Source organism: Castanea sativa, chromosome 1, assembly GCF_040712315.1.
Source record: "Castanea sativa cultivar Marrone di Chiusa Pesio chromosome 1, ASM4071231v1".
NCBI classification, from domain to species: domain Eukaryota; kingdom Viridiplantae; phylum Streptophyta; class Magnoliopsida; order Fagales; family Fagaceae; genus Castanea; species Castanea sativa.
Window position 1 is genome coordinate 996,950 of NC_134013.1, and position 72,089 is coordinate 1,069,038.

Consider the following 72,089-nt stretch of genomic DNA (forward strand, 5'->3'; position numbering starts at 1 on the left):
AATAAGAGTTTAGTTAGCAAACTTTTACTAGTTCTCTTCTAAGTCTACCACTAACACTACTTTTTTTACTTACCACTATCAATCTACTACATTAATAAGTATGAAAAATTTTGTCAAATTTTTATGTCTATAAAATTTATATAAAAAAATCTACATAATTCATGTTAATTAATAATAATTTTGCATCTAAAATTAAATAATCAATTTTTGTTTTAGATTCTCAAACTCATCACGCCGCCCCTGAACAGAGTAAACTGAAAGACCAAACTCAAAATGCATGATGTGTTTCACATTGAACTGCCGACACTGAATAGATCTTGAAAATGTGATGATAGTACGAGTGGGTAACACAGTTGTTTTATATTTTTATTATTATTTTTTTATCTATGCATGCACCGCTCATTAAATTGAGCACCAACGCAGAAACTGCAGCAAAAGCAAAAGCAACAACAAAAAGTGAGCAAGATAAAAGAAAAGGTGCGGACCAAGAACAGAACAGGGAATATCATGTTAGGCCTAAATGGTGCAATACTGCAATGTTGAAATTTCTATTATTATGGTGGGTCGTGAGTCCTGAATTGACCCAATTCTCATATAATTTCTTTAAATAATGAGAAAGGTTTACGGATGTCTTAAAAATATTAGTTTAATAAATATTTTTAAAATCATTTTATTAGAAAAAAAAAAATCTTTTAGATTTTTTTATTTATTTTTTATGAAACTTTATATCAAAACTTTTTTAAAATTACTTATTAAAAATTGCCCAAAAAGATAAGATTTAAACATATATAAGGTCGTTTTCAAAAAAAAAAAATAGGGTCTATTTGGATACTGCTTATTGCTAAAAATTGAAAACACTGTGGGACTTAGTTTTAATAAAAATTTTGCTGACTTAGATAACTGGTGAGTTCTGTGAAAAGTACACGAGACCACTGACAAAGACGCAAACGTGCTGAATTGAACCAAACCCAGCTATAGTGTGACAGCTCTGATCTTTCTTGCCCACAGGGAAAAAGTCCAGGTTACCTTTGGGCATGTGCCATCTTTATTGTAGCAGCAGCAGTAACAACAACAACAAAATATTTAGGGAAAAAAAAAAAAACAAAACAAACATCAATAGGTTTCTTTTTTATTTAGAAGGGGTTTGATCTTAGGATGTTTATTCAACAATTTTTTTTCTTTATCAAATGAACTAAGTAAAAAATTCACTCTAACTATAATTTTTATTGTTATGAAGATAGTTGTTCCCTATAATGACACGGATGTCATTGCTCTTAATGCTATCAAAGTGGACCGAATGGAACGAATTTGACCAAATAGATCGAATTAGACCAAGTGGCCCAAAATGAACCGAAATTGATCAAGTTGAACCGGAATGTTACACTGAAGTGGTTCAGCATGAGTTATAAATTGATAAGCCCAAAATGAGAAGGCTTTCCAAGATGCCCTTCAAAAATAGTTCATTCAAGATGGTCTTCCATTTCATTGATCATAAGCATTCATAACTACAGACCGTAAATAAATTTTAAAAAGAAATTTGTAATAATGTTTTTCATCATCATTTTGATAAAGCAACCATTTTGCTTACATTCATCCTGGAGACCTTGCAACTAGAAAATGATGCAAGACAAAACATAACCATGTAACATGGAAATTTTAAAAAACAGAAAAATAAAGATAGAAGACATAAGAGACTAAGAGTCAGCATCTAGGCTTTGCTTTGGAGTCACTAAACTAAGAAAACAACAACAGGAGTTAGATTCTAAAAAAATTAATAAAGAACAATACGAACTGTACAAACATTAGATACATCAAGGAAAGGATAGGCACCAGTAGGACCAACGAATCATCCAAAATTTAAAAAGATTTAGACTTATGTTTATAACACTCTAAATCTATCTAGCATGAATGTGCAATTGTTGAAATCCCGGTACAAATAGTGAAAATACAAAAGCAATGGTGAAATACAAAAGCTTAGAACTGATCAAGCAACTGCAATCATTAACAATTGAATAAAGTAGGATGTTACAAGGTACAACGAATAATGAAATTCAAAAGCTTAGAACTGCTTAAGCAACTTGCAAACATTAATGACAGAATTCAATGGAAAGTTACAGCCAGTTGTATTCTTTATCATTTATACTACAAGTTACACGTATAAAGACTGAAAAACTACAGAACTGAATCATAAAGATGCACAATTATATATACTAATATACAACAACAACAAGAAGCTGTAATCCCAAACTTTTGGGTCAAATTTGCAACAAATTAGTTAAGGCCAGCCACATTTATTCTTTTCCTCCGTGGGCTATTATTTATAAAGGTAAATAAATTAATTCTATATAGAAATGCATTTTCTTGGAGCCACGTGCAAAGTGGCTAAAAAGTTTTAAGGAGAAAGCTTTTCTACAAATTGGGTTAGAAAAATCTCCTCCAACCAATGACATGAAAAACTATCCAAGTGTATTAAATCACATAGCTCATTAAATTATTTAAACAAGTTATATGATTTATTAAATAGATCATATGACTAAAAATACACATGAATGGTTGTTTGAATCGACACGTAATAAGTTGGAGGAATTTTCCTCAAACCAGTTTCTATACAAACTTTAAACGTGTTAAAACATAGATATGACGTCCACACAAGGACATGCATCTAGTCCACAATCCACATGCACATACCAACACAGTTGACCACTAATTTAGATCCATGACAATGTACAGAAGAACTATTGAAAATGCACGTTGAAGCATGCCTTGGTTGTCATGTAATGAAACCGTGAGTGATCAAATCTCATCATTGCCTTTGATGCTCGAAAATTGTATTCAACATTACTTGGCAGATCATAGTAGAATTTAGTACAACATATCATGGCAATCAAACTCAAACTTAAAAGTTACAAAATATTGGAAGTATGATCTTCTCTGACAACTTTCATGTCCCCTTAAACCTGAAACCAATCATAATACACCGCATTACAATCTGAAAGTCATAGTCATTGTGTTCAACATTACTTGGCAGATCATAGTAGAATTTAGTACAACATATCATGGCAATCAAACTCAAAAGTTACAAAATATTGAAAGTATGATCTTCTCTGACAACTTTCATGTCCCCTTAAACCTGAAACCGATCATAATACAGCCATTACAATCTGAAAGTCATAGTCATTGTCATTAGAAATTCATTAAAATAAAAGGAGAAACAATTATACCTTTTCCGACTGATTAATTCCCCCTCCATGCAATGATTGGCATGCTGTGAGTTAAAATGGAATGTAGAAAATCCACTTACAGTGGCACAAAGCAGAAAAGGTGTCAACCATTGCTTCTGAAAACCTACACTGTAATAAGGGCAGTGGTTTTCTACAGTTCCTACATGCCAGCAATCACTAAGTTGTCACCAACCACGAAGTGAGTGCAATTCACCACAAATTAGACAAGGAATAAATGAAGAAAACCCTCTAATATGCTTTCTAATTTTTTTTCAAAAATAACAGCTACAATCTCATTCCATGATCTGGTACTAAGTGGATGGCAGTTGACATTACTATTGTCCTGCAACGGTAACCTCTGTTGAAAGCAAGATGATAGAACCAGCCTCCTATGCAAAATTGAGACCGCACAAAAGCATACAATTTCCTTTCCGATGCAGTATTGATTTTAAACAAGCAGAAAAACTTAGTGCTGGACAGCAATGAGGGAGAAAAATTTGTTGATTCCATATCAGCACTGTTGTTCTTGGCAAAAAAAGGATGACAAAAGCATTCATTACCTCCAATAATCTAATCCTCCACTGAAAATTCCCAGGTTTCCACTTAGATAATGCACTACATAGGCCCACATTGGTCATTTATTAATTCCAATTCTCTTCATGGACGTTCTTTATGATCGCCTAATCTGTCGTAAATCCCAATAACATGTTAGATCAAGGAAGATCACTTTTGTTTAAGGTATCAGCAAGTGTATATAATCACAACAGTGCTGCATATAAGAACAATATAACAAAGAAGCAATTTGACCTTTTCTCTACATGGTAATTAGTCAATAGTTATCAAGTGAAGTACAAAAGTAAATATACAAGTAAATTCAAAAAATTTATTTCCAAAATGGGAGTAGGAATAACACACTAGGGTAAGGATCATTAAAACCCCACTGGCCAGTCAGGCCCACTCTTTTTCCAAAAAGAACAAAAAAGGTGATCACACCCTTGATATCACAAATTTGTTCTTTAATTAAATGGGCTAACAATTAAAAAAACACTAAAATTGAATAATTTCAGTTCCATGAGACACTAAAATTCCCACAAAACAATTTGTTTAACTTAATAGCTAAACTGAAGTACCTTTGAAATTTCATGTTTCTATACATGAGCATTATACTCAGCAGAACAGGGACAATTGCTAAACATAAATGCTCCAATGAGTGCCCACTGATAATGTAACGATTTGCACGGTATATTTTCTTGTCAGCAACACCTTCAAATTTGGCTAGAACGTGTATTCCTGTAACAAAGTGTTGCCAAATTTTAAATAAACCAACAACCTCATGGGTAAGGCATGATAAATATATTGACAAGATAATAGACATATCAGAGTTCATAATTTCATAACTCTGATTAATTCCTCAGAAAGATATTGTAATATCCCACATATCTTTATTTGAGCTTTTTATATATTTTTTCAATATACATAGTTGATGGGCCATAAGTATTTTTTGTTAGTAATTACAGCCCACTACCCCACTAAGCCCACAGCTCTGATATGTTAAATATAAGGTGGAAGAAAAGATAAATTAGTGTTTTCATAAGAAGGGTTTCATCACTGAGGCTAGGAGGAGTACTTTTCCTTGGAGTTAATTAAAGAGGCAACCAAAAAATTCTAGGTATGATTTCTCATTTGTTAGAATCAAATAATTAAAAAGTTAGAACCTTATCATGGAATCAGTAGTGATGGGTAGATTGTTTAAAAGAAGATTGTTTACACTATAAATCTTAATTCGTGTAGGTGATTTTATGTTCTTCATTGGGTTATATATATATTAACTCCTAGATTGAAAATCCTAATTCAAGAACAACATGGCTTTTACGTTTTCCTGGTGATTATATAGATTAGATGGGCTTACCCTTTTTTCTTTTTTTTTACTTTGGGATTATAAAGCCACGGATTACATTTAAGAAAAAAGCCATTGTGTGCTGTCTAGATAAAGCCATGGATTACAAAACTTGCTAGAATAAAGCCACGGGTTACACAGTTTGATTATATACATGGCTTTTACATTTTCTTTGGGTTATATAAATCTATATATATTAAATCCTAGGGTCCCTACAGCTTGGATTCTAGAACAAAAGTCAAGATTATAAAGCTTAAATAATGTATAAGGGTTTACTTTCCGTTGGGGGCATCTATCAAATCTTGAGTTTATAATATTTACTGCCTCTAAGGTTTGATAAATTCAAGGAAACATTTTTGGGTAGAGATTCTCTGCATCAGTGTTATTAATTGGTTCATCAAAGTACAAGTCTCTTGAAACAATTTGTATAGTTCAATAAGCTTTAATTTTTGTGGAGGATATTAAGTAATTTCCATGATTGGAGGGTGTTTCAGCTGAACTTTCAAAGTGATTCAAGTGTTGTAAGTAATTATGCATAATATGCACAATTTTGTTCATTAGGTTCCTAGAAGTCAAAGGTTTTCAAAAATTATGTTTTTGAGCTTACGTTTTTAAAAGTTTATCAAAAGCATTTTTATACCATTGAAAGAGAAATTTCGACTTTTAAACGATGTTTTAAAGAGAAACTTTGAATCTTAAATAACGTTTTGAACACCCAAATCTCCTTTAAAAGATGATTTCTACACTAAACCAATTTTAAAAAAGAATTGAGTTTCAAGATAAGTTTTCTAAAAAGGTTCTTGATCTTTAAATTTGTTTAAAGCCAAGTGATTTCAAATTCATATTCCTATTTTCCAAATGGTATTTAAAATGTTTCTTTAGCAAATTGAATTTTCAGACTTACTCAAGAATTGTAAAAAAATTTATATAAACTCCTCAGTTCATATTCATTCCCCAAGAGGGTCAAGCATTCTTTGATTTATGTTTCAATTTGATATTGTGATATTCGGTATGCCTCTATACTTGGAATTTTTTTTTTTTTTTTTTAAGAAACAAATTGGAATAATTTTTAATATTAAGAAATTATTCTATTTTGTATAAACCTTGCTTTTGTGAGATGTGACTCAAAATAAGTGTTTTTAGAATTGATTAGGTATATGTGTAAGCCCACTCACAGGATTGTATGTGGGAATAAGTGTTGATCCCTCACCAGTAGGGGTTAAATGTTGGTATCTGCTCACCTATGAAGCACGGGTGCATTTCGGGACTCGGGTGCGGATGCGCGACTCGGCAATTTTTGAAAAATGTGAGTGCGGGTGTGGCGGGACTCAGCAATTAAAAAATTATTAAAAATATTTTTATTTATATTTTCTATATATTTTTACTATTAAAATATTCTTAAAAAACATATTACTATGCCTTGATTCACAAAACAAAGAAAGAAGAAAGCAAGAAACACAAAACCAAAAGGAAAACACAAAAAAAGCAACAAATATTCAAAATAAAATTGAGGAATGACAGATTTAGGGTGTTTGGGTCTCATTCAGAGCCGATTTCGGCTTGTTTCGGCCACTTCGGTCTCCGGCCGATACGGCCCGAATCGGCGCAAATCGAAGCCGATTCAGCACGAGTCGGCTAAAAAAAAAATGAAAACACGTGGCAAACGCAGCCCGATGCGGCACCGACGCACGAGCAGCGGTGTCCCTCGCGCGTCGCCGAGTCGTGCCACGTCCGTGCATCCTAGCTGCTCACAGGATATGTGATATGTGTATATGTGACACTGTACTCTAATCAATTATCTGTTTGTGTTTTCGAATGATTTTAAGGCGTGATTACATATGTATTAAGTGATTCTTTGTATGTTTTGGAATAATTATATTTGATATCATTGAATAAGTTTGTGAAAAATCAAAATACTCGTGCTTTGCTTGACTCTATTCTGTTGTGTATTATGTATAATTGCTTACTAGATGTGTGGCTCACCCCCCATCAATTACAATTTTCAGATTAAAGTTTAGTTGGGAAATGGAACTTTGGATTACTTCATAAGGTGCAAGGTAGAGCGTGAGAGTTTTTAGACGACGTCAATAATGCTTGAAGCTTTTAAGGATTTTTAGTTATTTTTATTTCACTTTAGATTTTATAGTATTTGGAGATTATTCTAAATTGTGGATTTTAGATATTGTAAGAGGTTTATTAAGAGTATTGTTTATTTGAAGTTTTATTCAAATTTTAAATTAATTATGTTTATTGAGTTATGTAAGATCAGCAAGTTAGTCATGAATCTAAATTCATGTTCCATGAATTTAGGTCATGACAGATATTATAACAGACCACAATTATTATTATTATTATTATTATTATTATTATGTTGGTGAGAAATTAACCAACAAAATTTATCAAATAGAAAAAGGAAGAACAAAAAGAAGAAATTGAAATAACCAAAAAAAATAAAAAAATAAAAAATAAAAGACAGATTCAAATCAAATGGAAGCTATTATTCACCCAGAGATACATCCAAAGAAGAAGGAACAGAATAGGAAATTAGTGAACATCAGTTTCTAGGGGTCTGAAAGAAAACTTCAGTACATCCTTCTAATTACTAGAAAAGAAATCATTTCCTATGAATTGAGCAAGAGCCGTAGAGCACTAAACAAGAGCTAAATCTAAATTTGTCAACCAAGAAACTGATACTTCCAGCAAAATCAAATCATTTCTGCATACGCCCTCCAATTACTCCAAGAATAAAAATTCACCTTTTTTTTTTTATGACATGGAACCTCACATAAAAACACTCCCCTTTTCTTTTCCCTAAAGATTTACATTAAAGTAAAATATCCTCTAAAATCAAAAAATGCGCAATAAAGAATCACTTTATGCTTATCAGAATGTAAGACAGAAGTCTTGAGGCTTCTCCTAGTGGGTTAATTCCTAGTAATTAGAACTACGCTAGAACTTCCATGAACTAATTTAACTTAGAGAACTGGATTTATACGACAAAAATTCAATCATTTCAACCATCCACCACACGTGACATTATATATAGTTTTATACAAATATCTTGCAGGAGGCAAAATAGCCAACTAAAGCTGGGAGAAAGGGGTTTTTTTTTTTGGGGGGGGGGGGGGGGGAGGAGAGTAGTTGCCAAAAACAGTCCACATCTCCTACGAAAAGCTTCTGCCTCATTCTCATTTAAACTTTCCTAAAGGCATCATTGGACACATTCAAGTAGTTCAATTCTTCTGAAAGTTAAAATGTCACTGAAAAAAGTTCTATTGTAACTGATTCGTGTACCTAATTATATTCTAATAGTAAATTCAGGTTTAATGATGATTGATTTTAAAGAAATAGGTTCTAACTTGTGTTTTATGCACATTAATATACATGTATATGTATTTATACAACAAACATTATGCTCCAGTAGCTTGTCAGACATTTCTACCAATACCAATGAATTTCCACAGAAGTATTTGTTCACGCTGTTCCTCAATAGGCATCTTATATTACTATATTTCTTTAGAAATAATTTTCCCTTCATTTAAGTTGCTCAACAACCAGATGGTTGCAGGAATTTCCCAGGGCAATACCGTGAAAATAAGTGGCTTGCCATGCTTAACATATAAGATGCAATACAGAAAATAAATATTGCAAGGACAGTTATACCTGCCGCAAAAAGCCAATATCTTGAGTGAGTATATTTAGGTTGGAACACATACATCATTCCTGGAATGGCTACCGATGGAATCAACTGGAATGTCATGCACAACCGAAGATCATTGTATGTTCTGCAGCCAACTAACAATATTCAGCAGAGAACTTGGGTATATTTCAAAGCATACACACTTGAAGAAATTAGACAAAAAGAATGCATACTAAAAGGAGGGCAAATAACTTACATTCCATAAGCTGTGCTGAGAAAAGCAAATAAAAGGAGGGCAAATAGAGAACTTAATCCAATCTTCTCCCCCATTCTTTCCACCATAAAACTAGAGAAAAGTGAGGAGTACGCAATCATCATCTGCACATAATGATGTACTATAACATGAGTCATGATCAAAACAAAAATAATAAAAGAACATCAAAATTAGGAATTCTTGAGATCAGGTCCTACATTTTTTTTTTCCTTTCAAGCCATCGATTACTCCATATAATTGCTCAAAAACTGAAGAGGGATTTTATGTTAACATTTTTGTGACAATCTGCTGTTTGTTTCTGAAATAATAAAACACGAAAAATCTTTCCTAAACTAAAATTCACCTAAGCTAGAAACAATCATTAGGCACAGATTTTTATGCTTCTCTAATTTTTTTTTTTACCATAGATACAAGAGGCTCCAATTTGATTAGTCTTTTTGTAGGCAGGATTTGAACCCAAGTCCCTTATTCAAGGGCAAAAGAGTTTATTAGTGGAGCTAACTGATTTGAAACTCAATTGGGTGCACAATAGTGGAGGCCTTTTGTTACTAGAAAGTAATAAACAATCAACATCATCATATATTCCTTTATCTAAAATTTTTAGAAATCAAACATAGGAAAAAATAAATTTAAAAAAAAAAAAAAAGTAATGTAAACAACTAAACTTGAGAGTGCTGTAACAGTATAGTAATGCTAACCGGAAACGTGTCCCACATTACTCTATTGTCATCTGGCTTCAAATGATGATAAGCAGACCCAAAAGCCACCCCTGCTGTTCCTGCATAGAATAGCGCCCATCCCCATAGCTCTCCTCGCAAACTACACCAAATACATTTCCAAACAAAACCCATAAATATAATCACCAAAAAGAACAACACCAACAAAAAACAATCAAACAAAAAGGATCAAAAAGATGACCAATACATTATGTTAAAAAAGTTCCTTTGGAGACAGAGAACAAAACCCAGAACACCCACAACCAAAAATGGGAAATTTGTAATCACATTCAACGTATTAGGCACTCCTGTCAAACACCCAGATAACAAAACCACACAAATTAGCCAAAAAAAAACCAAGCAATTACACCTATAAAGAAACATATAGAGAAATGGGTGATGTAGTGTTTGGTTACCTAGAAAATTGCGCATGTCAGCATAACGATGGTGCTTTGGAGAGAGAGGGATTTTGGGAGTGGCAAACATGAGGCAAAGCCAACAAAGCAATGCTCCTCCCCATACCCGAGTTCTCTTCCCTCTCATAAGCTGTTGTTTCACCACCCACCCCATCACCTTTCTGTGTGTATTTTTGTGTATGTTTATTAGAGAGTGAAAGAGAGAGGGACAGTAAAAATCTGAACTTTCTTATTTGTTTTTCACAAAGTTATCTTTTTTGTTGTCCCTCTGCGCACTGCTGGTTCTGCGCTTTCTGATATTCGAATGTCGTTTTTCATATTCCTTTCCTTGCATTTTTTTTTTAATTTATTAATTTTTAAATGCTACCTCCACAACATTTTCGTATCACTTTCAAAACATTCTCGTCAACGCACCTTTATTGTGATAGTCACCCCACAAGTATAAATGCTTGTGGGGTGTAGAGAGCAAGGATCAAAGTTCAAGTTTCACCCACATATATACTTCGATTAAAGAGTAAAAATTCTATCTTATATAAAAAAAAAAAACTCATTTTTAAACTTTTAATTGCATTCTCGAATCAACTTGTTTAAAAAAATTTGTCTATTTTAGTATGAAAATTTACTTTTTTTATTCTACATACTTTCCTCTCAAAACATCATATCAAATTATTTTATATTATATTCATTAAAATTTCAATTTTTTTATAATTATTTTTCTTTTTTCTGGCACAACAACTAGTTAATCACCATCTACTGTCTTCCTCTATCCTTGGGATACAATTAGATTTGTAGCAATCATATATATTCATATAACTTTTGCATGGCCTGATATTAATGAATTTTGACCTTAGTTGGCTAAGAGGTGGTAAGTAGGCCTTCTGCCCAGGTTCATGATTAATACTTAATATTGTGGTTTTAAAAATTGAATCCAATCATTCTCAAAAAAAATTAAAATTAAATCGAACTAGCCGGTTCAATCGAAAACTGAATACTAATCTGGTCCTGTAAAAACTTTAAAAATAAAAATAAAAATATCAGGAACCAAAACTAAAAACGATTCTTTGACCGTACTGGTTTTTAAAACCTTGCTTAATATAGCTACTGTTATAAAATGCATATTTCCCTCCCATCTTCTCTCTTCCCCCACCCTCTTGTCATCTACTCTCATCTCCCCCTAAACTTCCAACTAAACTATAAGGGTTAAAAGTGTAATTTTGACTCGTGAAGCAGATAAAAATATACTGTATTTTATACCATCTTAAAATGGTAACAATTTCAAATATACTGTTGGTAGCAATTTTTAAATATTGTTGTTTAATTTTCAGTGTTGTGAAAATACATATTTAAGTGTTATAAAAATACATGTCAAAAGTGTTATTGTTATTTACGTTACGTTTGTTTCGATGTAAAATATTTTATGTGTAAAAGATTTTACTATAAAATATTTTCATTAAAAATATTTTCAAGTGTTTGTCAATATTAGACCTTAGAAAATGTAAATGGCCACCTACTTCCAAATACAAGCACACCACCACTACTAACCACCTTGAAAAAAAAAGGGGGAAGCCACCACCGGACCGCTCACCAAAATCTAAGTGACTACACACCACCACTCACAACAACCACCAACAGGAAGCAACAATCCCAAAGGAAAACAAAATTCCAAAATCAAAGATCAATGAAACCTATTCTTTTTCAGCCACCATCAAAACCCACAAACCACCACAACTATAGCAGTTCCGGCCACCAACCTCAAAGCCAAACCTGAAAACACCAAACTCAGCCCACCAAAACCCAACACCAATGACCCAGCCCACTAAAACCCATCACCAACGACCCACCCTACTACCGACCTTATCACCGATCTACACCACAAAAGAGGTAATGGTCGTCGATTTGTACCGTCCTTGCACTCGACATTCACGTCGGGAACATTGATGCCAAGAGTCAAAGTCCCAAGGGTGGCACCGCTGGTGGGTAGCACCGGTTGGTGAGTGGCTCTGGTCAATGGGTGGCGCCACTGTTGGGTTGCGCCGGTCAGTGGGTGGCGCCACCAGGTTTTGGGAGAGAAGGTTTAGGTTGAGAAAGAGAGAAAATTGAGAGGGAGAGAAGAGATAGCGTGAAAGGGAGAGAATAAACCGCCTGAGAGTTGTTGGGTGAGAGTTAGAGAGAAATTGTAAAATATTTTACCAAAATTTTAAGCGTAAAATATTTTACACAAATTGGCTTAGGTTGATTTGGTTGACTAAAAATATTTTACTTTTGACTAAATATTTTATTGCAAAACAAACACCGTAAAATGAGAAAATATTTTCCTGCAAATATTTTACGTCAAAACAAACAAAGCCTTAAACACTGAAACTATTGTTTAAACATCCGTGTGAAACAACCTCTAATCAAATTTCAACACTTTCAACTTTGCATGATTGACAATGATGTCTGTTTGGATGAATTGATCTTTATTATTTTATTTTGTAAAGGCATAAATGTACCCTTTTTTTTTTTTGAAAGTGCATAAATGTACCTTAAAAATTATGCTTTGCGAGCTTTACATTTCCTTCATAGACGTCGCTTCCATGGTACCACCATCGTCCACCATATTTTTGTCATTGACATTGCTACCACATGTTGATAGAAGGAAGACGTTAACATTGTTACATCATGTTGATGGAAGGAACATGTCAATATCGCTATAATACTTGATACTGTAATTAAAATTTTCAAAATGAAAAGGATCAATTTAAGGATTTTAATTTTAAGCCATAGAAATATTATTATTTTTATAGATTGAGAGAGTGCATTTTAAGATCTAATCAATTTTATGACCAAAAAAAAAAAAATTCAGTTCTTTTTTCACAATTATTTTTTAAAAACATTAATTATTTTTAACACACACAACAATAATGTTACAATCAAATAATAAATTCTTCCTCTGTTATTTTCTGGGCCGTTGGAATCAAGGCGGCTCGTGATAATTGTGGTCACAATCAAATCTACAAAATGTTGGATATAGAGGAAAAGATTAATGGGCCAGATTAAGTTGGGCCCCCCACAGTGGGCCATCTCAGTTTAGTACGGTGGAGACCAGGCTGTAAGCACTTAAGGGCTAAGGCTATGACTATCAGTTGTCAAACACTCCCATCATCCAACACATTTCATTGACCTTTTCACCTTATATTTTACACTTTTACTATTCACCGGAATAAAATATGTAGTGTATTATTTATAATTTATGGCTGTAAATTGACCATACCAAACCTAATTTTTATATAAAATGCTTAAGGATAAACTATTACTATTGTGTTATAAATTATAAGTTATAGTTCAATTTCATTGTTGAATTATCGCTTTTATGTCAATTTAGATCTTGTATCCTTCCAAACTTTGCTCTCATATTAGTAAGGATACAAATTAACCATAGATTGAATTGCTTACTTTGTAAAACAAAATTTATAGAAATCATTCCAATGAAAGTAAGGCTAAGATTAAGTTTGGATAGAACTTATTTTGTTGAAACTGAAAACTGAAAACACTGTAGCAAAATAATTTTTAAATGTGTGAATAGTACTGTGGGACTCATTTTTAATGAAAAAGTTGCTGAAAAGTAAAATTTGTGGAACCCATGAACAGTGCATTTGTGCACTGTTCATGGCTGAAAAGTCAAACCTTGCGGCTGAGTTAAAAAAAAAAAAAAGAAGCAAAACGCGGACGTGGACGCAGAAACTTGGATCCAAACGCCCTCTAAAGGTAAGATTAAGCGTGCGTTTGGGTGCGTCTGCATTTCTGGCGTTTTATTTTTTTTTTAGCCTTTGTTTTTTTAGCCGTGATTTTTGACTTTTCTGTACATTAGTGGGTCCTGTCACTTGTGTACTGTTTATGGGACTCACAAATCTCACTTTTTAATAATTTTTTCATTAAAAATAGGTCCCACTGTACTATTCACACATTTAAAAATTATTTTACTACAGTATTTTCAGTTTTCAGTTTTCAGTTTTCAGCTATATCTAAATAAACCCTAAACCATCTTCAAAAATTTCAGTAATTAAATTGAAAAAAGTAAAAGATAGTTCATGACCAATTTCAGATTTTAGAAACCAAAATCTTAGCTTTGCCACAAGCTAGCAATTGTTTAAATGATTCATCACTAATATCAAATAATGCAATCCAAACTTGCCAAACTGGAATTGACAAATTTAAGGTAAAGTGGAAAAAAAAACACCCAGTGCCAATGGTTAGATAACCAAACAAAATTGATCCTTGAGAAATTGACACATTAACAACCCCGTAGAAGTAGTGGAAAAAAAATTCAAATCTTCGAAAAGGAAAGGAAAGCAGCACTGCCTAGACCGACTGGTCATATTTCATAGAGATAGGCATTAGAACTTAGAAGTCCTCTAGAACTTGCCAGAGTACAATTCGAAGATCTGTAATGGCGACTGGTGAGTCGACACTCTTTTTTTTTTCTACCCTGAAAATAAATTATGTTGATTAGCCCGACATGGTCCTTAATGGCGTCTAATAGTAGAGATATAGAAAAATTCACAAATATGTTGAGGTGATTATTGTGCTTAATACAACGTCATATTTACATCAATATTGTACCGTTGCTACTGTTTCTATAAAATCTTCTTGATTTTCAGATTTTTCTATTAAAAAAAAAAAAAAAAACACTGATACCACTTATATTGGCCAAAATGGGATTTTAGTATTTTACCTCTCTTAAAAAAAAACTTTCTAGCATTTTGTCTTGTTTCTCAAATTATTTAAGAAAATGTCCTTATTTTGAAATTTGATTTTTGGACAATCGAGTTATAGTGGAATTGGACTTTAGAAAAAAAAAAAAAAAAAATTCTATAACTCGAGTTCCATGCGAATATTTTCAAAGAACTTGAATTCTACAAATTTTTTTTTTTTTTTTCAGTTTGCTATAACTCGATTTTTAAAAAATCAAGTTTCAAAACAATGCATTTTCTTAAATAGTTTCACACAGGAAACATTTGGCTGAATATTTATAAAAAATTTAAATAAAAAAAAAATGAACAAAGAACGCAAAAGTCCATTTTCTCCATAGAGATAGGCATTAGAACTTGGCATCTTCTAGATCTTGCCTAGTGTACAATTCGAAGATCTGTAATGGTGAGTCAACACTAAGAATTTTTTTTTTTTTTTTTACCCTGAAAATAAATTATGTTGATTGGCCTGACATGGTCCTTAATGGCGACTAATAGTAGAGATATAGAAAAATTCACAAATACGCTAAGGTGATTATTGTGCGTAATACAACGTCACATTTGCATCGATATTGTTTTCAATAAAATTTTATTGATTTTCAGATTTTTTCACAAAAAAAAAAAAACTCCGATACCACTTACATTATACATCAATAACATGTCTTTTTTTTTTTTTTTATGGTTCAATACAGTTGTGATCTACTCTTTAGAAAAAAAAAAAGTGTGAATTGTGAATTATGTTCAGTTAGCTTTTTTTATATATCTAAATTTCCAAAAAATTGGAATTTGAGAGGATTTTTTTTTGGTTTACAGGGAAAAACTTTCTCAAATGTCTAGAGGTGTTTGAGAGAGGAGTTTGAGTTATGTTGTTGGAGTGTTTTTGATATACGCGTGGGTGAAAAAGTGTGTAAAAATATGTATAATATTGTTTAAAATGTGAGTTAGAACTTACTCACTAAATAATTTTTGAGATACATGGTAACATGACTTTGTGAAGGAGATTATAGCAAAACACGTTAGGCATAATTTTTTAGATCAAATAAGCTGGACCTGGATCAACGTCAAACGTTGCTTCTTCTACAATCAGATCTCATCCTCTTTAGTTTTCATTTAATCAATTATTATTGAAATCAGTGGAATATCAAGCCCCATTTATCTGAAATTCTTTTTTCTTGCAACAGTTTTAATAAAGCCGGTAGAAAAAAAAACAGGAACCCCATAGAAATAGTTGGAAAAAAAAAATTCAAATCTTCGAAAAGGAAAGGAAAGCAGCACTGCCTTGACCGACTGGTCATTTTCCAAAGAGATACGCATTAGCACTTAGCATTCTTCCAGAACTTGCCTAGCGTTCAATTCGAAGACCTGTAATGGTGACACTGAGATCTTTTCTCTTTTTTTTGGCTCTGAAAATAAATTGTGTTGATTGGCCCGACATAGTCCTTAACGGCGAGTAATTGTAGAGATATAGAAAAATTCACAAATATGCTGAGGTGATCATTATGCATGATATAACGTCATGTTTGCATTGACATTGTATAGTTTCAACTGTTTCAATAAAATTATCTACTACTGCATATTCTTACTACGATGATCACATCACAAATATAAGTGTTTGTAGGGATGTCGGAGTAAAGACCGAGATTCTAGTCCTCAAAAAGGAGTAGAATTTCTAAATAATAATAATAAAATCTTCTTGATTTTCAGATTTTTCAAAAATATATATATATACCATTTATATTATACATCAATAACATGTCTCTTTCTTTTCTTTTCTTTTGTTTGTTCAATGCAGTTTTGATCTGCTCTTTAGAGAAAAAAAATGTGTGAATTGTGAAATATATTCAGTTAGGTGTTTTATATATATATATTAAATTTCCCAAAATTGTGGAATTTGAAAGGATTTTGTTTTTGTTATTTTGGTTTACAGGGAAAAACTTGCACAAATGTTTATTTGCCACAAGGATGACAGCTTTAGCACATGGTAACATGACTTTGTGAAAGGGATTTTAGCACAACACGTTAGGCATAATTTTTTAGATCATATAAGCTGGACCTGGATCAACATCAAACGTTGCTTCTTCTACAAGGAGATCTCATCCTCTTTAGTTTTCAATTAATCAATTATTATTGAAATCAATGGAATATCAAGCCCCATTTATCTGAAATTCTTTTTTCTTGCAACAGTTTTAATAAAGCCGAAAGAAGAACAGGTAGGGAAGAAATACACTACAAATATAGCAACTTTATTCTTGGCCAGACTCAAAAGCATTCTATTATTCTTCACCACTTTCACAATGCATTTATGATTTTTTTTCAGAAGCCAGATAAAACCAGATATAGAGGGTCCCTGCATTTTCATCACGAGGACAAAACAAAAATAAAATTATTATTATTTTACTTTCATGTTTGACACTTGACTCCCATTTCTTATATTCAGCTTATTCCATTTATGAAGTTTCAAAATTTACTCTTTTTTATTCTTTTTCTTTAAGCACAGCTGTAATTTGGATCTGTTGTTGATGTTGTTATATAGCTTTTTTAAAACTTCATTTTTTTAAGTACAATTATTAAGTACAATTATGTTGTTGCTGACTTCATACAACTAAACTTGCAATGAAAAACAAAATCCAAAAGTTCCCAACGCACAAAGATGATTGATAATAGGTCACCCCCTACCCAAGAATTTACAACAAGACAACAACATTGTGGCACTGGTAGATTGAATGTCACTTCTTGCTATAAAAAATAATCCAGCCGCTAACAATAAGCATTTGTGCCTTAGGCACACCTTTAAAACTTTTATAATTTGGACCCACAAATGCTTAAAAGAAGAGTGACAAAGTGGTCCTTCCAATAAAACCATTTATCCTCTTAAAAGGACCACAGACAAGTGACTTCTATGGCCGATTGCAGTTTTTAAAAGCTTATTTAGGTAGCTCCCACTCTTTCTGGTAATAAAACTTTCCACACCTTAAAATGGTGTTATAGCGAAGTAGCCAAGTAAAATCTCCCACGTGCAATATGACCAACCGCCGTAAGATACGGATAAGTATGATGAAGAAGCCAAATTGACAAATATTGATACTTTTATTTTATTATAATAAAATTGGTAATTAGTTTAGCATTTTCTTTTTCCTGAAGACTATGATGAGGTTGTGGATGACATATTGACCATAATGGCCCCAATGCACAGCAAAATCTCCTTTAAAAAAAAAAAAATGCACAGCAAAATCTATCCTGGAATTGCAGTACAGATGGACCAAAATGGCTCAAAACCATGGACAAATATTAGTTAATTAGTGACTGTCAGGACCCTTCTATATTTATGAAATGATTGCTTCATCTGCAGACAAAGGCTAAATGTCACCTTTTTCTCCTAACTTCATCATGGAAAAGAAATGGAAATAGACAAACTTAGTTAAGCAAGGGGGCAACTCACAATTCTCTCAATTGAACTTTTCACAATGTCAATCATTTGAGTGGTTGATGGTTGATACACAGTGCACTGTACAATATATGAAAGTGGCCAGTGTATTATACTAATTGATCGTGCATCAACAAAATGTCCTTGATGTCCCTCAAATTAACAACCAAATTATACTAGTATGAAATTATGAGTAGTTTAGTTAAAGAACTAATAATTGCACATGAAGCAAATAGTTCCAACAAGCATAAAAGCAATAGAGTAGATCTACATCACATCCCCAATAAACCCCTTAACTTTTTTAACCAATCCCTTTTTTTTTTTTTGCCTTTCTTGACTAAACAAAACATACCCTCAAGTCTTTAGTCAAGAATACAGAAACAAACCCCCAGAAAGTAACCAAATTTACCTTTACTTTTTTACTTTACTTCCCACTCCATTTAATTATCGAATCCAGCCTCTGCAACTTCAACTGCTGCTTAAACTTGTTGATGAAATCATCAGCCTTGGCATCCACTTCTTCATCCTCAGTTACACTAACTTTCCCTTCTCTCACTGTGGCAGGCCTGCGATTCTCAATATTGTTAATATCTTCCTCATCTTCAAAGTGAAAAGACGCTAACTTTACACTCATAGACTTCTTTATCTTCCTCGTCAGCTTTGTTGGTACCTCCCCAGAGGTTGGCTTTGCATCAGACTTACTCGTGTAAACATTATCCCCCTTTAGCTGCTTGTATATCTCATCCAGGCTCCGTTCCTCTTGTTCTTGTTCTTCTTCTACTTCTTCATCATCATCATCATCCTGGGATAGCTCATCCAATTCTTCTAATTCTTCTTCGTGTTGCAGATGTTCTAGGAAAGTGTAATGGGTGTCTGAATCTTGGGTTTTGTGCAAAGTGGTGGTCTGGGATTGTGAAAGGTTGGAGTCTGGGGACAAACAGTTGTACAAGTTGAAGGACCTAAGCCTGTGAAGCAGAGAAGGAGATCTGGTAAGTTGGGGTTGTTCTTCTTGTTCTTGTTGATGGGTGTGTTTGCGAGTGTAATGGGTGTTTGATTCTGGGGTTTGGTCAAAGGCTGTGGTGGTGGTTTGTTGTGGGGATCTATAGTAGTTGGACAAATTGATGGACTTGAGCCTTTGTAACACAGATGGAGATCTAGCAAGGTGTGGGTATCCTTGGTCTTGAGCTTCTTCTTGTTGTTGGTGTTGGCGTTGTTGTTGTTGTTGTTGGTTGCCTTGTCTTGAAGTAATGGCAATGGTGCCAATCATGAGGTTGAGGAAGACAAAGAGAACAGTGGGTGTGAACCAGCTGTTCATGGAAGCCCATATTGAAGGTATAAAGGAAGTGGATTCTTCAAACATGGCTTTTCTTTTGGTTAAGAGTGAAAGAGAATGAATTGCAAAGTTTAGGACTTGGGGACCTTGAGAGTGTGTGAGAGATATAAAGTAAAGACTAAAAGAGAATGGGGGAGTAGGAGAGGGGTTTATTTGGAGGGATATTTTGGCTAATTAGTTGAGTGTTTTTCTTTTGTGAGGATATTCCCAATTATTTTCAGGATCTCGAGGGACACGTGTCAATGTATTATGGGTCTGTGATAGACTGACAAAAAAGAAGGGGTGGGGTGGGGTGTGGGTGAGAGTAAATGTGAGGTTGTGGTTGGATTTAATAGAGGGAGGTGATGGTGAGTGGTGACAGGCTAGGAATTGCAGACTGGACTTATAAACCAGACTTTTCATCTATTCTAGACCAGTTCCCTCGGACAAAATACATAGTGTTTATGCATCTTTTCAATCACGTGAGGGTGAGTTTTACACTTGTAGGGTCCATGTTTTTGTGAGTGTGAAAATGCATACAGAGGCCTAATACCACCTCGTCCCCTTGAATAAGCAAAAGAAGAGAAAAATCTAGGTTAATCATTTGCACAACATTAATGCTGCATTTACAAAAAATTTCACAAAATTAGACTTAGATAAGTTTTCATTAATTTCCCCTGCAGAACCCATCACTTTACCATCATTTTTTGTTAACTTGCCACTTCAATCATTGTAAAACATTTTATAATATAAAATTCTGGCGCCAAAGTTTTAGGTTTTTTTTTTTTTTTTGGGTTTTGTGGCCACAAACTTATACAAATACTTGCAAAAGGCTCTTCCATAGACAAGGTGACATGGATGATGGAACACCAAAGCTAAACCAACTATTTGTACTCTACAACTGTTTTTTTTTCTTTTCATTTAATAATAATTTCCAATAATTAAACATATGTCATTTATTTAAGATGAGCAAATAATAGTACTGCTTCAAAAGCAGTTTACCAAAAATTTAGTATTGCAATAATGTATAATATAATATGGATACGCATTGAATAAAAAGATAAATATATCCCTAGCTTGACAACTAAATCAAAGGGTTTTGGTTGCAAAACTTATGAACCAAAAACTAAATTAAAACTAAATAAGTTCAAGAAGAAAATTATGACGTGCGTCTTGTAGACCATGGATCCCCATTTAGAACTCATGGATGGGATCTACTTCTTGTGATAGGGGGAAAGAATACAAATGCAATTATTTTGGGAACTATAGGTATACATAAGTTGACGAATATTATTTTTGTCAATCATGTCAAATATAATTTTGTCAATCATGTCAAATCATACATTAATAAAGGTTGTCTCCACCTTCTTCTTTTTTGTTAGTATTACTATTTTTTTTTTTTTTTGCTGAATTGTTAGTATTACTATTTTAAAAGAAATAGCGTGTACAACAATTATTTAGACAAGAAAACTTTTCATAAAATATTGATTTATTTTAAGATTTTAACTTTTGTTTTAAGATTGTTGTCACAATTTTGATGTGATGAACTATGAATGAATGATTACTTATAAATTTTACATAAACTTTGCTATTATTTTTTTACTATTTTTAGTTAGTTTTGTCAAAGTTGTGGTAAAATTTATGATATAAGAATTATATCCACAAATTTTCTCTAAAATATTACATAGACAACATGCTAGGAATTTCTTCTTGGCCTCTTCAACCACTTCCTCTTTGCATTGTTTAGGGCATTTGGATGTTTCTTTGGCGTTATACATGTAACATGTCATTGACGTTTTTATTAATTTGTTAAAATTGATTAGAAGCACGGATTTATTTTTAAAAACTCACCAAACGCATACATAATTAAACAAACCACCAAAATTTTTCACACAAATGTTATAGAGCATTGATCTATTTGGGAAAGTAGGGGCGGAGCTACACTTACCATGGCCCGGCCCGCCCCAAAATTTTTTAAAAACTTCATAATGTATATGTGTTTTGCAATTTTTTTTAAAATATTAGACCTTAAACTTAATAGATAACCCCTCCAAAAAATAAAAGTTAGCCCCTACAAAAAGTAATTGAACAACTAATTGTGGGTTCCAATAAATATTGGTTAATAACAACAAACTATCCATCTTGTAAGCAAAAAAAAAGTACTTCTTTTTAGTTTTTTCTTCTCTTAATTGGTAAGTTTTAGTGGTTGAGTTCAAATAGTAAGTTTTTTATAAAAGAAACTTCTACTTAGAGTTATTTTGTTTTTTTTTTGATTAAGTCTTTCAATGTTGTTGTTAAGTTGAGTTGTTTGTCAATATTTGATTTAGACATAAAATGTTAAATGAAAAAAACTACACTGAGGATATGTAATGTTTAGGGGTGACAATACTTAAAAAGCAATTATCTTGGACACACACGTGTATGTGTGTGTGTGTGTGAACATATCAATATGTAGTTGCGTAAATGAATGTATATATAAATAAGTAGTTTGGCCCCTCTAAACCAAAATTTCTGGCTTCACCCCTGTGGGAAAGAGTACGATCTATTTGAGGGACCGCACTAGGTTGGTATGGAACTTGCAATGCCATTGTCCCCATAATTATTATTATTTTTAGTTTGAGTATAAGATTCCAAGAAGAAGTGGTCATAAGCAATTTTTATATCGCAATAATTGGTTATAAACTAGTTTGATATAAATGAAGGGAGAAGTTAACAAATTCCCTAAGAACATTGGTTTAGAAAATATTTTTTAGAAACGTTTTATTAAAAAAATTGACTTTTTTTTTATAGTTTTATATATTTTTTATATTAGTGGTATTAAAACTTTTATAAAATAATTCATTAACAAATATTCTAAGAGCATCCATTAACAAGACCATAAACGGATAATTTATACCTATTAATATTATATGTTCATCAATAAAAGGAACTCGAATGATTTCCTCCTTCTCCAACTCCTAATAAACCCCATTAGGTTTTCTAAAGTGGATTTTCAAATTTCAATGGCTAGTAGGTTTCAAATTGTAGTAAGACATGGTTAATCATTGAACTACCCATTTTTGTTGCCATTTGAGATGAGGAATCTAATCAAATTAACTAACCTTCTGGTGTTATTCTGGGATAAGGATTATTTTTAAAGATAACGATGAATTTACTCAACGACTCAGGGAAATGAATATCTAACTTATAAAAATAGATTGAAGAATGCTTACGTGAAAATCGTTTGCATGGCACATATTTTTATCAAGTATTAATAAAAAAAAAATGTTAGGTAAGAGTATATGTTTAATTACTAAATTTGAGTCAAGTTTTATGTTAATCTTTAAATTTATTTTGACCATTCAGAAAATTAATGACATATTTTTTTGAAGGCGAAAATTAATGACATATTGAATTAGTCTTTTGTATTTTTGTTATTATAAATCTTGCTTACGTAACAAAATTCGGAAAGACACATGGTGTTTTGTTATGATGGCAAAATTACATAAAAATTTGATACATTTTCGTTTATAAAAAATTTTAAAAAAATATTTAAAAAAAAAAGGAAAAAAGAATATGATACATTTTCAATCATCCGAAGACTAATAAACTAAAAAATCTTTTGACAAAAGTAAAAATTAACCCAAATTATAATTTTGGAGACTAATAGTATATTTTAAACAAAATATTACTATAGATTCAGCCAAAAAAAGAAACAAAAAACAAAATATTACTATAGGATGAACAACAGTACAGGACAATAAACATTGACCAATTTTCCTAAAATCATTAATTGATTCAAATGGGCTTTCATATCAAGAATGTTTACTTCTGTGACTGTCTTGATAGTGATACTTAACACATTCTGAGTCTCATGCCATGCCACCATTTACTCACTTGATTGGGCATAATAACTGGGCTTGCCCTACAAACTTTGGGCTCGCTATTTAAAAATTCTAAAGATCGTGGAGTTGAAGCTCAGTAGTCAATTCAGACTAAAAGCTGAGCCCTTTATTTTGTATTGAACCACACACTTGGGCTTGACATGGGGAAATGTAAAAGCTAACTTCACCGGCCTTTTTACTCCTTTTGGGTTGCAACTTGAAATATATCTTTATTCAGGAAAAAAGCCAAAATTAGAAATTATCTTTTTTGTAATCCTTTCCTTTTTTTTGGATGGACCTCTTCTAGGTCTAACTCAAAAGTTGTAAAAGATCAAATGGTAGGTTCAAGTTTACCTTAAATGATAAATAAAATTGAATCAAATCTCCTTTATATCCAAAAAGCAACTTATTGAAATTTTGGTTCGATTATAAGAACAATCTTGGAATAGACATAGTAGGTTCAATCACATCGTTTCTGTATGTATGTGTGCGTGTGTATATATGTATATATATATAGAGAGAGAGAGACACACACACACACACACACACACATACATACACACATTTGCATTAATTGCAATCATTTATTGATTAGTAAGTTTAAATAGTTGAATGAAAGTCTAGAGTTTCTATTAAACCCGACAAAAAAAGAAATTCTAGAGGCGAAGTTCATCATCTTGAGTTTGATCACACAAGGATTAAGATCAGGTCCAATTACCTACTTTTTTCTCACTTTTTTTTTCCCACGGCGTGTTCGGGCCAGCATACGCACATCTCAACTAATCCCCCCTCGCGGTGGGAGCCCTACCACTGGCCACAAGGTGTTGCAACTGCTAGGACTTTCTTAACTTTCTAACTTTAACCTTTTTACTTCTTTTTAATATTTTTAATTTAATAATTGAAATTGAAAATTGCTTATTACAACCCTTAATCTCAGCCATTAATTGCAATTGCATTAGGTGTTGATCTCAATCCACACACATGCATGGTCTTCTAAGTTTGATAGAACTGGAATGTGACATCAGAGGGGAAACACAAAACGAATCAGTCCTTAAATGAAAAGGAACATCTTTTTGCCTTTTACGGAACTTGTTATGTACAATTGATTCCAAACTTCAAACGTAGCCTGATTGCTTGATTTCACTAAAAAACAATAATCATTCTATTCAAGCTAAGATGATTCTATCAATTTTCAGAGTATAGAGAATGGTGTTTCATCCTCTCGCATTTATGGTGAGATCCACTCATTAAATTCATAGTAAGTTCCATTATAAATGTGAAAAAAAAAATTTACAATTTCTCTGTACTCCAAGAATACCTAAAAGTTTTCCAATATCTTAATTGCTATTGCATATTGATCAAACAATGTGCAGATTTCATGCATATCCCAATTTCTTCTAGAGTGATCAATCAAATTAGCAATGATCAAATTCCATTACAAAGGAATAGTACAAAACAAAAGACGCTTTTTTTTAAGGACACATCCAAAGATACAAAGTGAAGCAAATTTTGGACCATGGTTTTTAGATAGGTAGATAATGAGAAAATAAATTATGATATTTGAATTACAGTCTCATAAAAGTCGTTTAAAAAAAAGTAAAAGGACATCTTTTATTTATTTATTTTATAGAAGGAACGAGGACATCCTTGTAGGCTTGTGCACTTTTTTTTTTTTTTTTTGGTTTTCAATTTACTTATACACTACTTTCCAAAAGACACACTTATATTGAAATCTGTCGGGGACGTTTGGCGACAAGAGCTAAAAATGCAAAATTAGCCCAAATCTTCCCTTGGGTTCTTTAGAAATGTTTATTTGTGAAAAATCAAGTCCAAAATTTCAAATGTATAATGAACAAAAGGCTAATGGTGCTTTAACGAGAGAGAAATCAAAATGCTATAACTAAAATACAAGAAAATGCATAAAAAATATACAGGTCAAAAATTTTGACCCACAGTCAGTGAGAAAAAAAAATTGAGAGAGATTGTGAGGAAGAGTGGGAAGGTTCCCCTATACCAAGGGAGTCAATCTCGTACTGGAGGCTATACCAGTTTGACCAGTGGAACGATATATTTTGGTACCAGTCAATACGGTATACCGTTTCGGGTTTACCGTTATTTTTTATATTTATAAATATATGTGTGTGTGTGTGTGTGTGTGTGTGTATTACAATAAATATAAAAGTTACCATAAAACATTTTCTCAATTCATAACAAATTATTAATGGTTTTAGACTTTAGTATAAATTAAAAAAAAAACACGATATAAAAAATAGAAAGCTTGATTGTTCATTGCATACTAAGAAAACAAATAATACTAATAAGTTAATGCAAATAAGTTACCATTATGCCCTAACAAAATTTGAAAAATTACAAAAATTAAAAATTAAAAAAAAACTTGTACCAGTCAGTATTGCCCGAATTGACCAGTATTTAAACCAGTACGAAATATTGACGTTTCGATATTGGTATACATACCGTACATACTGATCGGTACGGCCATAATGGTACGGTATTGACTACCTTGCCCTGTACCCATATTTTCACCCCCAAGGTTCAAAATTTTGAGAATGTTAACTGATTGAATGAGTTTTTACTCTAAAGTGTCAACTCTATGGTTAAAACGTGGATTTTGGTTTTTTAGCTGAAGAGAGACTCTTGTATTAAGCTTTGGGTGTTGCTCTTAGAAGAAAACTCGATCCCCCCTTCCCCCTTTTTGAGATGAAGGGAGAGTTTTATATTGAGTTTAGGTTGTTACTAATGACTAGTTTTTTGGCATGGAGAAAGGCTTTGGACCTCCTGAGTGATATTTCCATGATTTGGTGTAGTTTGCCTTTTACTTAGGAAATGAGTCAGTTGCTTTTTACATAATTTTGGAAATAAAAGGAGTTTGCTCTAATTGGTTGCGTTTGGCCAGACATTTCAGACCATTGAAAGGCTCACCTAAGTAAGGGCTAGTAAATGGAGTTGGCCAATGAGAGCCAACTATGTTTAAAGAAAAAATGGGTTCAAGTAGAAACTTTAAGCCGCAGTCAGCTAGAGCATGAAAGCTCTTTTGGGGTGAAAATTTTAGGTATAAGACCTCCTCCATGAGCCTGAGGTGTTACTAGTGTCCCTTACTCACTTGATAGCACACTGTGTCAATTCAGGTTAGCGTGTCGGGTTCGTGTTGTGTCGAGGTAGGGTATTCGACTAAATAACTCAACTACTTGACTCATTAATAATTGTGTCATAATCCTTCAACCCATACCCGACCTGTTAATAAGGTAGATTAACCTGACCTAACCTATTTGACACGTTTAATAAACGAGTCGTGTTGGGTTGACACGAATGTAACACAACCCATTTTAACCTGCATAATATTTAATATAACATCCATCTAGAAATTTTTTTATTTTTTATTTTTACATCCTAAGAGCAGTGCATACACTTCAAGTCTTTAACCCACATTCAAAATAATATAGTTCAACAAAAATATAACATTCATCTAGAATTAATTTATTTACACCCTAAAAGAAGTGCATACACTTCAACCCAAATTCAAAATAACATAGTTTAATAGAAATAATATAATTTAACAAAAATATAATATTCTTGAAACTCGCTAAATGATAAGTATCAATAATTAAAGAATTGGAGCAAACAGTAGACTAATTCTGACTATGAATACGATTATCATCCACAAGAGAGAGAGAGAGAGAGAGAGAGAGAGAGAGAGAGAGAGAGAGAGAGAGAGAGAGAGAGAGAGTAATAACTAGTTTGAGATTTTGAGTTTAAGAATTGGGTATGAAACTATAAGATAGTAGAGTGAGTAGTACAACTGAAATAATTATAAGAAGGTTTGTAGGGTTTAGAGATCTAGGGTTTGTAAAGTTTCAATTTCCAATTATATCTCTTGTAAGTTATCGTACAAGTTAAACAGGTTGCGTTAAGTGAGTCATTTCGGGTTGAAATAAATAATTTGGCGTGTCTATTGCGAGTTATGCAAGTTGACCTGTTTATGACATGTTTCTTATCGTGTCGCTTTCGAGTCGACCCGTTTATGACCCAAACCCATTAAGGCACAATCCTAACCCGCAAAAACCCGTGTCAGATTCCTGTCGTGTTTGCGGGTTGAGTCAAACATTGACACCCCTACACGCATGGGCTAGGCTCATGTAAAAGGTCTTAAAGAAACCGATTCATACCTTCCAAACCATATTTCATCAATTTTCCCAATAAGTCACATGAGATTGGGTCATGTTTAAAAGAATAAAATAAAACATAATACATAAATTGGACTTGTAAAAAAATGTGTCACCAAAATGGGTATCAACAAAATCAAATACTCACTTTGTTCTATTTTGTTAGTTCTGAATAGAAAATTAAACTTCTTGAGAAAAAAAAGTCATTTAGTGTATGAGAAATGATATGTCCACAACATTTTTACAACAAATCTTAAGTGGCAGGTTGTTACTGGTTGTTATTGTTGGGGCAAAAAAGTAATCTTAGTGTTAAGTTCAAATTTGAACCAATAATAACTAACCACCTATGATTTGTTGTAAAAATATTGTAAAAATGTTGTGAACGTAGCACCTCTCTGTATGTATTGCCTTTTACCTAAAAATTTACAAGTTTCCATAACTACATCATCATCATCATCATTATTATTATTATTATAAGTTAACTAATATAAACTCTAGTAAAAGATGAATATTGACTTTTTTTAGTAAATTAAAATAAGAAGTCAGGAAATTCATTTACTAACATTTAAAAGACGAATTCATTTTAGGACTTCCCAAACTAAAATAAAGTCATTTTGAAACAATGTACCATCCAAAACATGTAGTTGTAGTACTGTAGTGTTTGTAATTGAATTATAAGTTGATTTTTATTGCTTATTTTAGTATTATTTGCAAGTTTCGCATAATTTTTTTTATTGTAATTTTATTTTAAATAATTTAACTTTCAATTATTTTTAAATAAATTTATTTTTAAATTTTTTGGTCCTATATTAAGAAAAATTACTAGAAATGATAAGTAATTTTCAAAATGGAAAAAAAAAACTAATATATAAAAGTAAACAAATCAAGCAGGAAGATTGTTGAGAACTTACTAGGAGAGAGAGAATGTTAGACAAACACAAAATGTCGACACTATCGCGCTCATTCTCATACAAAGAGTTGCAACAAAAGGCTTCTTCTTCCTCCGTTGCCCCTAACCTTTCGTCAAAAACCTCAAAATATGTCGACACTCTCTGTCTCTCTCTCTCCCACATTAGCTCATCGAATTTCGACACGAAACTGTACGCAGAATCGAATTGTAACAAAGCGCACTCCAACGCCACAAAGGCATTAGAATAAATAACAATAACACACTACGAGTCATCAATCCCCACCGATCACACCAAAGACTCTTTTTGAAAAAAAGCATAAATCCGAGAATCCGCTCATCTCTCTTCCCATGTCGTTCATTGAGGTTCATTCTTCGAGACTCTATCTCTCTCTCTCTCTCTCTTAGTCAATTTTGTTTCTATATTTTATTAACGATGACGTTTTTGTTTCTGTTCTATCCAGGATCTCTGGTCTCTGCTCTGTCTCGAAGGGTTCAGAACAAAACTCCAAACTTTGCCAGGTAAATTCAATCCCCATCACCAAATTGAACTCAATTTCACGAAATTCTTTCCCTTTTGGCTATTGGGTATTCGATCATACAAAAAACCCAATTCAAAAACTCAATCTTTAACCCATATTTGACCATGTTTGATTCTTTTACTCTGTTTCTAACATCTGGGCATTCTTGTTTTTTTGCTCTTTTTATGCATCGAACACCAATAAAGACTCGATCTTTAGCACAGTTTCGGAATCCATGTCGAAAGCGAGCTGTAAAAATGGCGAGTTAGAGAATTGCAGAGACGAGGCAGCGGCTTTGAATCTCAAACTCGTGGCCATAGCTTCGATTTTGATTGCTGGAGTGGTTGGAATCGCGATTCCACTCGTGGGAAGGAACCGCCGTTTCCTTCGTACCGACGGAAATGTGTTTGTTGCGGCGAAAGCTTTCGCTGCCGGTGTAATTCTCGCAACCGGGTTTGTCCACATGTTGTCGGGTGGGTCGGAGGCGCTATCCGACCCGTGTTTGCCCGAGTACCCGTGGTCCAAGTTTCCATTTTCTGGGTTTTTTGCCATGGTGGCTTCGCTGGTGACCCTATTCGTTGACTTTGTTGGGACCCAGTATTATGAAAGGAAACAGAGAGTACTTGAGGAAAAGATCAGGGTCGGGTCGGAGGATCCGGGTTTGGAGAGTGGGATTGTGACGGGTTTGGATGGGAATGGTGGGAAAGTGTTTGGAGAAGAAGAAGGTGGTGGAATCCATATTGTGGGAATGCATGCACATGCGGCGCACCATAGACATTCTCATCCACATGGACAGGATGCATGTGATGGGTACGTGAGTGATCATGGACATGGACATGGACATGGACATGGGCACGGGCATGGGCATTCTCATGGGTTTGATGATGAGGAGGAGGATGGGGGTGTTAGACACGTCGTCGTTTCACAGGTATGTGTGGGTTTGGTTTTTTGTTTTCCTCTGTGTTTTTGTTTGGATGTTCATTAGTGATTTTAATTAGTGCTTTGATTGTTGAGGATGGGTTAAAAGTGCTAGTAATAGTGTGGCTGGTTGAGGTGGGTCTATAAATGGTACTCTGCCACTTTCAAAAGTAAATGTGGGACCTAGTTTTTACCTAGTTATTGGTAGGACCACAGGTCCACAAACATTTGGTTCACTTTTTTTTCAGCAAAAAACATTTGGTTCACTTTTTTGATGAACTAAAAAAAACATTTGGTTCACTTTTGATAATAAACGCACAAACTTTCACGAAACTTTTCATATTGCATAACATGTTATGATAAACTTTTTATGACATTTTTTAAGGTTACACGAATATTGTAATATCACTTTCACATGATAAATATAATATGTTTATTGGATATTTTTTTTAATTTTTTTTGGTATTATACTATTATTTGACTTATGCTTTCAATAAGTACCTTATTTTGAGCGAGTGAATTTAGAGAATGGTGGTGGTGTTATGGTCCTAATCCTGTTGGTTGTGTAGGGTGATTAGGGTCTCACTTATTTTGCCAAGTCATAATAAACTTTAGTGAGCTTGATGAATTCAATTCCTATCCTCTTGTTGACATTGTGTATAGCTCATTCTTTCTTTTTCTCTTTGCTAAAATATCATTGTTGTCTAAGTTAAATAACTTTGTTTTGGAATGTAGTTTGTGAGTTCATTTCATTGTCCGATTTGGTCAGGTTGGTGATCAAACAAATTTGACATTTGTAAGTTTGAAATGCTTCTAATTGGACCAAAACAAATGAATGTCAACAAAATTTTCCTCCTTTCTCGACCCTTTATATTATAGGCCAATTCAGCAATAGCGTATAGTACTTGTACACGGTCCTAAGTAATTTAATTACTGCCCGCACCTTCACTGTAGTTGTTGGTTTAGCTTTCAGGCTTTGTTAGTTTCAAAGGAGAACTTTGCCAATGCCTGTCAATGTACCATGTGTTGTAAATTGTAATCTGCATATGCTTTTTCATTGGAAGGATTAGTCTTACATTCTGTATATAAGATGGCTCTGAGAACTTTTAACAATCATTGTGCAGATTGAGTTTCTAGTAGCTACTAATTACTTGACCAATTAAATTGTGTATATATAATATTTCCAAACCTTTTCTATGCAGGTTTTGGAACTTGGGATTGTATCACATTCAGTTATCATTGGACTATCACTAGGAGTTTCACAAAGTCCATGTACTATAAGACCCTTAATTGCAGCATTATCCTTCCATCAATTCTTTGAAGGATTTGCACTTGGAGGCTGCATCTCCCAAGCCCAGTTTAAAAATCTATCAGCAACAGTGATGGCATGCTTTTTTGCCTTGACAACCCCAGCAGGGATTGCTGTTGGGATTGCCATTGCTTCATTCTACAACCCATACAGTGTGGGCGCGCTGGTTACTGAAGGCATCTTGGATTCAATGTCAGCTGGCATTTTGGTTTACATGGCTTTGGTGGACCTAATTGCTGCTGATTTCTTGAGTAAGAGGATGAGCTGCAACTTTAGACTGCAAGTAGTTTCTTATTTTACACTCTTCCTTGGGGCTGGATTGATGTCTTCATTAGCAATTTGGGCTTGATTCTTAATATATTGGTTTAGATTTCTCGCTTTTTGTGTGTAATTGTGGCAATGCATCAAAATTCTTTCTTTTTGGTTTCTCTTAGCAAGGAGAGGGTAGGAAGAAAAAAGGTTTGTATTCATAGCTTTTGATTAAAAAAAGAAGAGAAAAAAAAAAGATTACTCTTTTCTCCATTTTGATATTATTATTGCTGACCAATATATTCCCCCCACGTGACAAATTTTTCCAACTCATTTTTCAATTGCACATGTTCATATTCAGCATTTTGTACGAGCACATACTGATGCCATCTTGAATGGTCTTGGTCTGTGTGGGTTTTTCCTAAAGCTTGTAGTAATAGGATTCGAGAAAAGGATTACCAAATCTGTGATGTATTCCAGAATGTCTAATCAAATTACATTCAGGTTATCTGTAATTGTTTATATAATCTTGATCAACTTAATATATGTTGGATGAGACTCTGACACTCATACAATCTAAAGTCTAACTTAATATATTTTGGATGTGAGACTCTGAAAGTCATACAGTCTAATCTAATATATGATCTATTTGGGATATCACAACTTAATTCAAAAATGATTTCTTTTATCTTTGGATTATAAGGGATTGTATTAAAGAAACTAGCAAATCAAGAGTCTTAGGTCTGTTTGATTGGAGAAGTAGAAAAGTGAGAAGATAGATAATTGGTGGGACGTTAGAAAAATAGAATGATAGAAAAAATTTAGTGTTTTTTTTTCATGTGTATTTGGTTGAAGGTGTGAAAAAGTGAAAGGGATGGAAAATCCTTTTTGTTTGGTTGAAGAGAAAAATAGGAGTATAAAAAATGTAGTTATATAAATTTATTCATATACCCTTATTACATAATATATAAGAAATAATTTATTTGTACTAATTAAATGATATAAAAATTAACACATCATACATGTAAATTTATATTATTTTTCTTTGTAATTATAGATAATATATATATATATATATGTATGTATGGGACAATACTTCTCTGTATGCCCAGTGTTCATGAAACCCATCACAATAATGTCACGCGTACAAGACCCAAAACTCGTTGGGCCTCAAGTCTTGGAGTATCATGCACGAATACATACTCTGTTGGGTCCATGAGCATGGTCCAAGTAAGCCTCGTCACCCAACCAAAAATCCGGGAATCGCTACAAAGCCGATTATGACATGAATAGCGATGGTGAGATCTTACTTGGTCGGGGAATGCAATTTCCCTAGAAGATGGGTCCTAGGGAGCTTGGCAGAGCCTAGGGAGTATCGATGTCGAGCGGTCCCTCTAACGGTAAAACTAGTTCCAATGCCATTCTCACCATCCCTCACTCCCAACTAAACACTTACTTAAAGGTAATAGCATTAGACCTCTCTTCCCACTCACCACGAAAATAATCATAGCCCTTCCACTAACCTTGGGCTATAAATAAGAGATTAGAATTCGAGATTGGGGCGGGCATTTTGGGAGGAAAAACACTGAAAAAATTGGGAGGGTATTCAGAGAGACAAAGACACGTAGAGAAAGAGAGAAAGGGATTCCAAGAGGTCTAAGGAAGAAAGGAGGAGATGAGTATATTTGAGTGACCAAGTACAGAACCCCCACAGTAGGAAACCCAAAACCCACAATACAAATAGATTGTGAACCCAAATAGAGTTTAAGCCCAACAACTATATTTTAGGTACGCACAATATATATTCACACACACACACACCATATTGCTGGATGGAAGCCATAAATAAAAAATAAGAAAAAAAACTAGGCAACAAAAAACATAGAAATCTTTTAATTTAAGAGGATATAAAACAGAGATCTTATGAAAGCTACAATGAAAAAATTGGACAACAAAAAACCTCCTTTGCGCTGTACAAAGAGTGATGAAAATAATGGGGGGAAAAAAAAAAAGGAGGAGAAGGGCCAGAGACATTGCTGTAGAGAAGATACAAACAACGCAAGGAGAGGTATTAGACTTGCGGTGAAGTGACTGGAGGTAGGTGAGAAGCATTAAAAAATTTGTGGGCAATTTTGTCATTGTGCTGGATAGTTGTTTTCACGAATTTTTTTTCTCTAATTCGGAAAGATGAATTTTGGTAAGTTCCGGAAGAAAATTAATGGAATCTATCAAAAAATTTTCATACTTTCTCTACTTGCCAAATAACACCTAATCTTATTTTTTCTTATTTATTTTTCTATCATTCTTATTTTAGCTCAAACCAAACATATCCTTGAGGACATAAGGTGAGTGTTTGGATAAGCTCACATTTTACGTTTCCCTTTTTTTTTTTTTTTTTTTTTAATTTTTTTTTTATAGTTAAACTCCTTATGCACTGTTCATTGTCCATGAACAGTGCATTTAGGTATGTGAACAGTAAAAATTTTGTGAACAGTAACTTTTTATTATTTTTTATTGTATCAGTTTTCAGCAAAATAAACAGTATCCAAATATACTCAAAGTATAATATATCGTTTGGTGTTGAATCTAGAATTTCACAAATTCTGGCATGTCCCTCCTCCCCCTTACCAAAGCATTGGTATGAATCACCCATCTTTCACCTCAACCAAAACTTTGGCCCTATTATAATCCTTGTTTGTTTTAATTTGTTTGGTTAAATTCTGATCAGTTTGGTGATTTTAAGTTAATATGTGAACAAAACATTAACTTTTGTTTTATTATTAATCTTTTTTTATTAATTTCCCTTTTAAAACATGATATTTGAGTTTAGTTTGATATCATTGATGTGAAAATTGTAAGCGATTTGAAGTATTAATTTGATTCATCATAAATTTTGTTCTTGATTTGATATTAAAATTTAGCCCTACTAAAAGAAGCTATTATTAAGAGCACTTGCAGCAGTGGAGCTAAATCTATATTTTTTTAGCTCATTGCTACAGTGCACATCTATAGATAGATGTGCACTGTTCATGAGAGCTAAAAAAAAAAAAATTAATTTTTTATTTTGTGTTCACATTACCTTTTTATTGTGGTGTTTTTATTGTAGTGAGATGTATTATTTTATTGTGGTAGATATATTATTTTATTGTGATGTTTATATTATTTTATTGTGTTGAAAGCTAAAATAGATCCACTGCTGCAACATGTGTAGGTAAAATAGATAAAGTAACTTTTGGTAGAGCTAAATTGCTAAATTTTTAGCTCCACTATTGTAGATGCTCTAATGACAACAATTTTAACTTAAAGGTGATTGATAAGTAGTGGACATAATAACTTTTGCTACGCATTGATTGATGAATGTAAGGGTCCGTTTGGATAGAACTTATTACTGAAAACTGAAAACACTGTAGTAAAATAATTTTTAAAAGGTAAAAAATACTGTTCATTCCAAAAGTTACTGTTCATTGGCCTAAAATCACTGTTCATGGCCAATGAACAATAACAAACACGCATTGAAAAAAAAAAAAAAACGTGGACGCAGCTAATTAAGCTGGATCCAAACGTCCTCTAAATCTTCTCTCTCATTTTGAGAACCGTGATGGCATAGTATGGTTGACACTTAAAACAAAATTTCACATGTACCAATCATGGTAAATTGTGAAATTCAAAAATATAAATAGTATAAAAAATGTAACGGGAATTATGAATAGTAATAAAAATAAATTAAATATTAAAATAAGCTTATTCAAACTCTATTTTTAAATATAATAAAAATAAATTAAATATTAAAATAAGCTGATTTAAACTCTATTTCCAAATACAACTTAATTGTGAGATAGACATATGATCTACCAATTTACTGTAATACTTAAAACCCAAAAAAAGAAAAAGAAAAGACACAGTCTAAAAATAGTTTCAAGGAAGAAGATCCAAATCAACTGAAAAAGACACTAAAACTGAAACAACAACTCCTTTAACTTAGTTTAGTACTCACTTCAAGTACAAGATACTGTCCTAAACTCTAAACACTCATCAATATCTCTCAAAACTCAAAAGGCATTGTGATTTGTGAGTGTGAGTTTGTCTCTCTGTCTCTCTGAAACTCTCTGAATCCCAACAAGCCAAAATTCACGAAAATGCCACTCTTCTCCAACACTCACACTCACCGTTCCTCCTCTCCTTCTCTTCCAACCTCATACACCTCCAAACCGCTCAAACCTCAAAAACCCAATTCTACCCTTGTTCCCACCAACCTCCCCTTGCCCATTCTCGTCTTTTCACTCCTCTGCTTTATCTTTGGCCTCGTCGGCACTATCCTTGCCGTTTCTGCTCTCCGGCGACCCAGACCCGTGCCCGTTTTCCGATGTGGCAGATCCGAAGACACTTTCCGGGCTTTCTACTCGAAAGGTGACAATGGTGGGGGCTTGGTGGAGCGGCCTAAGCTACTTGGGTTCGTTGGTATTCACACCGGGTTTGGATCCTCCGATCGTCGCTTGGCTTTGAGGGAGACTTGGTTTCCTTCTGACCCAGATGGGCTTTTGAGGTATCTCAGCTTTTTGTTTAGCTAAATTGTTGTTTTTGGAAAATGGGTTGTGATCAGATTGTGCGTTGGCATTGGAAATGGAAATCAATGGTGGGTTTTTCTTGCATGTGATTGTTTGTTCTTTGTTGATCTGAATTAAATTAAACTGCTTTTCAATTAAGTTAAAATAGTAATGGGATTGTTCAGTGTCACTCAAATAAGTTTGGAGAGAGAGAGAAGATTTTACAAAAGTTAAGGTGGCATGGTTTGATTGGTGTTAGTAAAAGTAGTCAAAGGATTCTCTCCGTTTAAAATGGATCCATTTCAATGATTTCATGGTTCAAAATAAATATTACAAATTTAAAAGTGTATTAAGTATTACATATATAAAAGCTGTCTTCGATGTCGTCTTTTAAAATGTGGCACTCTGTGTACACTACTGTTTGATCCAAGAAATAAAACCTTAACAAAACTTGCCACATCAACTGTTATGAAAAGGACCAAGAAAAGTTTTGTATTCTTTTTTATTTTTTATTTTATACAAGATAGAAATTCTATTCTAATCTAATCTAAGTGTAAAAGTGTGTGAAGTTTCCTCTCGGAGACTTGAACCCAGCCCTTGCCTCCCACACCTCACAAGCACTTATACTTATAAAAAGTTTTGTGTTCTTACTCAAGAAGAAAGTGGAATGTTACTAACATGAAATATTGAGAAGCAATTACTAGCTTTAAAAATGTTAGTTTCTTTGTCTTTGGTTATGATTAAATAAATGTACTTGGTTTAGTGGAGTGGATATTATTGATTTCTTGTAACCCCTAAAAAGAAGAAAACAAGTTAAGATTAAACAATTTCAGTGTTTTATCTGCTGAATTCCTGCTACCAGACTGAGAGCATTACTTATTTTTTGCTTGATCATCATGAAAAATACTCTATATGTGCATATTTATTTGTTTGTGTATGGTCCGGACGATGATTTTGTGGATATTAGTTGAAATTCATGGCTAGTGCTTTTCTTCCTTATGCGTATCACTTACACTTTGTTCAAATGCACATGGAATCTCTCTCTCTCTCTCTCTCTCTCCTTCTATATGAACCTGGTGTTATTTTCATGAAAGCTAGAGTATTTTTACAGACATTGCATGAACCTTCTCTAGTTGTTGAGTTGGTAGCATCATTGGTACTGGTAGGCACATTTTTTATAAACTTTCTTCATTCATTCTCCACAACAAGAGAGCTCCCAAAGAAATCGTGGAAATGTGTAAAGTCACTCACGTAGCCTTATTGTTTTATGTTTTTAATCCTTCTTTCTTGTCAGTGTGGAGTTGGTGTTTAAATATGATGCCCCATTGTGCCTTTCTAAAAGAACACATTTGTGTTAGGTTAAACTTTCTCCATGTTTGCCAGAACTAGCTTTCCTGTCCAAGATATATGCTGTTGAAGTTGTCAATGGAAATGCTTCATTACTGTTGTAAAGCATGCGATGCTTGTCTTCTCTATTTTAACTCACTATAAACCCCTCTTCCATTCTATTTTCTTGTTTAACTTTTCACAACTTTAATAATTTCTGCAATTGCATAGTCACTTCATTTTCATTTTTTATAGGTTGGAACAAGCTACTGGAATAGCTTTTAGGTTTGTAATTGGACGATCAAAAAATGCAAAAAAGACGGCAGAGCTTCATAAAGAGATGGAGAAGTACAAAGATTTCATGGTTATTGATGTTGAGGAAGACAATTTAAACCTTCCCTACAAATCGTAAGGATTGTGTATATGTACTAATTGTCATGTTGATAATTAGATATTCCTGGAAGTTTATGCGTTATTTCCTTTTCCCCTGCCTTGTAGCCTGGCATTCTTCAAAGCAGCCTTTGAACTTTTTGAAGCTGATTATTATGTCAAAGTTGATGATGTCATTTATTTACGTCCAGGTACATTAAAGTGCATATAGATGCTTTAATAATGGTCTTATCGCAATGTAATGCTGTTGATGCTATACAAACATTCTTATAGAATGCAATGTAATGCTGTTCCCATAATATGTCAGATCGGCTAGCAATTCTTCTAGCTAAGGAGCGTCCACATCCACTAACTTACATTGGATGCATGAAGAAAGGACCAGTGATCACTGACCCTAAAATGAAATGGTATGTGGTTTTCCAAATTATTAGTTGACAATTTATTTTTTAGTGATTGCTTATTTACTTTTCTGAAATATGTTTCTGTATGCTTACAATTTATCAGTGGGTTTATAATCACACAAATTTCAGGTATGAGAAATCAGGACATCTGATTGGAAATGAATACTTTTTGCATGCTTATGGTCCTATATATGTTCTTTCTGCAGAGGTGGTAGCTTCACTGGCAGCTGCTAGAAATAGCAGGTCTGTAAACTTTGCCTCTATTAATTTCTTTATGTTACTTGTTATTTTCTTGTTGCCAGTGATTGCGGTTTTACATTATTTTCCCGGAAGATGTCTTCATCCATCAGATAAAAGTTATCCTTTATAATCTACATATATACACATATGTCTGTGTGTATGTGTTATATTTGATAAATAGATTTGTTCTTTACATTTGGAGTTAGGCATAATTCTTGAAAATCAAGTAAACTGCTTTTCTCTGCCGGATAGATTTTTTAATTACTTGTAGGTCCCTTTGTATCTAGTAATTGTTGGCCTTGTTTGTCATGCATCCGTTCTAATTTGTTGGTCCATCGAAATTGAATGTTTGCTTGATTCAAACAGTTAGAGGAGTAAAAGATAGTTCATTGATGATCATATCCACAATTCAAAATTTCCAATTTGAACTAGGGTACAGCTTTGAAAGCCAAAATTCAGACCAAAGTCTATGCATTTATTTATATGGAAATATTATTACTGTAATTTCATGGTCATGATACGATATTTAATAAAAGTATGCATGCCCTAGGTATGGGTTAACTGTTATAAACGATTTGGGATATATGGTGTTATATATATATATATATATATATGTATATTATGTGTGTGTGTGTATATATATATATATTATAAGAGGGAGGAGGGAAATTTTTAAAAGCCACCCTGCAGAAGGGGGTTGGGGGGGTGTTGGTCCCTCCCTCCGCCAGTGCAGATATGCATGTAACATTTCTATGTTTTGGTTAAGGGGTCATCAAGACAAGCCAAGTTAATAAATCGTGATTTGATGCTTACTATTTAATGTTACAATCTGGTTTTACCAAATCCCACAAAATTCCTTTATAAAACTGACAGCAAGAATAGTACTAGCAAGATTTTTTAGAATGTGTGAAGTTGAACATTGCTTGAACTCCTGTGATTTCCGATGCTCTAGATCTCCTAGATTTACAATTTGTTGTGATTTACAGGTGTACTAACATTTATGTTGTGACATCTAAATTAAAAAAGTGAGGGTGATATGTCAGGACAATATTATTCAACTTTATTGTTATTATACTACATCATTCTGTCACCTTAAACAAGCATCCTATGCATCTCTTTACGTCATCCTTTCTCCTTTGTGTTATCCCTCTCTTATTGAGTACCTTTTTCCCTTCTCTGCTGCGTTTCTTAATTTTGTAGATTTTTGGTATTGCAAGTAATATTGCTTACTATCTCCATTAGGAACTTGTTTCTTTTGCATTCCTTCCATATTTAGTTAATTACTTATTAAAAAACAATTTGAACTATAAAATCAGTAGCATCTATATCGAACAGGAGCATGAATTCCTATGAATCTTAATGGTATTCATCCATACTGTGGAATCAAACATTACTATGTCCATTATTTTTTTTTCTCCTGTCAGTAAGCAATATTTCTTTATTTGTGTAATTTGAGCTGGAGTGATGTCATATATAGAGATGTATTAAAATTATTCCGACTTCCTATGTTATCATTCTGCTTACTAGATGCAATTTCTAGTCTTCAGTTTGAGGATGTTTAGCAATGAGGATGTCACAATTGGGTCATGGATGCTTTCTATGAATGTCCATCATGAAGATAACCGGGCAATATGTGACCCTCGATGCACACCTACATCTATTGCAGTATGGGACATCCCAAAATGTTCAGGTAAATTATTTTTCAAACTTATCCTATGGGTTCGTTTCTAATAAATAGTGTACTACACTAATAGCGGATGTCTAATTTCATTTTCCTAGTCTAAAGCCTGCTGGTTGACATGTGCTGTTTAAATGTTGACGCATGAAAGTGAAGGTTTGTCTTAAGAGAACCGAGGCTGATGCAATTATATAAGTTTAAATAGTTTTGATTTAACCATATGCCTTAAAAAATGGGATCAACCTATAACATCTAACCATGTAGGGATCAAACCTCAGACATTCACTTTTGCACATTCGTAGCTTGTGAAATGCAATGTTTTAACTTTTGTGGCCTTTTACAGTTCTGCATAGATACTGTCATTTTTTTCTTCCCTCAACATGTCTTGATGATTTTCCTCTTGAATGTTTACAATTTAATGAACCTAGCACTGAAATCATGAGATATTTTTGTGAAGTCGGTGGCTTGTTATCCTAATCTAAATTGTTTTGGAGTAGCGTATAAGACTTGATGTCCTATTTCAACTGCAACTATAATTCCTAATTTTTTTAGGGCTCTTAAATTGATACCTAACCGGTTTAGATATCCCATTCAATTTGGAATTGATTTGGAACTCACGTGCTCAATAGACGAGAATTAGAGTCCTACTTGAAGTAGTGTCTTTACTTGGAGTAGCACGTGAATATATGAGAATACAATTCTATTCCTTGAAGGACTCATCTTTGCCGACTTAAGATCCTATATAAGCAGTGTGTTGCGGCTATTGAAGAGGGTGAAAATAGAGTGGGTGGGTGTGAGAAAAAGAGGCTCTCTTGGTTTGGTTATTTGATATTTGTGGGTTGCAATTTGGAATAGTGAGAGGTTTGTTACCACTTGGTTTTGGTTCAGCAGTGATTTGCTCTCTCTTGGTGCGTTGCAACTTTTGGATTTGATTTGTGGCTCTCTTTGGTTTGTGTGCAATTCGCATTTGTTATTTGGTATTTGTGAACTTTTGGTTCTTATTTGTGAGAGAGAGCTATTTGGGTGTATTTGAGAATTGAGTTTGTGAGAGTGCCTCTACACCAATTTGTATTATCCTAAATTTGTTGTATTGAAATTTGTTCGTCGTTGCCCGTGTAAATCTTCGTGTTTTGTGTCTATTTTCTTTTGGACTAATTTTCTTTGTTCCTATTGTTTGTTTGGAGATCTTTCACAAGTCTAAAAATATTTTCACAATCAATCTTGGTAATTTAAGCTTCCGCTATTTTACAACAATTTTTTCTGTAGCATAATCTAATATATGAAAACTGTTGAAAATATTCAGGTTTATGCAATCCAACTAAGAGGCTGAAGGAGCTTCACAAGATTGGTATGTGCTCCAGAAGTCCAACCTTGCCTCCTGATGTTGATGACAGATAGTGCCTCTCTGGTCTGAGATTATACTCTCTACATTCTGGAAATACATGAATATCAGCTGGGATATTTCTTTGTTCCTGGGGGAAAATAGATTTTTAAAGGTACCTTCCAGAAGACATGACATCTCCTTTGACCTTTTGTATCCATCCATTAAGTCTTGTTGTACAAGTGGTGTATTCTTAGTGAGCATTTCTCTTGCGCCATCTTCCGCAGATGATTCCACACATTGCTTTACAGTACCAGTGAATAGGTTAGACATCGTCAGTACCACAGAAATATATGAACAGTATTGCAATGTTTATTTGCGCTGGATTCGAAAATTACAATGTATCTTTGGATCACAACTGTTGTTTGTAGTTTTATCATAGCATCTTATACATGTTGTACACTCTTAATGTTTTACTTTATACTCTGCCAATAATAGCCGACCACATCTCTTTTTACTTCCCTATAAAGTAATCAAAGTATAAAATAGGAAAAAAAAAGAAAGAGATAAGAGTGGGATGTAGGACTTTTATTCACTTCTAGCTGCCAGCAGCTCCAACACTTCCCCTGATGGTGGTTTCTTAATCTTCTCTGCCATAGCGTAAATCATACCTAACTTGTGTCAGCATATAGCCATTATATCTGTACTTATACTTCGTTATTATTATTATATCCTTATTTGTATCTTAAACACATTCGAATGTATCTGTAGATTCCGTACAACTCCTATTATTGCCTAAATTAGGGAATATCAAATTATCCTTGATTCAAGCGTAATCAGAGCTTCCTAGATCAACTATCATTGTGCATAAATATAGTCATTTGTACATAGCTTAAAATATAAAACTCGCTAAAAAGATATATAGACACAATTTACAAAGTCATTAACCGCCATTGATTGTCACTGATCACTGTTATACAATGTTACTTTCAGCCAGGGCCAAACCTTCCAATAGGCCAATTAGGCCATTGCTTAAGGCTCCCAATTGGAAGGGAGGCCCCAAAATTTCTAAAAAGAAGGGGTAATAGAAAGAAAAAAAAAAGTTTCAAATGAAACTCTAAAAAATCTTATACATCCTTGTGATCAAAGAACAAAAAATCTGGTATATCCTTGTAAACATTGGTACCCCAAAAATTCTTTAGTCTAAACAAAATCAATTATCCTAAAAAAATCATCCTTAACCTTTAGACAAATCAAAAATTAGCTGGATAAAATGCAAATCCGGTCTAACAAATTACCCACAAAACAATCTCAAATCAAAACAAATCAAAAATCTTAAATCTCTAAAATTTACTCTCTCTCTCTCTCTCTCTCTCTCTCAGCTAGCTAGATGATGATAGTTTGCAAAAATACTGTCTTAACTTGAATCTTTTCTCAAACATGATGTTTATTATGGTATTAATGGTTTAGATTTATTTTCAGAGATAAAATTTTTAAAAGAAATTTATAAATAAAAGAATATACTCCAATTGACATGCTAAATTATATAAAAAGGTTAGATTCATTTCTAAATACATGCATTGCTTATAGAATAGTCATGCTTTGCTGTTAGCATAAAAATCACTTCCCTTGGACTAATAGTTATGTACCACAACGCAATGTGGCAAATGCTCACTTCATGTGGACTAATGAGCAAAAAATTTCATTTTTAAGCCCAACCAATGTAATGAGCAGCTGTTGATCTTTACAAATTAATACCAAAGACTATACATCAGTTCATGGATCAGTGCACAGGGATTGACTTAGCTAATTAGTCACGTATCTTAAGCCATAAATAAAATCTTTTGAAATTAGCACCTCCACATAGGGTCCATTAGGATACTGTTTATTTTGCTGGAAAACAAAAATTATTGTTCACACACTTGGCACTATTCATAAGTCTAAAATCACTGTTCATGAACAATGAACAGTGCCTAGCGTGCTCAGCTGAAAAAAAAACACAGGAAACGCAAACGTAGCTGAATCCAAATGCCACCATAGTGTACAAGGTGACCACCTGTTAAGGAATGATTGTAGTTAATATATATATTAGCTTCATCACACGCGCGAAGCACATGCAATGAATTTTTTTTAGTGGTCCTATTTTGTAAAAAAAAAAAAATGTTTTATTTTATTTTATATATATAACTTTTATTTTGAAAATCTAATTTATAAATGGATAAAGTAATTTGAAAATTAACAGGATAGTGGTCATATTTTTTAGGAAATGTTTTAGTGAGAGTTAGAATTACATTTTCACCCGATTGTCCTTTAGTTTTATTCTACTTAAACATAGTAATATATGAGCATTTTTGAATTAAAAAATGAAGAATTCCAACAGGAGAAGCCTCTTAAATAATATATATATATATATATATATATATATATATATATATAAGAGGTTTATTGACGGACTACCTCCTATCTTTGCTCATAAGGTAAAAAATGAATTAATTGGTAAAAATGATTCTATTGATTTTGATAATTTAACTTATGGTGATATTTTCAGCACTATTAAAAAACTTGGAATTAATATGTGCAATGATGAAAAATGGTTAAAACAACAGTTAAAGGATAAAGAGAAAGCTAAATATGAAATGGGTAATTCTGTGAACAATATGGTTTACCTCCTATTGCCCCTTCCAAGCAAAAAGGAAAAATTAAACATGATAAGGTTACAGATAAAGGCTAGCTGAGGCCATGTGCGGAAAATACAAATAAAGGCTGGCTGAGGCCATAGGGTTACAATTGTGAAAACTGGCTAGTGTATTACAAAAGTAAAGGGGAGCCATCTGATTACAATGCTAAGTGTTGTAAGGCTAATAAACTCTGGATAGGGAGAGTGAGGTATTTTGGAGTTGCTCCTAAAATTAGACCTCTGAGGTATTTTGGAACTCTTCCTAGAATTGGACCTACCGTACTCTCTTCCAAAATGGGGACCACCCTTCAACGCCTTCCTCGGCTCTGATACCAAAAGGGGGGTAAGTTACAGACTAAGGCTGGCTGAGGCCATGTGCGAAAAATACAGATAAAGGCCGGCTGAGGCCATGGGGTTACAATTGTGAAAACCGGCTAGGGTATTACAAAAGTAAAGGGGAGCCATCTGATTACAATGCTAAGTGTTGTAAGGCTAATAAACTCCGGATAGGGAGAGTGAGGTATTTTGGAGTTGCTCCTAAAATTAGACCTCTGAGGTATTCTGGAACTCTTCCTAGAATTGGACCTACTTTAGAATGGAGTCTTGGCTGCCTTATATAGGCTGGAGGGAGCCTTGGATGCCATTTGAAGATTGCTGGAATCACGGAAGGTGAAATGCTTTTACTAAGATGAAAACTCTTTCCATCGAAAGCAACAGTGTTTCTAAATGATTGTGTCTGTGAACAGTAACTGTTGCTGTTCATGAATAGTAACTTGTCCCCTTACTTTTTTGGAGTACTGTTCATCTGTCGTGGAATCTGCTGAGTGCTGGTACCGTTCATGATGCGTGTATTGTTCATATTAGTGGCTGGTGCTAATTTTGAATAGTAACCAGATTGGAATCTTATCTTGAGTTGCTGGTTAGGATAATTTAGTCAGTATCAGGAGCATCTGATGGATATCCTTCGTAAGGATCCCACGGAGAATCGTTGTCACAATTATGCTCGTGATACCTGGCATAGTGATTGCAGAGTCCACAATATAGGAGGGGCTTATGTATAGGCTTTTTCCCCGTAAGGAACTCCCTAGGATTATCGGGACCAAGCTTTTTAAGATGCCTAATAGCACAGTCATATGGTCTTCTTCCGAAAACATAGATTCTATCTGTAGAACCTATAAAATGGTAATCTTTCCCTAGATCATGGCTGACATCAAGAATTTGGTTGTTGAAGTAGTTCCTCTAGCGATCTGCTAGAGTATTAGGGTATTTGTATGAAATATATGTGTCTCCTTCATACCATGGACCCTAATAAGTAAAACCATTGATAAGGACAAGATGCTTCGAGGGGTGAATCTCCATCCAATTATCTCTGTCCCATTTTGGTAGAGTACTCCAACATTTGATAGAAACAAAAGGGTTGTTGATTTGCTTAACAGCATTTTGGATGATCTGGGGTAGTTGGCTGATTTGGTCATGCCTTGTAAGCTTGATAAGTCTGATGAAACCGGATTCAAACATTTGTGAGAGCCAAGCAAGATCTCTCTCATCATCGCCTGTTTCGTCTTCAGAGTCGACCAAAAGTCCCGGAAAGGGATGTTTGTTTTCATATACTCTGGAGCTGCTTCCAAAGTATTCCTCCCATGTGGCTTGCATGAAGGCATTATCAATATCATCTGAATCATCTGGATTAGACATAGTGGTTGTGACCAAAATTTTGAAATATATATACCAAAGATTCAGAGATTTGTTCATAGCCTTGCTTTTTAGAATACGAGATTATAAGTCTGATGGCAAGTTGGCAGTGACACTTCTTAGAGTAGCTCAAGTCTTAAGACTGAGCCTAGCATAATCAGTGCCCATGATAGTCATTCTATCCATTGAATGGATATCCTCTTTGCCAGAGAGTTGACTGGTTAAGATTTCATTCTTAGCCTCAAGGTTGACTAGGTGAATTTCTAGTGCTCTGAGGGTTTTTTGGAAAAGGTCTTGGTTTTTTTGGGTGTAGACACATTGAAGGTTATCAAGGAGACATGTAATGGAGTAGGGTAAGTCTGTATATGCTCCATCATTGAATTGTAAAGTCCTGGATAAAACTTCATGTAAAACAATAGCCATATCACCACTGGAATATGTCACCGTTAGAGGAACAAATTCCTGAAGGGATGTCAATCCTCTATGGCTGGTAGAGGATGCATCTTCATGCATTACAAAAGACTATCCCGCTGATAGACTTTTGTCTTGAGGATAGCCCCTTGCGGGTGCTTTCCCCTTATTCTTCTTCTCTGTTGAAGAAGTCATTGTCCACCTATTAGTGGTATTAAATATTGCTTTCTCTTTATCCTACCAAGAAAGGTTTGGATCATTTGAGATTTTCAAATAATTATTAAAAAACCTTTTGTTTTTAAAACTGATGGATGCAGAGATGCAAATATTTTCATGATGAATGCATGATGATAACTAGGGCCGATTGGGGTCAAAAGAATCATCAATGGAGATGAAAGAATTAAGGTGCTGGGTTTGATTATGAGATGGAAGGGGTTGGATGGTGACAGTACTGAGAGTTTTTGATATAGAAGCTTTCTGGAGGGAGCTAACCTCCCAAGGTTCGGGGCTTCTCATGAACTCAAACTTGACAGACTGACCAAAGGGATGGGCTGTGATTCCTTCACTGTCTGTGATGAAAGGGTATAATAAACATAAGAAAGGATTTCCTAAGATGACCTTATCTGTCATGTTTTTAACAAGGACAAATTTTGTCATGAAGGATATGCCACCCTAGCAAACCTCAGCTTGAGGGAGATTGAATTCAATTTGCATTCTTCTGCCACTTGCGGATGTCAATCGCTCCGTAGACTTCTTGAAGTATTTGGAGGGAATGATTCCTTCTTGGATGCAATTAAGATCAACACCTGAATTAATTAAGGCTATGACCTCGAATTCAAAATCTTTGCTAATGACAATCCTAACTTTGGAATGCCATTTGTTTAAGTTAATCCTATTGATGGTATTTAAGAACAATTCTTTGGAGGGTTCTTGGATAAGGTCAGCTGTAGGGTTACTGTTTGATCAACTTCATCATTAGAGGGGTTCTAGAATGAGGGACCTTCCTCATTGCTTTGATGAGAAGCGTTCTCCAATAGTTGGACTTTTCGATTAAAAGGATCATAATCAACCCTTAGAATGGTTAATTCTTGCTTTAGGGTTTTAACTTTTGACTTAATCTCCTTATTTTCTTTTTGAAGGTCGTTGATCGTAACTTCCTTCTTGGACTGGGTAAACCTATTGTAGATTTGCTCTAAATCTACCTTGGGTTGCTGGATTCTTAGTTCAGATTTACTAGTTTCCTTAACTAAGGCCTGATGGAAAAGGGTGAGCTTCTGAGCTTTGATGACAGAATCCTCTATTGCCTCAATGAGGTCTAGAAGAAGTTCTTCTTATCTATTGAGAACATTGATGGTTTTGTTCCTACAACAACCATCTTTGTTTCCTCTTAGAAGGTTTGACTGAGGGTAAGTCATACTGTGTACAAAAATGTCCCATTTCGTACTTGGCTTTGTTCTTGTTGACTTGGCTTTGGATTTTTAGATCTCTGCACATCTTTATTCCTTCGTTTCGAATGGTGCTAGAGATGTCTCCATAGGTTAGGTTATCATAATCTATAACACCTAAAGGGCTGCAAAGGGTTTCTTTGACTTTTTGGCCAAAGAGTGTTGGTAACCCATCAATGAACTTCTCCTTCCAAAATGGAGAGTTACAATCAGTCCTGTGCATGACTCGGGTAGTAAAGATATCTTCATACCACCGGTAGTCTCCTAGGGTTTTACATCTAAGGTTACTAAGCTGCTCGTAAATCCTAGATGTGATATTGCTGGGTTTTCCTATGAAGTGTTTCATTGTTTATACCATAAACTTGTTCTATAGTCTTGACATGGAAATTTGTCTTGAAGGCTCTCTTCCAAGACTATGAGGACTTATAGATTTTGTTGGTGGCTACTCTAGGGATATTCCAATCTCCTGTGTCTAGATCTACATCAGATAACTCATAAGACTCCGAATTAATTATTCCTAAATCTGTTGGTATATTTGGGATGGACAATGGTTGGGAACATCTACTGCTGGTAGAAGAGTAACTTCTAAACAACCTATTCATTGTGCAAGATTACAAGCTAAATCAACAATTACAACCTAGTTACCTTTATCCTCAAACTTCTGGATCTAACCTTTAGATCTGAAATTGGAGTATACAACAATAAGATAGACACCTAATCTGTGAACTTGGTACCTATCGTACTCTCTTCCAAAATGGGGACCACCCTTCAACGCCTTCCCTAGCTACATGGTCTTGGAAGAGAGCCTTCAAGACAAATTACCATGTCAAGACTATAGAACAAGTTTATGGAATAAACAAGGAGTACGAAATGTGCTACTTGTTATCCCCTTCAGCCATTCAAGCACATAGGAAGCAAGGTCATAACTTCCTACACATCGTTTTAGTCCAAGTCGGAGTTAAACCACTCATCAGAAGAGGTTTGAACAGCTTAATCCTCATGGCCCTCAGAGATGCTCGTCACGTCAGGTTTAATGACAGCCTCTTAGGAACCATAGAAACCAGCTTTAGTAATGGACTAGTCCATTTCGACTGTTTCCCAGATTTTGCTGTCCACATCCATGATAAAAATGTTATCAAAGCCTTCACACTTAATATCAAGACCCATGGAACCCTCATGACGCAGGGAACTAGTCAGATCGCCTTGATATACAGAGTATACTACAAGTGCATGAGAACGAACATGAATGTCGGAGCACTTGACAAAAGAGAAAGAGGTGAGACAACCCTCATCCAAGCCACTGACCCTAGTGCCAAGATTCAGGTTCCAATAACCCTAAAATAGACAGAGGTCACTTTCCCAGCCAATTGGACTTTAGAGAATGAGAACCATGCTCTACAGATCCAAAACCTAGCCCAGAATCCAGATCTAGAATTTGTCCAACAGCTAGCCGATGGCATGGTTAGGTTAAGTTTTGACAGATCTAGGCTTAGCACTCCTCTAGACTATGAGTGTAGACCACCCCTAGATATATCTCGGTTTAGATCCCCAATAGATCTACACCAACCCCATAGGCAGTCACCTATCTACCTTAGAGATAGATCTGCATCCCAGTATAGCTCAACCAAACCTTTAGGATCACCTTTCCCAAGGTCTAGAAAGAGATCTAGGTGTACAACTCCAGGGAGTTAGAACCAATTCCTAGCTTACCACACCATGTTACACAGCCAAATAGGATTCGATTGTCAATGAGGAAGACGATCGAGAGCAATCCCCCCCATCTCCATCTGGAACTGATATGGAACAACCACCATTCCAGCAAGAGTCCATAGATAGCCAGCTTCTGGTATTAAACAGAGAATTCGTTCTTAACCTAGAAGGCCCATAATTTAGTTTGGGAACAATGAGGCCCATAAAAGGAAGCATAACTGCATAAGTGAATAAATGGGCCTTGATATGCATAAAAAGTAAAAACCCTAGCATATACGTGTAAAAATTCTAGGGTAAAACCGTACTTTGACATAAGCTAGCCAACCGACGGTATATATTAGGCTTTTAGGGCTCTCTTTCTCTCATTCGAATGCTCGCTTTCTCTCTCATTCAACAATGTGACGTATCTCTCTCTCCGGTACGTTTGTTTCTCTATTTCAACCAATTATTTATTTATTTTATTTTTTCTGTGGATTAGATTTCTGCTTGGTTTGTAGGTTTTGTTTTTTAGGGTTTAGTATTTGCGTTTTGGGGGTTTTCAGCTTTCGAGTGAATGACGGTTGGTTGTTGAATTATTGTAAGTATTTTATGTTATGTTTCCTTTGTTATTGTGTATGTATCTCTCTACTCTACTATATTGTACTGTGTTTAAGATTTGTCTTCAAAACAAACAAACAAAGCATGAATGCTTGTGTTGTGTTGTGTTGTGTTATGTGAATCAAAACGAATGTGTGCTCTTGTGATAAAATCTGTACATAGGTGACAAAGAGGGACTTGTAACCATATGTATGTTTTTGCTGCTAGAATACAAACTTTATTTAACCCCTCTCCCTTTTGGGTTTTGAAGTTAGGAATCATGGCAGATGTGGAGCATGAGGACTATGAGATCGTAAAGTTTCCATACTTCTACCAAGTCTTTCCTGATGCTCCAACTAAACCAATGAAGCTACCTACCGTTAACTATAGTGACTTTGGCTTCCCTTCTAACTTTCATATTACAGTTTGCGATCCACCAAAATTTTCTGTCGCCACGGAGGTATATATGTACTGCTGTGCTACTACATTGTGCGTTGTGAGTGTAGTGTATGTCTTTTTATTTTATTTTATTTTTTATGAAGAAATAATTTGCTTTTTCCTCTTCTTCTTGAGCAGATAAGAAATGAATTTTCCTCCCGTGCACAGATGCAGTTTGAGCATTACAACAAAATTAAGGTTTATTTCTTCTTCTTCTTCTTCTTCTTCTTCTTAATATCCATCATCTATATATGCTTTATTTATATCTCTTCTTAATTCTTTGATTTTGTAAGACAAGGCATGTGCTATACTTTATATGATGTTCATCCTCTTTATCAAATTCAATTCCACAGCTTCAACATTATTGCTTAGGACACAAAACAACCTTCCCCAATCATGAGATGCATATTCTTCTATGATGCCTAGTTCTATTAAAGTTTTCCACAATCATGCAAGATTTAATTCCTCCTCTATTTTTTCCTTAAATTAAATTGTTTGTTTGAATGTGTATCATGCAAAGACATTGTTAGAACCTTTGAATATGACAAATCCCTTATGCTATATCAAACAGTTACAATTGCAAAATTTCCAAAGACTAGCAAGCACATCACAACATAGGTAACACTTCATTCAAATTTTATGGAAAGCATAATCTAGTAAAAGGAGTATAATTGGTTATCTACTAAGTATAATCGCAGTTCAAACTTAGAAGATAGTTTCACAATCAATATCAATGGCACAAGGATAAGACTATCTCGTAATTCATCAGCCAAATACCCACAAAAAAAAGACCATGTGCCAAAAGTGAAACTTAAAATATACGTGACAAATGTCTTCCTAACAAACTCTATTTCTATCAAGCAAGTACTTTCTCCTTAACAACTCCACATGCAATTACTTCAGTAAGTAGATTAAGGTTTCTTTGACCAGTTCTTGGGTGAATTGCATCACATCCTTTGTATATTCTACCAAAACCCTTTATCTCCTCATCCCTCACCCCAACTATTTTTAATCCACCAGAATTTTTTCTTTGTTATTGGAGTAGTTCCAAAGCCTGTAATTACCACCACATGTGCAACAAAATTTTGATCTTTAGCAGTAGCTTCATAGACCGAATTTTCATCATGATTGTATTTTCCGAAAGTCTGGAAATATTTGAATTGTTGCAACTAGGAAAAATCTATCACTTAACATCTTTAGCATCAATTCCTCATTCTTTAGATTAATCACTGTGTAGTCTTGGAGACATGCGACTGTCATCCCCTGAAAGTTTAGAATTAACAAAGCATCAAATCTCTTTTTTTTTTTATTGCTATTTACATATATGTTCATTACAAAGAAGAAGAAAAAAAAAGCTTACAAAATATCGTGGATAAAGAATGACTTGTGCATACTCCTCAAATTTGTACTCTGGTTCTTTTGCTACTCCATATACCATCACCCAACGAAATACTTCAAGTATAGGCGCCACATAGTGAAGGAAAAAATTGGTTTTGTATCTCATACAAAACACATAGCGGAAGAAACAAACAAACATCTATTTTATTCATAATTGATAACGTGCACTATGTAAATTTCAGAATTTAAGAATAAGATAGCGTACCTTGGTGTGGAGAAATTCAAAACAAATATTAGAAGCACTTGGGAACACTTTTAATCTTCACTCCAATTTCACTTTACGCCTAAGATGTGTGGTCTCTCAATCAGTTTTCAAGGGAGAATGAAAGTGTGTCTCACACTCTCTCACACACCGTTTCTTATTTCACTATAATAAAATTTTTGTATGTTTCTCCCTTTATAACTAACTGATTATCTAATTGGGCTGGCCTATTGGGCCTTTCCAATTGGGCTTTAGTGTGTGGCGTGGAGTGGGACCAAAAGGGACCGATAAGACACTAGCTCCAATGAGCCTTGGGCTTTTTCGTCAACTCTTGACAAGTTCAAAGTTATCATTAATTATATTTAATACCACTATAAAAATATAATTGCACTCTAGGTCTTATTAATAAATTATATCTCAAGACTTTATTATACATGCAACCCATTCATAAAATATTCGTAGTAACACAAAGTCATAAATGTAGACTGCCACTTTGTAAATTACTACATCTTATTCTTGAGTACCCGGTCTAATCCTTTAAAGTTATTCATTATATATTTATGAAATCCAATTTCATAAATATATACTTTAGTAATTTCTTATTAAAGTAGTTAGGCCTAACTCTCTGTTTGTTTCAACAATGATATTTTCTAGAAAATGAGTTATTTTCTATAAAGTATTTTCTAGAAAACTATCTCATTTTCCAATGTTTGGTAGCAACTTTAAATGAGTTAAAAAACAACCTCTTAACTTTCCTTATTTAGCTGGATGTGAGATAAAGTTGTTTTCTAAAAAAATTTAATGGAAAACAATCTCTAAAAATAAGCCATACTTTTTATGTTGACCAAAGATAGTTTTCCTTTTACTCATCTTTTTTTATGCTACCAAACACTAGAAAATAAAGAAAACTATCTTTACACAATGTTTTCCATTGAAACAAACAGAGCGTAACTCTTTGAATAATTGAACCCATTAAACTTATCTCAAGGGAATATTTTATATCTCCATCAATAGATTATGAATTCCATCTTGAGAATATATGTTCTATCAATACTAAATGTGGCTGCCCAACATATTCAAGTTTTGACCGTCACTTTAGATCTCACTCCTGATATATCAAAACAACCTACACCTCATGATCAGGTCCATTATTCTCTCAGGATTAAGAGTTTATGCAAATAGAAGTCGTGAGATTTATTATTCACTTGACAGTCGTTAGGAGAATAATAAATCTCACAGCGGTCCTGTTCAATATGTCTTAACTCTTAAAACATATCAACATATCAACTAGAAGTCTCCACTTCCACGATCAACTAGAACTCCTGCAGTTTGGCCCATTACTTGTGGACTAATTGGCCCTAATTATCGACTCGATGAGTAGTTGTATCCTACTCCACTTCTCTGTAAATAAATTCAAGATTAGTTTAATCTTTGTGCTTGGGTCTGTTGGATCTTATTTTATTGTATTGTAGTGACGTTCTGTTTTCTGGTTTTATTCCAGTGTATAATATAATATAACATAACATTGCAAATTTTAATATAATCAAAATTATTTGTGTCTCTATCTTTCGCACATATTCAATTGGCTGTTTATCTGATTGTTTGATTCATTTGACTCAAGCATATCTAATTTTTTGGGAAATGGTATTCAATGTGTTGTTCATTTGTCACTACCTCTATGTCAGGTTGGTTAAGGGGGAGTTCATGGCCTTTCTCCCATAACATACGAAGATATAACTCTCTCTTTGAATGAAATTAATAGGCTATGTTTGCATGCTTTACTCAATTGCACTTGCCTTGCCTTAAGCTACCATAATTGTAAAAGACTGCACGATCAACTAGATTTATTCCTGGTTGAATCGTTGCTTTTACTAGATCTATTAGTCACTGGAGTTCTATTTAAAACCCAAAATTATGGACAGATGGATATCAAAGAAGGTGATACATTAGATTTAGGAGCTAGATTTAGGAAAATATTCATTCCTTGATGACAATTTAAAACATTTTGTGCATCAGTAAAAACTAAAAGGTAAGTTTGTGAGTTCTTATGAAGCGTGGCAACAATTGCTTTTGAGAAACTCTTACCTGGCTGAGTATCCTTCACAAAGGTGTTGTGCTCATCTAAGCAATGAAATTCCGTTAACATTAGTTCAACCGTAAAAGAAATTGTTTGCCACCACATGGTTGGGTTCATATAATAAACAACAAAGTAAGCTAAGTAGCATGATTATCTTGAAAGCCTAATATAAAAGAATAATTCACCTAGAACAACATAACCATAAGTCCTAGCAAGTAAAGTTTGATTGAAAGAATAAGGATCAAGAAGTTTAGCCATGCTAAAATCAACGATAGAAGCCTCCAACTCAAAGTTCAATAGTATATTATTGCTAGTTATATCTCGATGAACAATTACTGATGCATGTAAGACAAGGCATATGCTATACTTTATATGACCTTCATCCTCTTTATCCAATCCAATGCCACAGCTTCAACATTATTGGTTCCATATCTTCAACATTATTGCTTAGGACACAAAACAAGATTCCCCTTTCCATATCTTCAACATTATTGCTTAGGACACAAAACAAGCTTCCCCTTTCCATATACTCAAAGACCAAAAACATGCTACGTTTATGCGAACAATAGCCATGTAGTTTAACAATATTTCAATGTCAAATTTATATTGTTTTTTTAAACTCTTGTCAAAACTCAGTTCCTTAGTCTCTAATCGATGAAATTTCTTTAAGGCAACCACTTTACCACTAGGCAATTGTGCTTTGTAAATTCTACCATAACTGCATATTCCAATACAATATATAATGTCAAAGTCCTCTGTTGCTTTAATAATGTCTTCATAGGCAATTTTGCCATCATAATTCTATATCGAGAATACGTCCCCATTTTTTGTTTCCCTTGACTTGGATTCAATTTCCCTAACCCCGCATCGATGAAAAAATACCCAAGAAGTGAAAACACAAGAAAAAAACTCAATGGAACAAGAATTTTTATTTTGTAGTCAATTGATGTATTCTTGTTTGGGGAAGATGAAAGACAAGGAGGGAACTTTTGATATCACCACATAAATCTTTGTTGCCGATAAGTGTGTCATAACTATAATTTTTGAAAACATCCAGAATTTGACCCTCCAAAGAATTGTATGACAAATTAACATATGTTTTTTTTGAAAAAAAAAGAAAAAAGAGGGAATTCTTCTTGTAAGGTTATTGTAGCTAAGGTCAATCCAACGAATTGAACAAGGGCCACCAATTTGAGAGAGAATGGTTTGAGTTAATTAGTTATGGCTTAAAAACAAAGTGTACAAAGAATGGCAATTAGCTATTTCAATGGGGATGGAACCACTAATTTGATTCCAATCAAGGTTCAAAATGCTCAACAGAGTCAAATAACATATAGTTGAAGGTATTTTACCCATAATGCTATTATTACTGTGGTACAAGTAATTTAAACTCTTCATATTGCCTATTTCTGGTGGAATGGAATTTTGTTCATTTGGTTTGAATCGAGATCCAATTCTGTCAAATTGTTTAAATGACCTAGAGGCGAAGGTATCGGACCAATGAGCTTGTTATATTTGAGGGAGAAGGGCTTCAAATCCTACATGTTGCCTATTTCTAGTGGAATGGAGCTGTTCATTTGTTTAGAATTGAGGCACAATTTAGTCAAACTGGTTAAATGACCTAGAGACGAAGGTATTGGTCCATCGAGCTTGTTATGTTCCAGTTTCAATACTAACAACTTCTTTAGCATTCCTCTTTCTAACACTATAGAACCATTGATTTCATTATAAGAAAAATCCAAATTGGAAAGATTAGTTAAAAGGCCGAGAGCTGAAGGGATTGGTCCAACAAATGTGTCATCACTAAGATCTAATTCAAAGAGATTCTTTGAATTTCCTAGTGCTTTGGTGATGACACTAGTGATGAGATTACTAGAAATGAAAAAATCCACTAAGTGAGTAAGATTGGCAAGTTACCTGTAAGTTTATTCCAAGCCAAATTGAGATACATGAGTTTCAAAAGATTACCTATCTCTTGTGGGATGCTCCCTCGAAGTCCAGTATTATAAAAATAAAAGTATGACTAAATGTGGGAAGGATGTGAAGTTGAATTTTCTAAACTTATCTCCCAGATTGAACCCACTCATGTTAATCTCTGTAACACTTCCGCCATTATTGCATTTAATTCCACGCCACTCAGGATGAATTGAGGTATCATTGGAATAGCTACTCCACCACTCACTCTCCTGCATAGCCTTTGCTTCAAAATCCATCGCAATAACCATATTTGTAGCATGCATGAAGATACGAAGTGCCCATGCTACTACCAGAATGGAAATGAAGACAGAGGGAGCCATGTTAAAGTTTAATTACTTGATGGATGAAGGCAAGAGCAAATGGTTGATTGTTATACTCATGACTCAAGGCACCTTTATAAGTGAGATATGGATAGATAAAGACTACAAAGTCACCTATTCTTTTTCTTTTTTACTTCGAAAAAAATACCTACGTAATTCTCATGAAATATTCTCCCTTTGAAAAATTTCCTAGAATTATCTTGGAAATTTTTGCTGATTAGTCCACATGATGCAATTGAAGTGAACATTTGCCACATTGCGCTATGGTACATAACTATTAGTCTATTAGTCCAAGAGAAGTGATTTTTATGCTAACAGCAGAGCATGGCTCTGCTATTTGAAGTGAACATTTGCCACATTGCGCTGTGGTACATAAGTATTAGTCTAAGGGAAGTGATTTTTATGCTAACAACAAAGCATAGTTGTTCTATAAGCAATGCATGTTGTAGGGACATTGGGCCCAGTAATTTACAAAGGACGGCCCAACAAAGTCTATTGGGCTAAAAACCCAATCCAAGGACATCAAATGATCTAGGAGTATATGAATGTACCTCATAAAAAAAATGCTAGGTAAAGATGTGATAAACGAGTGAACAATTATGTCTGAGGAAGAGATTTGTTCTCGGATATTAAAGCCGAGGTCATAGGAAGAGAGGTTTAATATCCCCAGGCTATGTTATAAAAAATCCTATGCCTACGGGAAAACACGGTACACGTGGAGGACAATAGAAAAAACAGTAGAATATCTAAGGTAAAACTGCTACCACCGCCCACACATTAAAAACTCTGCAATTGATATACTGACTGCATTAATGGAGAAATGAGACTTGAACATGAGGTTTGGAACTTGGTCCCTAACCCAAGAGGACTTCGGGGAAATTTGATGGGACAAATATCCAAAGCCAGTGTTACAACCGTGAGGTGGAAGATGATAAAGAGAAGAAGAGGAAGTATAAATAAGAGAAAAGACCTTCAGAAGAGGAGAGGCTTTTTTCTTGAGAAAGAAGAAAGAATAACATATGATAATCTAATGATCTATAATTATAGTCAACCTTGAGAAGCAATACTATAAACTATCCTCGGATTGTGTCCGAGGAAGAGCTTTTATTCATATTCTTATAGTTAACTCCTTGTTTGTGCCATTGGGCCCGAGGCCCGTTCTTTCTTTGTTGTTTGAACCACCCTCAAAATCTAGATTTCAAGCCCACTCTTTACAAATTTATTGTAAAAGGTCTTTCAAGCCCATTCCCTTTTATTGTGCATTGGAGGTTCGACTTGTGTCCTTATACATGTATTTAGAAATGAATCTAACCTTTTTTATATAATTTAGTATGTCAATTGGAGTGTATTTTTTTATTTGTAAATTTCTTTTAAAACAATTGTCTCTGAAAATAAATCTAAACCATCAATATCATGATAAACATCATGTATGAAAAAGATTCAAGATTAAGACAGTATTGTTGTAAACTATCATCATCTAGCTAGGTGAGAGAGAGAGGCGGAGAGCAAGAGTGAGAGAGAAAATGTATGAGTAAATTTTAGGGATTTAAGTTTTTTGATTTGTTTTGATTTGAGATTGTTTTGTGGGTAATTTTTTAAACCAGATTTGCATTTTATCCAGTTGATTTTTGATTTGTCTAGAGGTTAAGAATGATTTTTTTTGGAATAATTGATTTTGTTTAGACCAAATAGTTTTTTGGGGTACCAATGTTTACAAGGATATTCTAGATTTTTTGTTCTTTGGTCACGAAGATGTATAAGATTTTTTGGAGTTTCATCTTAAACTAATTTTTTTACTATTACCCTTTCTTTTTTAAATTTTGGTGCCTCCCCTCTACTTAGGGAATGGCCTAATTGGCCTAGTTAAAGGGCCGGCCCTGGCTGGAATGGATATTGGATAACGGTGACCGGTGACAAACAATAGCGGTTAATAGCTTTGTCGAGCAATGGTTGGAAAATGAAATAAATTGTGCAATCTATATATTTTTTTAGTGAGTTTTAACTTTTAAACTATATTTATACACAATGATAGTTGATCTAGGAAGCTCTGATTATGCTTGAATCAAGGATAATTTGATATTCCTTAATTCAGACAATAATAGGAGTTGTACGGAATCTACAGATACATTCGACATGTGTTTAAACAAATAAGGAAATAATAATAATAACGAAATAATAATAATAACGAAGTATAAGTACGAAAATAACGGCTATATGCTGACACAAGTTAGGTATGATTTATAGTAAGGCCGCTATGGCAAAGAAGATTAAGAAACCACCAACAGTGGAAGTGTTGGAGCTGATGGCAGCTAGACGTGCAGTGGTTTTTTTTTTTTTTTATAACTATTGAAAGTGGGCATTTGGATATCAAATGAGAATGGAAACGGTAACATTACTTTAATTCAACACTAGAAAAGGGATTACAACAAGGTTGCACACGAAAACGGATTACAAAAAGGTTGCACACGAACTAGCTAAATATGCTAGATGTAATGAAGCCAATCAAGTCTGGAAAGGGGTTTCGCTTTCAATGGTGCAACACCTAGTCAAACTTGATGGCACCTAAAGCTTTTCTCTGCTTTTTCTCTAATTACTTCTTCGTCCCTGTTGTAACAATACTAATGCTTTATGCTAGAGGTCTACTCCAAAACCCATATTTGCAGTTTGTACATGGTAAGGTATACCTTATACCTGTGTCTGTTTGAGCCTTTGGGGTGCTGTTTAGTGTTATGGTCATTGACTCATTATTGACCTCTGTGAATCTGTTTTGGACTTGCATTACAGAGGGAGAAATTAAGAAAGCTTGAGATTGGAATGTGAAAAAAGGCTTTTAATTTGGAGGAATCTATTGCACAATACTCCTAATAAATTTAAAATGTTCACATGGGGGTACATCTTGGATGTATTGCCCACCAAACATGAAACACCTATGACCAATTGTCAATGCCGGCTTAACACTAAATGCAATTGATGCAATCGCCTAAGGCCCAATGTATAAAAAATGCCTCAAATTATAATTTATTTAAGTCCAAATATTAGCCAATAAATAAAATAATATTTTTATCAAGTGCAAAACAAGAAAAATAAAAAAGAGATAATAATGCTACTTTCACAAATTTTCTCATAACATTTTTGTAATAAATCCTAAATAGCAGATTATTACAGGTTGTTATTGATGGCAAAAAAATAATTTCAGTGATGAGTTTTATTGTGAATATAGCACTTCTCAAAAAAAAAAAAAAAACAATGCACAAAAAAAAAAAATTCACAACATTTTTCACAATAGTTGAGTTGGCAAATTTATACTAATTCTCACTTAGGTCCACTACTAACATCACTCTTTTACTTACCACTATCATTCTATCACATCAACAGGTGTGAAAAGTTTTATCAAATTTTTGTATCTATAGGCTTTCTATAAATAAATAAAAAATCTACATGGTTCATGTTAATTAGTAATAATTTCGTATCTAAAACAAGATAATAGAGTTTAAATAATATTTAATTTTTTTAAGTCATATTTAAATATATAAAAGGTTTCAATTTCATTTTTCGCAATAGGCCCCCAAATGTATCAAGCCTGCCTATTGTTCAAAAAGAAAAGTAAGGGAATTGAGAACAATTTAACGAAATCTCTTAAGTATTGGGCACATCCTGGAAAGTGCAAAGGGATAAACATGTATTTCTAATTGTGAATATATATATATATATATATATATATATAGAGAGAGAGAGAGAGAGAGAGAGAGAGAGTTAGGAAATATTTTTAGGGGGCCAAGGTAAAAACAATAAAGTTCTTATGTATAAAAAAATGACTAAAAAAATCTTAGTTTCACAAATTAACTTTAACTTAAAAATGTTGCTTTTTTACACTCTTCATGACACTAAGGGTCCGTTTGGATACTGCTGAAAACTGAAAACTGAAAACACTGTAGCAAAATAATTTTAAAATGTGTGAATAGTACTGTGGGTCCCATTTTTAATTTAAAAAAAGTTGAAAAGTACATGAATAGTACACTACTGTGCGGTTATTGTTCACGCACAGTGGTGAACAGTGCATCATGTCTCCTGTTGAAATCTGTGCGCAGGGAAAAAAATAAAAATAAAAGGTTTAAAACGTGAAACGCAAACGCCAACCTCCCTATCCAAACCCACCCTAAAATCACTTATAATTATTGATACTGAACTAAATTGGTGCAAACCACGTGAGAGGTCATTTTTGCATCAATTGTAGATCTTTCTCCCATAAGTTAATATGAAATATGAAATCTTGAGTATTAAAGTTTATAACCTCAATACCTCAAAATTGATAAATTAAACAAGTTTATAATGATAATTTAATTTAATTATCCAAGCCACTAACACCAATTAAACAAACAACTAACAAATTACTATTATCAAATTATAATAATTTCAATTTAAGGACTAAACTACTCAGCCATGCTAAGGACCTATAACTACAGTACTCTATTCTAGTCCTAGACCCATAATTACTTTAGCTTTTAGGATTGGAATTGTTGTATATATTTTTTGTCAAAAATATTGGGAGGGGCCATGGTGATTAAGTTCTTCCTCTTTTTTTTTTTTTTTTTTTAGTACTATTGTTAAGAGTTTTTCAAAACTCAAGGGGGCCATGGCCCCTCTCCCCCCCCCCCCCCCTCCCGTTTAAACAAGGATATATCTTAGGGGTTATAAGCTAGCCAGTAATATTAGATTAAATGAAAAAAAAAAAAAGTTTGAATGAAATTATGAAACATCAATGCACTCTGACCAAAAATAATAATAACAATAATAAGAAGAAGAAAAAAAAAATTGAACTGTATTTTTACTGGCTTATTTTATTTAAAAATAAATTTTGTAAAAGTAAAATTATACTTAGGGAAAATTTTTTGAACTTAAAAAAATGTATATTATATATATATGAGATGAAAAAAAGCCCGAAATTTTATTATATATAGGTTAAGAAAAAAAAATGTTTAAAAATCTTTTTTCAGAATCACAATTTTTAAATATCTGATTTGCTTCCTAAGCAGTCGACCAAAAATTTCAATTATTTTATGCTAGATTGGGCATAGATGGCCCTAACTCAATGTTTTTTTTTTTTTCTAATGGTAAGTACAAACTCAGTATTAGTGTTGATTATCCATAGTCAAGGCACATTAGAGTGGTGTAAAAAAAAGGACAAAGAAAGTCCCAATTGCAATAAGAAAGGGCCGGGGCCCTTTACAATGAAGGACATTGTCATCTAGCTCAAATGTGATATGACCCTCTAACTTAGGAACAACCAAAATCTTGAAAATCTGAGGCATTTGTTCACATTATTGCATTGCATGATATATATTGTTTGTGAATTGTGATGGTCTCTCTAGCTTGGCAAATCTAATCTTACATAGTTCTAACATTCATGCTATATAGGAGTGACTCACAGGTCACATACGTAGCACCCATATTGATCATATAAATTATAGGTCATGCCTTGTTAGGTTATCGATAAAATTATGCATAATTTTATCTTTCTCATTTCTCAACCAAGTACGTTATCAATGTGCAAAACTTGGTTTGGGTGGTTCCAAAGTGAGGAGCTTTGTGATTCACTTATTTTTAAGGTATATATGAACGTAATAGGAATCAAATAATTTTTTTCGTCTTATTCTCAAATATATAGTTGAAAAAGTTTGAATACGTAATTTTCAAGGGGATCTTTCAAGCAGGAATATCCGTCTATAGTATTCAATAAGAGCGACTTCTTTAAAGAAAAGTATTGGTTTTCCAAATAACACCAATTTTGGAATTCAGATCATGAATGGATTGGAATCTATTAAGGTGACCATACTAAAAATCACATATTCCTATATAAACTCCACATTAGATTTATTGTAATATACAGTTTGATATTATAAAAATGTAGTCATTCAGTCTTTCCATTATAGTGGATTCCAATTAACTCAACTGATAAAGTCTTTAATGATTGAATAAAATATCTAAAGTTTAATTTCTGTCTATATCAAAAACTAATTGGTGTCTTGATCTGATGATAAAGAGCTAGTATCAAGAATAGCCACCATAGATTGAAACTCTCTAAAAAGAGAAGTCTTTGGATTATGTGTATGTAAATCATTAAACCAATCGAATTTAAATTAAGTGTCTGTTTGGATACCGCTTATTACTGAAAACTAAAAACACTATAGCAAAATAATTTTTAAATTAATGTGTGAATAGTATCGTGGGACCTAGTTTTAAAGTTGTTTTTTATATAATAAAAAAAAATAGTTTGTAGGTCCTAAGAATAGTGCACGGGACCCACTTAAAAAAACGCACCATTGAGAAACGCAAAATCCGCTTCCCAAACGGAGCCTAATTCTAATTTCTAAATGATATCGTGTCCAATTCAGCACAAAGTAATAGCTCTCTTAGCTTTGCTCTTTCTACATTTTTTTTTCTTTCTATTTTTAACATAGAAAGACAATATCTTCAAAGGTTGACCATTCTGCATGGAATTGAATTTACATAGCATTAAGGGCATGTTTGGTAGACTGTAATAGACACTGTAATATAATAGATATTCCTATGGCATAACTATTCGGTTGTTTGGTTATGTTTTTATTACAATGAATAGTTATTCCTTATGAATAGTTATTCTTCAAAATGAGGAATAACTATTCTTTATCAAAAGTACTAAATATTTATTCATTCACCTTATGTAATAACTTTTTTTTTAAAAATTCCTAAAAAACCATTAGTTGCCACATCTTCAAAAGGAAAGAAAATAATTTTTCCTTGTTGTTAATTATTAGCTCTATTTTGAACACCCTAAAGTAGGAAATTTGACTTAAAAATTATTTAATTACACCTTCTTTTTATACTCTACTAAATTGTGGATACATATTCAGGATTCTATTCCTAAATGGTCACCAAACTAATAAATAGTAATACTTATTACATTCCAAATTAATGTATTCCTTATAATACTTATTCTTATTCCCATGTAATAATCATTACAGTGTACCAAATGTGCCCTAACTTTATAACACCTGAGCTCAAGTGCAATATTGCACCTGATATAATTGCAATCTCAACCATTAGATAAAATATATTAAAAGAAAGTTAAAAAGTAAAAAATGTATAAAAAAAAATTGTGAGAAAAAGTGGGTGAATTGCATCAGGTGCAATACCTGATCTCAATCCTAAATTGAATTGGTTTTGTCTTTGTTTGCAGCTATTATTAGTTGACTAAAAAGTTTTTTGCCACACAAAAAAAGCATGTTTGAGACGTTCTATATATGATTTTCAGGTATAATATAACTAGCAGGATTTGTTGACTTTTTTTTTTTTGAGAGGAAATGCTGTAATTTTATTTAAGTAGAAGCCGAATCGGCTTGAATTATAGAAAAAAGATGTAAAAGAACATCTTCCATCCACACTGAAAATTCGCTAACATGTTTCGCATGTTTAGCAATGTTATGGGCTGCATTATTAGCCTGTCTCATCACATGACTAAATTCAACTGCAACCAGCTGTTTTGCTAACTCCTTTGCCTCATCAATCAAATGTCCAAACTCTGCCAGCGACGAATCTTTCACTCAATAATGCATCAATAGTAACTTTTGAGTCGCCTTGAAGAACAATGGATGATTATCCAGGATCATTAGCAAACTGAAGTGCTTTTGTTGTTGCAATTACTTCCACGGCAGTGACCAAAAAAGGAAGCTGGAAACCTTCTGCCATGGATGCTAGTACCATTCTCATTACGGACCTGTTAACTTAGTTTCCTCAACATTTGTCATAGCATATATATGTACGCTTTATGATTAGCTATAATAGCAACCTTTTTAGTTACAGCGTACGACTGTCTCAATGCACAGAATATATGAACTCAGCAAGTTACTCAAGGCAAAAGACTGTTAAAGGAGGGAAAAAAAAAAAAAACTCTTCTAATATAGGATATTAGGATCCAAGGTAGAACAAATTAAGATACTTTTTAATGCTTTAATCATGATATAACTAAGAGAGACGAAGAAATAGACAAGAACAAAACGTCCTCTTATGAAAGACTGAGAGCGTACAAAAAGTCAAAAATAATTAATATCTTCAGTTTCTCAGATCAAGTAATCATTGTGTTGCTCCTGTAAGCTAGTCAATTAGATAAGTAACCTCTATAGAGTACGAAGAAGGGGGAAAAATATATATATATATATATATATACACACACACATTTATTTGTATCAATTATTAATAATTCTATTTTTTTTAAAAAATATTATGTTTCTAAATTTAGATATATAGATATGAAGCAATGCCTTTGTTATAGGCTCTTTTGTGTAGCACTCTGGGGTTGTTTTTTTTTTTTTGATAGGAACTCTGGGGTTGTTTTGTTTTGGAATAAAATCGCAGATTATCAAAGAAAAAAAAAAGATATGAAGCAAAGCACAACCATATAATTAGGCCACACATGTATAGCTCTAGTACAGATTTCATTCTTGATATATGTGCTTCCTCTGAGACAATAGGGAGGAAGAAATCAGAATGACAGACAAGATGACAGAAATAAAAAGGACTGGGCAATTTCATCTTTAATTGAGTCTGGTAATTAAAGAAAAAAATAAAATGAAACGATCAGAATTAGATAGGATTGAAAGCAAAAACTGTGGGGACAAGAGGCTGTCACTGTCCCTAGCCTGTAAGTAATTGATTGCTTTTGGCAAAGCCTAAGGAGGAAGATGCTCCCATGCAAATCCTTACCCATATCTTCAAATCTTAAAAAACCTCTGAAATTCCTGTCCATTATACAGAACACCAGAATCTGCAAGAATTTCAACGAAACTAATAGGAATTTTTCTGCACGGAGAGGTCATATTGCCCAATGTAATTGGTTTGACATTGATAAGGATATACATTTCTTAATTACTTTTTTCTTGTGTGTTTTAAAGTTGAAATGTTAATTTTGTAAAGTTTCTTATTTATGCTAAAAGATTGCTTATTTTTTTTTTTAAAAAGATAAAATTTGGATTATTTGTAAAAAAATTTGAAACAAAAAGTAAAAACAAAATGCTAAAAAAAATTTGCCTTTACCCAAACGGATGTATTCATCTAAAAAAAATAGCTATTTGATGCAAATTGGTCAATGGAGAATAAAATATTTTAATATTTTAAGTCCTTTATCTTTTATTTAATAACATTCAAGTTCTAGTCTCAAAATTTTTGATATAGTGATATTGGAGTTGGCTCGTATTTGTTTATGAGTTAACTGACCCAAAGATAATGATCATTTAATTAGAATGGTTTGTGAGCTGAATGATAAATTGGGGTTAGGGGGATAACCACAATAAAATCAATGGGATCTTGAGGATTTGAATCGGATAGAGATTATGCTCTATAAAAATATTCTTATAACCCTAATTTTCAATATAGTGGGGGGATATATTGATAATCACTCACTTCTATGAATGGAAGCACACTACGTACTCGTAAAATCCATGTGTTATTTCATCTTGCTTAACTGGTTTTTCATAATGAGTGAAATGTCACATGTGAAACAAAATTGTCCATAGAAAATGTCAACTTGAAAAATTGCTTGCTTGGTGGTCCCTTTTTATGCATGTTCAAAAGCTGGTGATACATATGTTAACTTTTAAGTCAAGTTGATATGCAGTACCGACTTCAGGAAATGCCTTTGATTGTAAAAAGTTATCCTGAAAAATATCATTTTATCTGTTACATACAAAAATTTGAAATATTTAGTATTTACCATTACTCCTTTCCGCATATATACGCGCGTATCGACCAGTGTTAATAACAGAATATTTTTTATAATTTTTTTTTAAACAACTGTTGATATAATTTAACATGATTACAACGATATCATTTTCATCTAGATTTATTAGACTCTATTTCTATTATGCACAAATCACAGCAAACCATACAATTAGTTGTAAAGAGAAGTTATAAAAAATGTCGTGGTTTTATACTTATTCATACATATTTGATGAGTTACTGCTGGTCAGTCACAAAGTTAGAATAAACTAAAGAGGTTTTGATCAATGATCATGTGGACATTAGAAACATCTGACGTCTATACATGGTAAATGAATCAAACCGTATATGATCTTTAAGAAAAACAAATATACCAATTGATATTTACCAAGTAAAATGTGTTTGAAGTTTGAACTGCTTTGAGATTGAGAGCTGAACAACTACGGATAGGGTAGTGTCATACTGGGGTCGAGTAGTAGCATTCTACAGCGTAAACCACACCCCTTTTTCTATTTGTCTTTTCTAAACTTGTTTTGTTTGGGTGACATGAAGTCACGTGAATAACCTTCAGACCTCTCTTCTTTGCCCTTTCTCTCCTTATTTATAAACACCATCACCACCATTTGATCAGTCCCTTTTGGCTCTGTTATTCTTTCACCTATCCCATGTTGTCCACCTTTGCTGGACACCAGCTATAACATCTCTCTCTCTCTCTCTCTCTCTCTCTCTCTCTCTCTCTTCAATGACTCCAGCTTATCTGAACCCACCATCATCTCCTTGCCCTCTTGTAGGGCAAAGAGAAGAAGATCAACACCTTAAGCTCTTTATCTCATCACATGATCATCAAGCCTCATCTTCCCTCTTAGTTCCTACTTTTTTTGAGAGGAAACAACATGATGAAAAGGGGATTAAATTTGAAGAGCCACAGCTACAAGAACGTGATGATGAAAAGGCAAGCTAATTAAGAAGCATGTATTAATTTGCATATTTTGATTAAAAAGGCTCATGCTTTGAAATAATTGATTTTACAATTATTCTTTTGATCTTATATATTCCGTGATCCTTTATTTCATCTTAAACCAAAAAGTTCAAAAGTCTAGTTGATTATATTTAATGGTTACAAGCATATCTTTTTAATCCTTGATCTATTACTAAACATTATACGTTTCCTAGTGGTGAAAATATATATAATGGTTTGGATTTCTTTTCTTTTTTTTTTTGTCCCCTCAATTACCTTGTGATCTAATTACTTTCATCTTTTATTTTTATGACCTTAATCTTATAGCAGTGGAAGGTTAGTATTCTATAATTTGATTTCTTGGTGATATTTCAAGATCTTAAGCTTATGATTAGATTTGTATTGCCTTTGTGTCCTCAAATTTTATTTTGATCCTTTTTTTTTAAACTCTTTTCTGGAACATAGATTAATAATCCCATATGTTATGGATCAATATGTGATCATCAAGCATTTTCATTTTCTTCATTTCAGTCTGTGGAGGAAGATATTAACAAACACCACAAATTATCCATATGCCAAAGCCAAGGTGGAGATCCAAGTAAAAGTACAACTGGGCCCGTACAGTGGATGTCTTCAAAGATGAGGTTGATGCAAAAAATGATGAACCCAAATTTCCAAGATACAGACAAATCAACAAGAACTATAAAGAACTTTCCAAGTGATCAGCAGCATCGAAATGGAGAAATCAACTCGCCTAACTGCATCAACAACAACACAACTAGGGTTTGTGCTGATTGTAACACCACCACTACCCCTCTTTGGAGGAGTGGCCCTCGAGGTCCCAAGGTTATATATCTTTCTTCATCATTTTTGTGCATAATTTTCTAGGGCTAAAAAATCAAACACTAAAGCCGATCACCCTCACAGATGCCCTTACCATTGTGTTATGTTTAGTAATATTAGCACTTTATGTGTATATATTATTATCACAAAAACCACATACCAACAAAGAAATCTTAAATAAGTTAAGCTTGATTTTGCTTAACTTGACAGATTTCTGAGTTCAAGCTATTAGGAGTGACAACATAGTTTTAACTCAGGACCACCTGCTTCTAATACTATGATGAATTACTATATGTTCCATAAGTTTAAACCATTAGGAAACTATGACTTTGTCTAACCATTATTATAACATATATAGATAGCTAATTAAGTTCTTTATATGCAACATGTTATTGCAGTCACTTTGCAATGCCTGTGGTATTAGGCAAAGGAAGGCAAGAAGAGCCATGGCAGAAGCTGCAGCAGCTGCAAATGGTATAGTAGTTCCCACCAACATTTCAACAACGAAGAGTTATAAGGTGCACAACAAAGAAAAGAAATCGCGTAAAAGCCATGGAGCACAATACAAGACTAAGTGCAAGCTCATGGACACTTCCCACAGCAAAAGGAAGCTTTCTTTCAAGGATTTAGCTCTAAGTTTGAGAAACAATTCGACTTTTGGAAGAGTATTTCCTCAGGATGAAGCAGAAGCTGCACTCCTGCTAATGGAACTATCATGTGGCCTTGTTCACAGTAAAAAAATTTCCATTTAGTTTTAACAAGTTTTTTCTTTTCTTTGTTGAAGTTTGTCTCCTCTCCATTTGAAATGAATCCATTTCATGGTTGAAGTTTAAAAAAAAAAAATTTTAAAAGTGTATCTAGTCATGTCATTTAAAGTGCATGACACTATACGCTAAGTTTTAGAAAATAAGATTTTAACCATGAAATGAATTCTTAAAATGGAGAGATTCTTGTTCTCTTCTTATATGCGTGCAACTGAGTGAGTGAGTGTGTGAGAGATGTATCTTTTGAGCAAGTTGTAAACCAAAAGATATGGGTTTGCTTCATTATTACCGTTTATCTTGATAGTAAAATAATGGGGATAATTATAAATCTTCAGCTACTTACTTTGATTCACAATTACCTTTGTACTTGTAGCTAGGCCCCATTTCCATGTCAAGATTCACACAGATTAATTTGAATGAGAAATGTTAGTTATATCTGTTGTGTGTGCTTGTGACTTTGTGTCCTCAAAGTTGCTCCATTTTTATCATATATGGTAACGTGTCATCAAACTTCCTAGATAGTCATGTGACCAGAGTGGAAATCAGTCCATGTGGTCCTAGTAAAAATACTGATTGAATTGATTGGTTGCATTTTTTCAACCTGGGAAAATCCAAGTAATGCTATGCCAAAAAAATGGACAAAGTTAAGTTCCTTTTTCTAACTTTTACTAAAATTTTCTTCTTCCCCTTCTATAATAACTACTTTTTGGTGTTTGGGATCTTACTACTGCTTAAAATGAATTTAAGAGTATTGGTCCATGGCAAAGGACAATTTGTATAAGTTGGTACGAAAAATTATCAAAATATGTTATGCAATTTGTTGCATGTAGCATGTGTGCCAACAAGCTAGGTGACAATAGATGAGGACTACACATACGTACGAATTCCATTGACTTTATACATATATCCCTTGATACATAAGATACCGTCTCATATTTAAGACTATCATATGGCTATGAAATAGCCAAGGTCAGCTCATGACTAAAATTCTCATTTTAGAATGAGTAATATCATATACATAAAATTCTTATTTTTTTCATAATTTTTAAGGTGGCAAGTGGTTACATTATTATTATTTTTTTTTTTTGCTTATTAGGAACTTGTCACCTCAGTAATTATGAAAAAAAGAAAATTCTGTAGAGATGTTTTTTTAGAATTGTTGAAGTTTAACATGCATGGTGTTTGGTTAGATAAAATAAGAAAGTTGTATCTTGTATAATGATTGCACGCAGTATCTCTCTCACTTGAAGTAGGTCTCACATTTAACGGATTCACCTTTATGTGAAAGAGATAGTACACGCAGCTATTACACAAAATAATAAATCGAAAATAGGAGGGAAGGCTGTGAATGAAGGAAGAGGGTGGAAGAGCTACTATTTCCACCTTTTGGTTGAAGGCAGAGCACAGGAAGAGAGATAACGTGGTGTACTGATGCTGTTTTAGTTACACCACTCTAGTGATGAGGCCAGGGCCACCCAAATGAAATCAGGCAAAAATAGAAGGGAATTTGTGATGTGATTCCTTTATCGCCATTAGGAAATTATCTTTATACTCTTGTGATGTGCCTTCGTTTACTACCACACATTTCTAGTTGCCTGCTTTTTAAGTACTCACCCATTGAATTTTTTGTAGGTTGACAATTCTTCACACATCATTATCCATAGAATATTGTCATATGTGCCATTAATCAAAAATCAAAACTAATGCATATATTCCAATTTGTGATAATTTGGTATAGTATTAAACCAAAAAAAAATCAAAATCAAAATCAAAACTAATGAATTTATGTAGCTATAACTTATAAGCCCCTTCACAAATAATTATGAACGAAAAAATAACTAGAAATTTAACCCAAAAAAATGTAGTTTTTGGTCAACTTTACTATTCTACCTTTCTTTGGATCATATTGTGTAGCTTTCTGCCTCTACAATTAAATAGAATTTTTTTCCCATTTTTAATGTAATTATATAGACATAATGCAAGCTTACTGTTATCATTACTAATGTGATTATGACATTTCCATTTTCCTCTTTAAATCTTTATCTTAGGATGTGCAGTAGAGGAGTGTCAAATATTTTTAGGTAGTATAACACTGCATATCTATAGATGAGAACATCACATAGTCCGACTATGAACATGTTTATCTTTTTGGTCAATTGGATAGGCTTCAACTTCACAGGATTTTTAAGAATTTTAGATGAGATTTTATATATGTATTTATTTATAGTTGTAAGGTGTAACTTGGTTACTTTTCCATTTTATTTTATTTTTTAATTAGAAAAGAAGGTCAGCCACGATTATATATATTTATGTTAATATATATAATTGAATTTAAATTCTATTTTATATTTGAACACAATTAAAATCTTAATATGTACGTAATATTTTCTACAAATAATAAAATTTATATAGTTTCATATGATAAACAACAATATTAAAAAACTTTCATAATTTATATATATTTATATACAAACACAATTATAATAAATAAATATCTCTTAATAAATACCACAACATCAAATTTTATATTCATATATAAAATTAAATGAGAGAAAAAAAAGTTTTAAAAAAATCATATTTTATTGAATTTTTCTGAGTTACTGACTAGTATATCTAACTAAATGCATGACAACTCATCTGCCTAAGAGAACATGGTAATTAATCCAATGCCTGTGGCATATTTGTCTCAGCCACCCCAGCCATTTTTTGAAAATTAATAATCTAAGTAGGCTACATTAAAATAAAATAAAAAAACTATGTAAGTCATTTAGAAGGATCGAGTCAATATCCAAATTGATTGATATATACACGCGCATGAATATTAATTCAATATTTCTCCTTGTAATTAAAGGCTAGTTATATATTGGGGGAGAAGAGCTTCAACTAGATTTGTAATATGTTCCAACTATTTGTCTTAAAAATGCTATAGATAAGAGAGTTGTAGTTAAATGGATTGGTACCCGCTCTAAAAAAAATATGTAGGATTCAAATCCTTCGTCCTTTAACTATTGAATTATCCTAAAAATAAAAATAAAAATAACAAATACTATGGGTAATTAAGTAAAATAGGATAGCAGACATTTCAAATACTATGGGTAATTAAGTAAAATAGGATAGTAGACATTTCAAGAACTACCATGCTAATAGTTAGTTTGTTAGAAAGTATACATGTGAACTAGTACTATGTGGCTAAGATAGAGACATCAATTGCAATGCATTAGTTAATTATCTTAAAAATAAAAATAAAAATGACAAATACTATGGGTAATTAAGTAAAATAGGATAGCAGACATTCCAAGAACTACCATGTCAAGTAGTTAGTTTGTTAGAAAGCATACATGTGAACTAGTACTATGTGGCTAAAATAGAGACA

The 72,089-nt window shown here is 33.4% G+C and overlaps 5 protein-coding genes across 7 annotated transcripts; 3 read left to right on the forward strand and 2 right to left on the reverse strand.

The window, feature by feature from the left end:
- Positions 1–2,790: 2,790 nt before the first annotated feature.
- On the reverse strand, positions 2,791–10,434 carry LOC142641920 (uncharacterized). 2 transcript variants are annotated; one of them, XM_075816279.1, is made up of 8 exons: positions 10,165–10,434; positions 9,957–10,056; positions 9,731–9,851; positions 9,015–9,136; positions 8,782–8,903; positions 4,352–4,511; positions 3,222–3,906; positions 2,791–3,130 (listed from the first exon to the last, which is right to left on the reverse strand). In XM_075816279.1, exons 1-7 carry the CDS (start codon positions 10,316–10,318, stop codon positions 3,879–3,881), a joined length of 807 nt encoding a protein of 268 aa, XP_075672394.1. In that variant the 5' UTR covers positions 10,319–10,434; the 3' UTR covers positions 2,791–3,130; positions 3,222–3,878. The 2 variants fall into 2 exon arrangements, with proteins under 2 accessions (XP_075672394.1, XP_075672393.1); XM_075816278.1 differs by having other exon boundaries at positions 9,698–9,851.
- Positions 10,435–18,477: 8,043 nt separating this feature from the next.
- On the reverse strand, positions 18,478–19,906 carry LOC142621707 (pathogen-associated molecular patterns-induced protein A70). Its single transcript, XM_075795052.1, has one exon. It carries the CDS (start codon positions 19,676–19,678, stop codon positions 18,743–18,745), a length of 936 nt encoding a protein of 311 aa, XP_075651167.1. The 5' UTR covers positions 19,679–19,906; the 3' UTR covers positions 18,478–18,742.
- Positions 19,907–28,682: 8,776 nt separating this feature from the next.
- Positions 28,683–31,862, forward strand: LOC142631457 (zinc transporter 4, chloroplastic-like). The gene is made up of 4 exons (XM_075805657.1): positions 28,683–28,947; positions 29,046–29,103; positions 29,309–30,030; positions 31,223–31,862. Exons 1-4 carry the CDS (start codon positions 28,933–28,935, stop codon positions 31,676–31,678), a joined length of 1,251 nt encoding a protein of 416 aa, XP_075661772.1. The 5' UTR covers positions 28,683–28,932; the 3' UTR covers positions 31,679–31,862.
- A 3,696-nt stretch (positions 31,863–35,558) lies between these two features.
- Positions 35,559–41,954, forward strand: LOC142642754 (putative beta-1,3-galactosyltransferase 12). Of its 2 annotated transcripts, none has more exons than XR_012845730.1 (7): positions 35,559–36,121; positions 37,704–37,856; positions 37,947–38,029; positions 38,146–38,245; positions 38,369–38,482; positions 40,020–40,169; positions 41,461–41,954. XR_012845730.1 is itself a non-coding variant. In XM_075817175.1 (7 exons), exons 1-7 carry the CDS (start codon positions 35,715–35,717, stop codon positions 41,553–41,555), a joined length of 1,095 nt encoding a protein of 364 aa, XP_075673290.1. In that variant the 5' UTR covers positions 35,586–35,714; the 3' UTR covers positions 41,556–41,954. The 2 variants fall into 2 exon arrangements, 1 of the variants encoding a protein (XP_075673290.1); XM_075817175.1 differs by having other exon boundaries at positions 35,586–36,121; positions 40,027–40,169.
- Positions 41,955–66,778: 24,824 nt separating this feature from the next.
- On the forward strand, positions 66,779–69,154 carry LOC142607617 (GATA transcription factor 21-like). The gene is made up of 3 exons (XM_075779175.1): positions 66,779–67,103; positions 67,641–67,955; positions 68,351–69,154. Exons 1-3 carry the CDS (start codon positions 66,894–66,896, stop codon positions 68,702–68,704), a joined length of 879 nt encoding a protein of 292 aa, XP_075635290.1. The 5' UTR covers positions 66,779–66,893; the 3' UTR covers positions 68,705–69,154.
- The last annotated feature ends 2,935 nt before the right edge of the window (positions 69,155–72,089 follow it).

Coding starts and splice junctions, on each gene's coding strand:
- LOC142607617 (XM_075779175.1), top strand. CDS start 66,894: ATGACTCCAGCTTATCTGAACCCACCATCATCTCCTTGCCCTCTTGTA. Junction 67,104..67,640: donor AAGAACGTGATGATGAAAAG/GCAAGCTAATTA, acceptor TCTTCATTTCAG/TCTGTGGAGGAAGATATTAA. Junction 67,956..68,350: donor GTGGCCCTCGAGGTCCCAAG/GTTATATATCTT, acceptor ATGTTATTGCAG/TCACTTTGCAATGCCTGTGG.
- LOC142641920 (XM_075816278.1), bottom strand. CDS start 10,318: ATGGGGTGGGTGGTGAAACAACAGCTTATGAGAGGGAAGAGAACTCGG. Junction 9,137..9,697: donor TACTGTTACAGCACTCTCAA/GTTTAGTTGTTT, acceptor CATTATGTGCAG/ATGATGATTGCGTACTCCTC. Junction 4,512..8,781: donor ATATTGGCTTTTTGCGGCAG/GTATAACTGTCC, acceptor ACTTTGTTACAG/GAATACACGTTCTAGCCAAA.
- LOC142621707 (XM_075795052.1), bottom strand. CDS start 19,678: ATGTTTGAAGAATCCACTTCCTTTATACCTTCAATATGGGCTTCCATG.
- LOC142631457 (XM_075805657.1), top strand. Junction 29,104..29,308: donor AAAACTCCAAACTTTGCCAG/GTAAATTCAATC, acceptor ACACCAATAAAG/ACTCGATCTTTAGCACAGTT. Junction 30,031..31,222: donor GACACGTCGTCGTTTCACAG/GTATGTGTGGGT, acceptor TTTTCTATGCAG/GTTTTGGAACTTGGGATTGT.
- LOC142642754 (XM_075817175.1), top strand. CDS start 35,715: ATGCCACTCTTCTCCAACACTCACACTCACCGTTCCTCCTCTCCTTCT. Junction 36,122..37,703: donor GACCCAGATGGGCTTTTGAG/GTATCTCAGCTT, acceptor CATTTTTTATAG/GTTGGAACAAGCTACTGGAA. Junction 38,483..40,026: donor GCAGCTGCTAGAAATAGCAG/GTCTGTAAACTT, acceptor TCTAGTCTTCAG/TTTGAGGATGTTTAGCAATG.